At 38.0% G+C, this 60,948-nt stretch overlaps 5 protein-coding genes across 12 annotated transcripts in view; 1 reads left to right on the top strand and 4 right to left on the bottom strand.

Annotated features, from left to right (window-relative positions):
• The window catches only part of gas2a (growth arrest-specific 2a), an 18,259-nt gene extending 8,534 nt beyond the window's left edge, over positions 1 to 9,725 (bottom strand). The window contains exons 1-4 of one of the 3 annotated variants that reach the window (XM_030137165.1): positions 9,540 to 9,725; positions 4,655 to 4,816; positions 3,494 to 3,553; positions 2,402 to 2,532 (exon numbers count right to left, since the gene is read on the bottom strand). In XM_030137165.1, the coding sequence (XP_029993025.1) occupies positions 2,402 to 2,532; positions 3,494 to 3,553; positions 4,655 to 4,799 (336 nt within the window). In that variant the 5' untranslated portion in view covers positions 4,800 to 4,816; positions 9,540 to 9,725. Of the gene's footprint in view, positions 1 to 2,401; positions 2,533 to 3,493; positions 3,554 to 4,654; positions 4,817 to 9,511 lie in introns of all 3 variants that reach the window. The other 2 variants (XM_030137164.1, XM_030137166.1) reach the window with 2 other exon arrangements.
• A 544-nt stretch (positions 9,726 to 10,269) lies between these two features.
• fancf (FA complementation group F) lies at positions 10,270 to 12,057 on the top strand. The gene is made up of 2 exons (XM_030137167.1): positions 10,270 to 10,351; positions 10,564 to 12,057. The coding sequence occupies exon 2, from the start codon at positions 10,621 to 10,623 to the stop codon at positions 11,635 to 11,637; it is 1,017 nt and encodes a 338-aa protein (XP_029993027.1). The 5' UTR covers positions 10,270 to 10,351; positions 10,564 to 10,620; the 3' UTR covers positions 11,638 to 12,057.
• An 11,016-nt stretch (positions 12,058 to 23,073) lies between these two features.
• slc17a6a (solute carrier family 17 member 6a) lies at positions 23,074 to 35,335 on the bottom strand. The gene is made up of 12 exons (XM_030137163.1): positions 35,250 to 35,335; positions 33,603 to 33,858; positions 33,099 to 33,217; positions 31,326 to 31,440; positions 30,273 to 30,360; positions 29,963 to 30,049; positions 28,161 to 28,303; positions 27,927 to 28,076; positions 26,345 to 26,477; positions 25,556 to 25,666; positions 24,482 to 24,609; positions 23,074 to 23,403 (listed from the first exon to the last, which is right to left on the bottom strand). Exons 1-12 carry the CDS (start codon positions 35,333 to 35,335, stop codon positions 23,074 to 23,076), a joined length of 1,746 nt encoding a protein of 581 aa, XP_029993023.1.
• Positions 35,336 to 36,341: 1,006 nt separating this feature from the next.
• LOC115420363 (2-oxoglutarate receptor 1-like) lies at positions 36,342 to 37,702 on the bottom strand. The gene is made up of 2 exons (XM_030135601.1): positions 37,637 to 37,702; positions 36,342 to 37,391 (listed from the first exon to the last, which is right to left on the bottom strand). Exons 1-2 carry the CDS (start codon positions 37,700 to 37,702, stop codon positions 36,342 to 36,344), a joined length of 1,116 nt encoding a protein of 371 aa, XP_029991461.1.
• A 191-nt stretch (positions 37,703 to 37,893) lies between these two features.
• ano5a (anoctamin 5a) lies at positions 37,894 to 60,355 on the bottom strand. 6 transcript variants are annotated; one of them, XM_030137156.1, is made up of 22 exons: positions 60,110 to 60,355; positions 57,235 to 57,302; positions 56,501 to 56,638; positions 56,161 to 56,202; positions 51,622 to 51,729; positions 50,316 to 50,387; positions 49,915 to 50,199; positions 49,570 to 49,689; positions 49,294 to 49,409; positions 49,044 to 49,178; positions 48,830 to 48,935; positions 48,658 to 48,718; positions 48,258 to 48,409; positions 47,595 to 47,675; positions 46,102 to 46,330; positions 45,799 to 45,971; positions 45,598 to 45,695; positions 44,068 to 44,198; positions 43,126 to 43,331; positions 42,704 to 42,903; positions 41,897 to 42,002; positions 37,894 to 39,888 (listed from the first exon to the last, which is right to left on the bottom strand). In XM_030137156.1, the coding sequence occupies exons 1-22, from the start codon at positions 60,240 to 60,242 to the stop codon at positions 39,661 to 39,663; spliced, it is 2,988 nt and encodes a 995-aa protein (XP_029993016.1). In that variant the 5' UTR covers positions 60,243 to 60,355; the 3' UTR covers positions 37,894 to 39,660. The 6 variants fall into 6 exon arrangements, with proteins under 6 accessions (XP_029993016.1, XP_029993021.1, XP_029993018.1 ...); XM_030137158.1 differs by having other exon boundaries at positions 39,661 to 39,888; positions 60,173 to 60,355; XM_030137157.1 differs by lacking the exon at positions 47,595 to 47,675 and adding an exon at positions 47,154 to 47,228 and having other exon boundaries at positions 39,661 to 39,888.
• Positions 60,356 to 60,948: the final 593 nt, after the last annotated feature.

The following is a 60,948-nucleotide window of genomic DNA, read 5'->3' on the forward strand; positions in this document are numbered from 1 at the left end:
TGTTGCTTCTAAAACATCATAATAGATCTCTACTTTGTTTTAAAGCCTGGGTTGTGGATCAGTGCACACCTCTCTCTCCTTGTAACAAAAAGCTGTACACCTTTTTTCTCCAATCTGTGTCAGGACCACTTGTTTCTCTCCTGTTGGCCTTCACAATCAATAGACTCCTCTATTTCAGTAGATCCTCTGACGTCCCACGGTCGCTGACCTCAAGTATTTCCTCACATCTGTGCTGCTCCACTCACACTGAGATCAGGAGACCCACCGTCATCAGCACAGTAATGCCTCAGTGCAAACATCAACAACCCTCTATGACGAGCCAACAAAAGAGTCTTTTGCCTCTTCGTCAGTTTGAGCAGAAAAATGATTTTCCTCTCATAAGAGCCATATAATCCCCCTTGAGAACCAGATGCCAGGTCAGTGACTATGCAAGTTCAGAAAATTTATGTTGTCATACAGCCTATGCAGCACTCAGGAAACAATGCATTCATATGAAAATGGCTGAATAAAGGAGTATGAATAAAGGCTGCATTTTTGGTGTAAAGATATCTCCCCATAACTTCTGAATGTGTAAAAACATCCTCTTCAGTCAGTTGCAGACAGCACTACTGCATTGAAATCACTCCTCTCATGGTGACAAATGTCTTCTAAGAAGTGCTGATACTGGTGAATGTTTAAACTTTGTACTGCTACACTTAAAGCGCAGCTGCTGATATACTTTTACACAAATGTCAGATTGAGAGGCTGCAGCACATCTGTGATAGCTCTGAAGTAGGTTTGTCCTTATTTGAGGAAGTAAACTGTGGAGTCCCTCAGGGGTCGACACTGGGACTGATCTTATTTTCTCTACACTCTCACTTGGCCATACAAAGACATAAAATTTCATTCCATGGTTACACAAAACTAATAACACACAGCTGTATCTCCCAGTAAACGCCCCCCAGGACTACAAACCTCTCTAGATGTACAAGTTGTCTAACAGATGCTTCAAAAATGTAACTCGGACATCACTGAGATCTTAATCATTTGTCCTGACAATTTGCATACTCAAGCCATTATCACTTCAGTTCAAATCAAAGGGAAATTTACTGGTACGAACATTTCAGGAAACAGTGTTGCCAAATACAGCACAAAATACTGTTGAACTAAATGTCAAAAACGTGGGTGTACTTTACCACCTGTGGAATTTGGCCAATATACACTGTAGTTTACTCTGGACATTTCGTTTAAGCCTTGCACTGCTCTAGTTTAGGTTTTAATTATTTTGTATTTATCACTTTATAGTTTTGCATCTGTAAGTTCTGATCTTTACTCCTTAATCTCCTTCATTCACAGTTTTTATTGTACGGCTAGTTTTGATAAAACAGCTTATGTTATTATCATGTCAAAGTCATTTTCTTCAGTGTTTTTCGATTTTGTATGAGGTAAACAAAAGTAAAACATGACCCATATTTTTAGATTTTCCTTTGGTATGTCTTGTCTGATCTGTAGCTGAGGCAGTCAGTTTGTTTTCATACATACATTTATCCAGGCTGTTTGAATTCAGTTCCAAAGAACCATTTGCAAGCTTATCCTCAAATTTAATAAAATCCTTAAACCACCAATTCAAGGCTTACAAGAATGAACATTTAAACTAGTTCTGCCAGTTCTCAGACTGGGGATGTGGGGCCCCATCAGTAATGTGTCCTTGCCAGCCCTTTCTTTCTTTATGCCCTGCTTAAAGCAGCAGACCCCCATCCCCCATCACACACTTTTTATGTTGTTGTCTGAGATTGTGGAACGCCTTGGAAAGTAAGGATCTGTGTTTCCTGCTGAGCTGACAAAACTAATCAACAAGTAATGCTGTAATTCAGTTCAACAAATACATGGATTTCTTATATGGGATACTATTTAGGATACTATTGAAAGGTTATAACACAGACAGCTTTTGATGTGAAGGACATTTTATAGCTTTTATTGATCCTGCAAAGAAAATCTATAGGGTGTAGCTGTTTCCTGTCTCAGTTACGATCAATATAACAGTCTAGTCGTAATAAATAATGACAACTGGTTTCATCATCATATATGAAACAAAAAGAATAATCAAATGCCCAAACAGGAGTTTGAGTGTAATGCTAGAAACAAAAAGTGTATATAACTTATGTCTGGAGTTCACATTTTTTCTCATTAACCCAGAATGTTGTAAAAAATAGTTGAGAGCAAAGTGATATCCAGTCAGTCTGATCTAATCTTGCGTTACTGCCCCAATAATGTTTCCCTTCTAAGAAACCACTTTCTGTCAAATCATTTAAACTGAAAGTCTGTTTAGGAACAGTTTCGGCCAAGATCTAGCCTCTAGATTAGTGTTTTCACTGAAACTGTTATCATGCCAGACTACTGTAATCCTCAGGTTTCTTGGTACCTTGCTGTTGCCAAGAGCCGACAGGTCTCCATTACTTTGCCTAAACTTCTCCTGCAGTGTCTCAGCCAGCTGGCACAACAGGAAACCATTGTCTAAGCGATCCATGAAGCTCTCAGCGGTGATTTCCAGACCTGACCATGGGACACATAAAAAAGCAGAGAATCCAGCACAATAAATTCATCATTAAAATGCTAATTGTAAAAATATATGCTGTATAACGAAATAAAATTGAATCTAGAGTCCGCTTCTTAAGGCTGAACCTGATGTAATGTTATTGACTTTCGGGAAGTGCTTGTCTGATGAAGGTTGGCTTCTGCAGCAGCCAAATGTTCAAATATTACTGCACATGATTTGAGGGAATTGGGAGGGGGCTTTTCTGGTAGTACTCCACGGGGTGGCACAGTAATGCCTCATTATCCTGCACATTTGCAGAGATAGATTGGTGATCATCAACATGTGGTGTCCAGTTGACTGACTTCCAGAGGACCATTCTTTCTTAGTTACATCACTGTGAAATAGGAGGTGGTGGCGGGGGTGGGGGGGGGGTCTATGGAAAGAAACTGAGGAGATTTTTTTTTTATCCCCTTTCTGTTTCTTATAGGAGGAGGGGTCTGAGGGTTTGACGTTTAATGAGTTCCAAATGTTGTAATTGAGCCCAGAAAATGGAGATTGAAATCTTGAGAAATACTCAGCAAGCTCCCGTCTTATGCTCATAGTCTACCATGCTTCTGCCTGTTGAGGAAAATATATCTCAAAGGGATCTAACAGATACATTTCAACTCAAACACTCAGGCCTGTATATGACTCAAGTTCACGGCAACAAAGTGACTCATCAGTATAAGCGAGCATCCGCCTCCCACTCAATCAATGGACTCATTCTGATTCCTCATCGCACCTCCCACCTCAAATTATAAACCCCACTAAGCATATCAGCGCCTGATGTCTTAGACTCTAAAGACAATGAGAAATGTAGACTTTAAAAGGATCTTGGATAAAGTCAGAAAAGTACAGCAACACAGCAAAAATCTACCGTTGTCAACCTATAAATGTCTAAGTGCTGCGCATTTACTGGTAACACATGGATGCCTGTACCTCTGCAGTCTTCTTCATCTTTGATCTCTGACCACAGCAGGTCAGAGGTATCTTGCTCAGCTGGTTACAGTGCAGATAGAAGGAAGGCCAACGATAACAAGGAAGACACAGAAAGTTGTTCACAGAGATAGAAGTCAGTTTCAGGAACTTAATTGGCTTCCAGTTGATTTGACTCTGCAGGACATCCACGGAGATGATGCCAGTCATTAATTAGACAGTTTCTACCATATTAAATACAGCAGTAAGTAAAGAAAAAATGCTGAAATGCATCACAAAACTGCCTCTTTTCTCTGCTTGAGTTCCTGTTAGTTCTTATCTCAGTCAGAGAAACAGGGTGAACAGCTGCTTATAATGCTACAATTTATAGTTTTGCACATTTTTGCTTAAATATTACTTGTTTATTAGTGACTCAGATTAACATAATAATCAGCATCTGTTGAGAGATAATAACGGTGGATGAACCGGATATTCAAGTGTTTTATCAATATATTCAAACAAGCCATATTGTATTTATCATGTGTGCACCAGTATAATAACTTTCTTCATACACACACCCAAACGTCAGCCTATGCTAATTTAAATTAATTCAGAATCACAATGTGCATGTATGCGCAGCGTACATTTGTGAACTGCACTGTGAAGTCATGCACTTTAAAGAGTGATTTATCATTTAACATCAACCTTGCAAACGACTTTGCTGATGCTCCCTTCACTACTTTTTCTTCACTACCAGCTGTGCATTATTCGAAGTGCTATTAATGACACCCATTCTTCAATTAAAGCAGATCAATGTGAATGTATGTGAAGATGGAAACTGGTTCACAAATTCTTGTGACTTTTAAATAGATTTAATGAGTTTCACATTGATTCTACCCCCCTGATGATCAACAATAGCAGATCAAGTAATGTTGAGAATAAGCACTTTTTAAAGCCACTATTTTAGGATAGCGCTTTTGGTAAATAAAACTGCTGGTTTGTCACCATAAAATACAAAAATAGAAAAACAAAAAAGTGATTGAAAAAATCTATATTTGTTATTACAAGAATGCATCACTAAAATGTTTGACCCTAAAGGTTTAAAATATTAAAATTTGATAGTATTAGAAGCTTTAATAATTCTGTGTTCAGGGTGTCCAGGTCTTGCATTTGAGTGTTTCCTACTTAGCATATTTGACAGCCAAAGGGCCAGGTCCTCCTTCATGGGCAGCAGGCTGGCTTCATGTCGACTGGTCAGCCACTGTTGATACTGCTGCATGTCCGTCAGGCCGGGGCTGCTGTGCTGTTTGGGGCTCAGGAAGCTGCACATGGTTCCCTGTTGATGGGCTGTGGATGAAGAGGAGGAGGACGATGTTCACTCTAAATGTGATTCTGTGTTATAATATTCATGGAAACATTACAAGCATGTAGGTGTCGACAACACGAGGAAAATCTACAATGTGTAATAACATTGTTCAGTTTGTTATGTTGATGATGATGGTGTTGTGTTGCAGTAAATAAACAAATATTGAAGTGTGCACATCAGCTATACTCAGTCTATTTGTCTTTGTGTTCTGGTTTTAACAGGCATACTGCTCACATAGAATTCCAACACTGAACAGTCTATGCCCATGGAATAAAGAAAGAAAATAATTAGCCAAGTGGCATCTCTGAATCTGATAGTAGCTGATGCATCCATGGTCCATGTGGCCAGGGCTCTGTCTGGTCGAGAGTTTGCACGTTTAGTGTGAATGTATGTCATGTGTAAGTAGAATGATATATCAGGCAACAAACAGACAATTTATAGATCATCACTTTATAAAACACTGCGATATATATGGAATCTACATGAATATAGAAGTGGAGATCCAAAACAACACTCTTTTGTTTTACTGCACTTAAATTAATCTGCAACACAACATCTCTCTATGAGAGTTGACAATCGGGGCCATTATTCTTAAATAGAGTCCAGGAGGACAGAATAAATCTGAGTGCTTTTGTCATGTAAAACTGCCACAGAATACCTCTATTTAGCGCCCATTAGACATTACAGGTACTCAGCCGCAAGTATGGTGTGTAATCCAGTGAAAATCAATCCAGCCCAGTCAATGCTGCATGAGTCCTTTATATTACAGTCCGATGAAGAGGATGTATTTGACATTAATGTACAGAGCAATATTTGACAGACTGTAAAGTGAAGTCACTGAGTAAATGAGACCTGTCTCGCTCACTTTCTCAATATGGTGTTACACTAAGTGTTCCCTGTATAAGCCATTAAATTAAAAATCTTTCACATTTCACTCTGGTGTCACTCCATAAATGGATTTGCTGCTGAGGAGAGGGAGTAATTGGCAGAATGACTGGGCAACAGTCACAAAACCCACATCAACAAGTCTGCAGTTATTATTCACAGATTAAAAACAACTGCTTCGACCAGTCTTCAAAATGTACACTGACATGGGTGAGACTGTCTTCAACCAATTGGATAATAAGCATATTGTCAAAACCTACAGGCCTCATGAGGCTGTTCAGTTGATCAGGTCAGCTTCATTTTACATCAGTATCAGAACAAAATGGGGTCAGTTTTAATGCCAACTCACATTAAAGTGGTTCAAATGCACCAAATGGCAGCACATGAAGTAATACAAGGATCTGAGGTTTCTGTTATCCCAGATGATGAACAACATATGACAGATAATATAACTGACTCCATAAACTCCTCAAAAAAGTCTGGAAATGTTATTTTGGTAAATTACTTCTCCCATTTAATAATACCAATTGGTGTTAAATTATATATTGTTGGAAAGCATGGTTAGTCGCCTTTACAACGAGGTACAACTGGTAAGGATCTTGCATTTTTGAAATGAGCAACACAGCTAAACGTGTGGGGAGCACCCCCCAAAAAATGTGAATATAGTGTAAAACTGCCAATAGGTGTTGTTTTTTCCTCTTTACTATGTGAGTGCAATCATCCAATCCAGCATGCAACTCAAAACGACAGTGAAGACCAACAGGAAAATATTTGTTTTTGGAGTGCTACCCTCACATTTAGCTGTGTCGTTCATTCCATAAATGTAAGATTCTTATGTGTTGCACTTCGCTGTAGAGTTGACTAATCAGTCTTTCCAACAATATATAACACAATAGCAATAGGTATTATTAAAGGGGATAAATAATTGACTGAAGTAATGTTGTCAAACATCTTTTGAGGAGTTTATAACCATGATTTAACTGAATAAATTATATTGCTGTTAGAGCTTTCCTACTTTGCTTACATTTGTATTAAATGGCCCAAGTACTGGTGGAATTCCCCTATTTTGCAATAGTGCTGTATGATTTGTTTCAGTGTGGTATGTTGAGTATTCCTGATGCTAGGTTAGTGAATTTATGTGAGTCACTTTATAGTGATTCTCAACAAAAGTGTTCACGTTTAGTCTGCTTAATCCTGCAGTGTTTGCATAATGTTGTTTTGGCGCTGCAGAGAATATAATGAGTGATGACATGGCAACTTTCGACAGTGAAAAAAGTGATTAAATTGAGTCTGTGAGGTGCTAGTCTGAAGTCGGTGAATGTGCTGAGTCTGGTTTACACAGATGCAATGATGCAAAACAGAATATTAGAGTGTACCAACATTTTTGGTCCATTATAAAAATCCAGTGGGACAGATTAGGTCGCCACAGTTTAAGAAGTCACTGGAAACACTGCAGCTGTCAAAGATGTATGGACAGTTAGGAAAATATGAACTAGCCTAGTGTTTATTTCATCAATGACCAGATTTGTTTTGGGTTTCTTCTAGCTATTGCCAAAGAGTTTCTAGTCACATGAAAACAACAAAAGCCTCCAGAAACCAGACAAAAAAAGCTATTGGGGAAAACTTGATATAAATTTGGTTCAAATGAGCCTACATTTTACAAGAGGTGAGACTTCAGAATGTGGATTGTGATTTTATCTCAAAACGCTGTCATATCACTTTCTGATTACCCTGGTTCTGCTACATATCATTGTTCTATTTAAGCACTGTATCTCCTCCATCCATGATATATCCTGGAACATCTTAGTGCTAGGCAAATACTAGGAGGATATTTGATGCAAATTATAAGAATGGTCTATTCAAACAAGGGCTCAAGCCGTAATGAAATTTTACTTTATGGTGTGTAATGGCAGAAAATTTCCTGTGAGAGTAACACAATGTACGGAATCTGACCTTTAGAGCTGTGTAACATTTCAAGGTCCCTCTGGAGTTGGCTGTAACTAAATCACACCTTGGTGCAACGCTGGACATCAGGACCTTGATGTCGAACCAAGGTTGTCTTATCTTCCTGAAGACAAGAGCTTCTGGTTGCCAACATGCACAAAACTCCTGAGCTCAGCTCTCACACAGTGGTGCTACATTCCCACATTTGCTGCTGTGCAGGTTGACGGACAGAACAAGTACCGAACATGTCTCAGTACAAACCACAATTTGTACAAGGATATTTGGGTTACAAGTAAATTTAAAAAATGTACATGATGCATGGGATTTCTGCTGCTTGCATTTTAAGGACATGTAATTTTCTCAATCTTAATGTTAATCTGTGTTGAAAAGCTACATTATTCTCAACAGAATCATGAGTAAACACCCTGCTCCATATCCATTTTTTTTCTCCAGGAAGGAGTCCTAAAGAAAACAACCAGCTGTTGTTACACATACCTGTTTCCTCTCACCCTACTGCAGCCTGACCTCTTCAACTGCAGGCCAAAAACACAGCCAACACTTTGCCTTATCCATCAGCTGAACTTGTTGCTTTAACTACTGAGGTTGTTCTCAGATTATGACTGTAGACTCAGGATTAGAACCAGAAACAGATAACCTTTGGCATGAAGACATTTAAATATACATTCCCTCAGTATGAAAGGCCTCATGACTTCAGAAAAGCAATGATAACATACCACGGCTGTCTGTAGATGGCTCCAGGAAAAGCATATGGGTGGGAATTTTCAACTGCAGAATCACATCAATTAAAAATAACAAGAGGGGCTCTGTCCTCCTAACCCACGCCGCCCTTCATGCCTTTCGCCTCCACAACAGTAGACTGATCAGGCGGATGATTTGTCTACTTCAGCAGGAGTAGAAACTCAGCATGTTTCTGCTGCAAATAAGTGCTGTGTGTTGCGTCTTCAGCTATTACATTATATCAGTAGCCATAGGATCTGTCAGTTTAATAGTCAACAAAATATTATCTGACACCTGATATTTTGCGAAATACATGCCAAATGTTAGTGCTTTGTTTATATATCCTCTATATCATATCACACATTTTAATAACATTGCTCTCATGTGCTTATTAGTGCACCACACTCTTAAATCCTGTGCTGTTGCCAAATCCTGTACTGACTTGTTTTAGATTAAATAATTTACAATTCTAATAGGCTGCCTCAGGCCTTCAATAATAGACCCCTGTGTTGTAAACATTTGCACCATCAACAAATTCCATTTTAGACAGACAATTATGTCAGGGATACTGACAGACATTGTTGATATGTTGGAATTTAGGGCAATAAATGAGTTTTGGCCTGTAATGCGTCTACTGCATCTAAAACAAAAGGCAGCACATTTTTATTCCAAACTCATAACATTTTAATGCTGTCTCCTCCTTAACAGCTGTCTCAAATTAAAAAAAAAACAACCACAACAGACATTTCACCATTCTGCAAATAGGATCAAAAGATGTCTGATGAGTTGTGACTGAAATGCAGTTAAGCAGTCACTAATTAAATCCAATAAAGTGACTCTGAATAGAAGAGAGTATGACATATTTCGTTGGAATACATGCCTTGAATTACTTTGGAACAATAAAGAGCTTTACAAGTGTCAAGTATAAGACAGTAAGTCCAAACTTTAGAACTATAAATAGCCTCAGTAAACAGTAAGTGAAGCCTTATCTAAATCATCATATGCATAAATGAAATCAAAAATCTAGCATTAGTTTGTCAGCAGTAACATGTCTTGCTTATATTATATCAGACCACAAAATCCAAATCTCCATGTGTGTGTGTGCTCACCCTGAGGGTTCAGCTCCTTGGTGCGTACCTTCCTTTCTCTCGTCCTCTGAACTGCTGGATCCCAGTTTTCATGCTTTTCACCGCGGTGCAGCGACCTACAGGTTATAGCTCCAAACTAGTGAACCAGTATGGACCGGGGAGGTCTTTCTCACTGCGCATTTGCACAGATCTGACTGCACACACACACTAACCCTGCACACTGCTGCTGCTGCTGCTGATGGTGATGGGAGGGAAGTTTAATCCTGCTGCCAGTACCTCCCTCCCTCCTCTCTCCTTTTTTTGTTGCCTCGATATGACATTTCTGGACTGAATACAGCCCCTTGGATACACTTTGATTTAATAGGTTTTTGAGTGAGTGTGTGGCTGTGCTTCTATAATAACTGACAGACATTAACTTATTCTATGGTAGACTTAAGATTCCTCTGAGTACGACAATGAATGGCAGTTTTATTGTGCTGAATAAACCGGTAAGGAAATCATGACATAACGATCATAATGAGGGAAATAACCACGAATAAGTGAAAACTCAAATGTTATATGGTTGTTTCTTCCCTATAATAAAAAATAGGCTGTGCTTTTAACAGCGGTGTGGTCCAAACCCACGCAATATAAAATGGATTTCTCTAAGTTGCATAAATGCGTTTCCAGAAATGGCCATAATGGACATATATTTGCACGTATACAGAGTTATTTCCATTCTTCGCTCTATTCATAGGGTTTTTCTGCAGTTGGCGGCTTTTATTATGAAGGAAAGTAGCTGAAGACGTAACTGCGCATGCGCGGTAGTAAAACCGGCGCCACAACAACACAGAGCAACACATGAGAGAAAGCAACAACAAAGTGAGTCAACGAAGCAAGATTTTATCAGTTTATCCGCACTAAAATGATACTTCCTAGGCGTATGGGTCACGCTTATTTTTGTGTGTACTCGAAGCCGATTCCATGGCTGTCAAACTTGTCGTAGACTCGTTGTTTGTATCTTTAGCTTGCTAGCTCGGCGCAGCCATTTTTGTTTAATTAAGACGTTTTTTGTTTGTTTTATCTTCTCACAGTGAGCTTCCATCTCGTGAACTCAGAGATTGGACTGTTAGGAGCACAGACAGCGCCGCATGGAGGCAACGTTGAAAAACCTGTGGAGTACCGTGGAGCTGGTGGCCGTGGCGGCTCACAGCGACGTGGTGGAGCAGTGGGACGGACAGACCCTGACCAGAGCCTTCCACTGGGCCCAGTACTGCCAGCACCTCTTCCACAGGTTTCACGACAACCCCACGATAAGGAGGGTCATGGAGAAGCAGCTGCAGCTTGTAAATGAAAGTGTGAGTGTTGTCTTTCCAGAACACACAGCGGTGTCCTTCTCTGACCTGTCCCGGTGTCAGCACCTGTTGCTGGTTGGGCTCCTGCACAACACTAAACTACCAGTCTCCCTCTTAAGGATACTTTTCGACACCTCCAGTCCTGTAAACAAAGAGCAAGCAGGGTATCGGAATGTCACAGGCCTTTGCAGCAGTATGATTGAGTGCAAATCTGCTTGTAAAGTCCTGAGTCCCCTGGTGGAGGTGTCAGATGTTGGTGCTGATGCTGAGGTGCAGGGAGTCCTGTTGATGGAGAGACTGGAGGCCCTGCTGAGCCAAAGCAGGGAGCCGTTTTTAGACTCCGTCCTTCAGGGCTGTGAAGGAGCTGCAGAACATTTTTGTCTGGTCATTGCTGCAGCTCTGCTGACAAGAAAAACTGCAGCTGCACAAACTACTTTAGAGGACTTTCTTTTGGACTGGCTGCTGCATAAACACAGCCTTCTGCAGCACATGTGCTACACACTACCCGCTTCACTTCTCACAGACCTGGCTAAAAGACATGTGAAATTTAGAGAGGCATATTGTAATGTCTTAAAAAAGTGGGCTTCTGATATGGAATACAGCATAAGTGACGGTGAATGGTTTCAAGCCAGCACAAATCCCACAGTGTCCTTCCAGAAGCTGACAGAGCACTTTCGGTCCTTGTCTGAAGCCAGTCCTTCTCTGTGGGAGCATGTGGAAAACCAGCTAAATGCTTTGAAGGTTTCTGATGGAGACTTTGATGTCAGAGGTCTGAGTGTGTGGGGAGATCTGCTGTCAGAGATACACAAATGAATGTCAGGCTCAGCTACTTTAGGGCTGGAAGAGCTGGACAAAATACAACCATATGTACACAATTTCTTAATACAGAGTTAAACTAAGGCTGGATGTATGTTCTTTATATTTAATATTTCATATTTTATTTCTTCTGATGTAAATGTAAAACTGTATTTCATTGCAGTGAAATGTTTGAGTGGCTGCTGTTTGCTCCTCTGAATACAAGGCATTGAAAAGTGTTTTGGTGTCAGTACCGACTCTGAAAAATGACTAAACCAAGCTGTATTTTGACAGCCATAGGTACAGTATATTATACATACTGTATGTACCGAACATGAGGGTTTTCATCCTGACCACCTCTCTTTATTTTTTGTTTTTTTTCCCAGAACTGTGCTTTTTACATGGACATGGGAACAAAGTTGAAGTTGATTTAAGAATAAATGTAATTGTTAACATACTTAAAGTGATTTCTTTTGAGCTGATATGTCTGAAATGTGATGCATTTTATTGTTTGCCTCAGTGTGGGAATGACTCAATCTACCATGTGGATTAATATAATCGTTTTTTTTAACATATATATAGGGACATTTGTTAAGTTGCACAGTGTCCAGGGTTTCGACAGATGGTAGTGTTCATGCTGCCGTATAATCAGACGCTGCACGTGACCTGACTGAATAATTGTGAGTTTACACTTTAGAAATTGGTCTCAGGAGAATTGAGTCTTCATTCAGCTTTATAAATGGAAGCTTACTGCCACATTATTACAGATGTGATATTTTATTGATCCATGTTACTGAAAAATAATCCAAAGGAAAAAAAAAAACACAAAAAGAATCAGAGGCACAAAAATAATTTCAGTTTCTCACAGACCATCTGTCAGTTTTACATCCTCATTTCCAAGCTGCAAGAGGTCTGAATATAAACAAAATGGATTTATGCCAGTCATGTGACTCAGCAACCAATTTACACATCTCAGACCTGCCTCGTGTCAGTGTAAATCTGCTGCGAGGGATCAATTAGTCACATCAGGCATCTTCAATCACGACCACCACAATAGCTGGTGTGTGACATAACTCTGCCAGACAGTGGATTAGAGCCCTGGCCGCCACGTGGAGGGAAGCACCAACACGGCCACGGCTCGTTTAACCCGCCATGAAAGCAATTCACGTAGAGACAGACAAGGGTCACTGAGTCAGGGGCAACATGTACACAACCAATTTATTTCCAGCCAATAAAGAACATAAGCATCAGGCTGGATATAACCTAACAGCGATTTAACACATCTCACCTGCTTCCAGTTTGTAAATACATGCAAATTCAGGGCATTCAAAAATGTTAGAATGAATTATGTACTTCTAATTTTTAAAGAGGTTTTTCTACAATTTTATTCAACATTTGCACATTGTTAGGCAGCACATTTCACACTGAGAGCCAAACACTGACAGATTTTTTTTTTTTTTTTTTTTTTTAGATTCTCACTTTCCTTTGCTTTACACATCACTGCCAGAGCGGGTTAGCAGCCATGGTGATGATTCAGATGTGTTAGTGTCAGACTCCAAATGAGACGTCTAAAACAAAGAAGATCTAGCACAGTTTATTGCAATGCAGTATCTCATTTAAACTCATTTAGACATTCATTTATTAAAGATAGAAGCCCACCATCTGGGAGAATTCATCAAAATAAGTAAATATGTTAAACTGTTTTTGTTTGGTTTTTTTTTTTTGCTATTAACACAAAACACTAAAACCACACACTGAAACTGTTTATCCACCATTTATTTAAAATTAGAAAATGGGAAAAATTGCTGTCTGCTTTTAACCTGAAATGAAAAATTCACAGGGTTGTGTCACTGTGAACACCAAGGGGTCAACCCTTAATTTGGACCACCATACAATCAAATACTTACTAATCCTGAAAAGCAGAATATGAGAATAAGTTACTTTTTGAGAAAACACTTGTCCCAAAGCATTTGTATGTGAAACTATATATAAAACAAGTAATATCTTCTGTTTTTACATCCTACTCTGGGCTGTTTTTATTAGTGCTGCTGCTGTATTGTTCTCTGTCAGCATGTGGTAATAAACTGCAGTGCGACGTGCTGAGGGCGACTGCTTCTAAAAAAGGGTCGTGAGGAATAGCATTCATTAAAACTCAGATCCAGCCCCCATCTGGTGGTGTGAATAGGGAGTCCTCTGAGGGGCGGGGGGATGAGGAGGAGGAGGAGGAGGAGAGCTTTCCCTCGGCACGTGCCTAAGCCGCTCCAACCTCGCCCTCGTCTGGCCCCGGTGACAGATCACCGAGGCAGGAGGGCCCCTCAGCACACCTGTGTCTCCCTCAGAGCATCCTGACTAAGGGGCTGGTTTGTTGGTATTAAAGAAGGTTTTTTGTCTAACAGATATATCTACAGTAGTGCTACTTGTGTATTTAGTGCAGCCTTCCCTCTATAAACTGTACTATTAGTATAAACAGACACAGAGGGAAAACAACCTCTGACATATTGATAAAATTAAAAATAAAAGAAACCCTTGACCACTCTTTTAGACATTTTATAGGTATATCAATTAATAATATACATTCTTAATACTGTAGAAATTGACATGGAGCAACATGTGTAAAAGGCCCTTGCTTTAATTTGGTGCAGCTTAAGGGAAAACAGTGCTACTTTCATTAAAAGTTAAACCATTACATGATTCAGTGAGATACAGAAACAGCATTTTAGTACCAAAGTGAAATATGTTGGTAAGATTTTTAAAAAAAGACACAGACAATAGTGTACATTTACAGTCATTTTAATAGATACAGAATGCAACAATATGCATTTTAATGTCAAGATGGAAGCAAAATATGTGCTTTAGTCTTTCATCCTCTAATTGTTTTATCATTTTATTGCTTGTAGTGCTTTGCTATCATCGCGAAATCTTATCAGGCTCTCATCCTTTGTCTGTGTGAGAGCATGTTGTATCGAGGAGGGTATGAAGCTGTTAACATAATGTGATATGGGGGAGGGGAACCAACAGGACCTGTGATAGATTACCTCACACACAACTGAAGGAAGCCAGTTCTGTGGAAGAAAAAACAATTGATGTAGCAATCTCTGTCTTTTCTGATGATCCCGGAAGATGCAATTCTGACTTGACAAGTGTAGCCTTTATATGGCTCGTTACTGGGATTAATAAAAGATCTAGTTTGAGGCTAATAAATGTTTAAAGAGGATTGGAAATGATAATAGCACGCAAAGTTGCACTGGTTTTGTGAGGGAGCTTTTACAGTTTTATGTCACTGGAGGAAGATTTTTATGAAGATATGAACAAGAATTCTCTACAATTGTCAATGATTTCTTGTAATAATTTATCAGGAAGTAATTTTCATTCATTAAAATAGCTGTAGCAATGTTTTCTTATGTGGCAGAGGGAGGAGCACAGATATATAACATGTTATTACATGGGAGACAGATTGATTTCTGGTGCCAAGCTCTCCATTAATAAAGCAATTAGCAAGACAGGACAAGGAGGAGTGTGTAAATTCAATTGACCTCAGGCCGAGTAATGATACACTGAAAGGTGTCATAAAATAGTAATTACTTTAATACAACGTTAAAGTTTTGGGGTGTAATTACAGTCAGTGATTTGATCTTGAGGAGACTTTCAGATCGTAAATTGAAAGGATATCCTGGCACCAGAGTGGAGAGTTTGTGGTGTTGGATTGTGGTGTATGATTTGGGCTGGAGACCAGAGAGGAGAGAGGGGATCAGGAGGATAATTGCATGCAGGCAGAGTCCCAGGGGAGGAGTGCAACCCTGTCATCAAACACTCATTCTGGCCGGGCCTCATCCCATTACAGTCCCTCAGGAGTCAAACTGCACCTGCCCCACAGACTGACAACCACAGTCCATCTCTACTCATACTCACTATTACACAATTTCACAGAAATCACAACCATTACCAAACCTGAGATGTGGTAAAAAATAGAACAGCCTGAGATTCCACACAGGTGAAATATGTGTCCACCTATGAATAAAACTGACACTAGATTTTATCCAATTACCCAGTACTCTAACAAGCACATCACCAGTTCAAGGACCATGACCATTCCAGCTGGTTAGGCATGAGAAAACATGTTCCACGTGGTCGGTGAGACAATTGTGTTTTCTGTCAAATTAACAAGTGCACTGAGAAGCAGGAAGTGGTTTCCCTCCTCAGCCAGGCAGATTACTGAAGGAGAAACTGAGATTTGATGTGATCACTGCCAAAGCTGCTGAGGATGTTTCAGACACGGAGCTGCTCCCTGTGATCGAACCATCAGTCTGCACAACACAAGGCTGCAAAAACTGAACACTACCCCTGCACGCTGAACCGATTCAGACTGTCCATCACGTATGTGCATAAAACTGATGCTAAGTACCTTGCCCCCTCACTCCCATCCTTCATCCCCATGAAGCTCTACAAGCTTCATGCCTGTCTATCATTTCCTCTTAGGTCAAATGGTCTCTGTTAGCTGCAGCAATTTTTTCCAGTATTTATTTCTCCAGTTCTCAGGACAGTAGTAGCTCAGAAGGTCATATACAGTCGGAAAAAAATTACTGGACCACCCCTGTTTTCTTCAATTTGTTGGTCATTTTAATGCCTGGTACAACTGAAGGTACATTTTTTTGGACAAATATAATGATGACAACAAAAATAGCTCATGAGAATTTAACTTAAGAGCTGATATCTAGTCATTCTAGTCTTAATAGTGACTCCCATCCTTTACGAGATGAATTCCAGCTCCTTTCCTCTGGACAGAGGTTCTTAGTCCCAAGGTGCAGGACACAGCGTTATAAAAACAGCTTTGTTCCTGTCGCCGTCACTGAGCTCAATAAGAAATAGTGACATTGCACTTTATTAACTTATTTTAGTTATTTGTTCTATTTATTTGCTCTATTTATTATTATTGTGACTTCAAATTTTTACATTTTTATGTTCTTACCCTGTTTTTTTTTTATCCCAGACTGTTTTCATCTTCTCTGGGTTTTTATTGTGTTTTATTGCATCTTGTTTTTATTTATTTCATCTTATTTATTTATTCTATTCTTTTACTTATCCATGCTGCTATACTAATGGATGGTGGAACACTGAGCACTTTTTGTCCTGTCTTTTTGTCCTGTCTGTAAGCTCAATCAAGTACCTGTCTAACGTGTTCAATGTATGTCTTGCTGTAATGCCAAAGCAATCACCTTGACTGCAAAATAAATCTACCCACAAGTACAAATAAAGTAACCGTGAACCTTGAACCTTGATTTTCCATGGTTTTCTTGATAAAAACAAAAATCACTTAAGTTCGTACACCAATAGCTATGGCATTATACTGCCAAAAAGTGCTTATAGATAGATAGATAGATAGATAGATAGATAGATAGATAGATAGATAGATAGATAGATAGATAGATAGATAGATAGATAGATAGATAGATAGATAGATAGATAGATAGATAGATAGATAGATAGATAGATAGATGTACATTATTTATCCCAAACTGGGAAATTACAGGCATTAGGCATTCCATGTTTTCTTTTCTGTCTCTTTTAGTCACATGATACACACAGGAGTTAGTACTTGATTGCATAACCACTGTTTCTGATGACTTTTAATGGTCTAATAATTTTTTCTACGACTGTAAGTGTTCAAGGAAGACACTGCACCCCAGGTTCATCCTAAAACCTCACATTAGTAACTCTGGTGTGTGAATGAGGGAATGACAAGCACATGCTCAAGCATTGGGACTCACTGGGAAGTGAAAAAGAAAAATTTAAATCAGTTTATCCGTAGGCCCTGTTTCATGAAAATCATAGTTTTTATGTAATCCTTCCACCAGCCGGGAAAAATGATCATAGAAAATAGAAAAGAATAAACAGAATAAGATTGTTGCTGAGAACAAAACAGATATTAAAGGTACACATGGCCCCTGGTGAACAGAAAATAAGGCTGTTTAAGATCTCACATTAGAGGACACTGTTTCTATATTCTGCATCTGTTCCCACCTACAGAGGCTGAGAAACACACTAAGAATCCCAGTCTTTGATTTACCAATCACTGAGTCGTTCTTGCTGTAAGAAAAAATTCAGAGTGATGCAAGTGGATGGGCGCCACGTTTTCCTGAATAATTTACCACCTCGCTGGCAGGCTGCACTTCATCGGCTGTAGAGCGTTGTGTTGAATGTGTTGCTATAGAGAAGTAGAGATGTCACAGAGAGTAATATCACCTTTGTTCACTCTCTAAACCGCACACTTAAAATTAACTGTCGATGGATAGACTTTTATGAGACTGTCAGCTCTGATAGTGACAGAAACATTTGTGCATTCCTGTATTTGTAGGCTTTCAAACCAAAGCTTATTGTATGTTTACATGCAAAACACATTTCATTTAGCAGATGTTAGTTAAGAGCTGAGTTTCACTTTTTCACTTGCACAAAATCATATCTGTTTCTAAGCTAAGACGTCCTAAACGCTTCCCTGTAAAGTTTAGGGTAAAACATATCAGGAGGAATGATTTCAGCCATCACAAACTATCTAAATGTTCCTATGTGTTTACTATGGTGTAAGAGAGACTTGAAAATTTGTGATTCTATCCCTTTACACTCTTTTTTCCTAATGATCTCTTCAGACTGACAGTTGTAGCAGGTAAGCATTAACATCTGATAAAATCCTGTTTTTTTACTGTTATTCTGTCTCAGGAAGAAGTTACATCTAGGTGTCATTTTGTAAAGGCAGTCTTTAACTCTGATGATACAGATATCAAAGCCTATAAATACACACTGAAGCACTGGGATATTCTCTTTGATAAAAGTGTCTTCCATCATATCTTCAAAACTGCTTCTGTCCAAAAAACAGGTAGTAACAGTTTAAGGTCCAAGGTTTTATTTCATACAGTCGGAGAAAAAATGATTAGACCATCAAAAGTCATCAAAAACAATGGTGTTGCAATCAAGTACTAACTCCTGTGTGTATCGTGACTTAAACAGACAGAAAAGAAAACATGGAATGCCTAAAAGCACTGTTTTTATCAGTAAAATGCATAGTTATTGATAGAAGAACTTGAGTGATTTTGGTTATTATCAAGAAAACCATGGAAAATGGCTAGGTATCAGCTCTGAAATTAAACTACTATGAGATGTTTTTGTTGTTATCATTATATTTGTACAAACAAATATACCTTTTGTTGTACCAGGCATTAAAATGAACAAAAAATTGAAGAAAACAAGGGCGGTCTAATAATTTTTTCCACAACTGTGTGTCTGTTCCAAAGGTCTGTACAAAAATCAAAGGAAAAGGATGTTAATATGCTGCACCCTCTGATTGAAATAAAACAAAAAATTAGGCAGAAACATTTCCTGTTGATGCATTTGTCTGATCTTTTTACATATTTAAGTAACATATACAATTTGACATTTTATATGATGTCTATGTATGTACAAGTCTTTGGCCATTTTCAGCTTTGTTGATTATTAAAGTTCTAATGACCACGTATTTGCGTTTCTCTGTCTGTATTAACCCATAAAGACCCAAACACCAACTAGTAACCAAAAGTATCTAAAAATGTTTAATAACTTCTGTACCACTAATCCTATCAATATGTAAATGATTTGTATATGTAAATGTAAATAATGTAAAATCATGTAAATAATTGATGTAAAATGCAGTTTGTCATCTTTTCATGGTCATCAGATATGAACCATTTGGACATTCACCATCAACACCATCATCTTCTACAACATTGATTCACTGGTAAAATCCATAGTTTGATAAAAGACAGTGGATGGAGATCCTTGTTTTTACATTCAATTATTGATATCTTTGCTGAAAAAGTCACATTTTCTTCAGCTTTCTCTGTTTCTGTTATAAAATTATTCAATGTTAATCTGAGCTTTTATGAATATCTATATGATCAGTAAATTAAATATGGGAAATAGATGATTTCCACTGAAAAACCACAAAATACAGATAATGAGATTATAATAAATGGTGATAAATCACTTAAGACAGGTTAAAAAAAAATATAGTAAAAAAAATATATATATTTTTGAACTGCCACATAAGTAACAGTGGGTCTTCATGGGTTCAGATCCATTATCTGGATATATGGGAAGTATGTACAGCAGTAAAAACAACAGCCTCAGGGAAAAACAGCTTCTACAAACCAAAGTGGTAGTATTTAGTGTGACCTCCCTTTGCACTTAACCCACAGAGACCCCCACAGCCACTGGCAACCAGAACCATCTACTGATCTAAACTGTTTGATACCTGTTGATCCACTAATCCTACCAATCCATGTAAATAACTGGTGTAAAATGCAGTTTGTCATCTTTTTGTGGTCATCAGATATGACCTATTTAGACGTTCAGAGGCTTCATAGTGAATATGGAAACACTGTCAACTTCTACAACATTGATTCACCAGTAAAATCCATTGAGTTGGGTCAATGACAGTGGATGGACACACTTGATTTTACATTCAGTTAATGATATATTTTGTTGAAAAAGTCATTTTTTCTTCAGTTTTTCCTCAATTTCGATATAATAACCTTTGAATTTACATTCAGTTTTTATGAACATCTTAATGATCAGTGAACTAAATAGAGGAAAATACATGATTTATACTGAAAAATGCAAAACGCAGAGGATAAGATTATCATAATTGGTGATAAATCACTTAAAAAATGGTTAAATATAAATAAAAATCCATTTGGGAACTGCCACAAATATAGCACTGGGTCTTTATGGGTTAACATGTCTTTAACCCATTTGTTCAGCCAACATGAGATGTATTGCATTAATTTTCTGATGTTTTACACCAGGTTTCATTCAGCACACGTCAGTTGTTTCTAATTGTTTTTGCTGCTTCTTTTCATAGGGTGAGAGGTCACACTAAATATTTCCTGTATTTGATTTGATTTGATTTGATTTAATTTGATCTGAAGAAAAGAGATTGAGGAATAAATTTGTAAGCTCAATTCAACTCTGCGAGAACAACAAAGCTAAAGGTGTCCTTAGACTTTTTCACAGCACCATATGTTTGGTTGCATCAATACCTGACACCTTGTCAACTGTGCTGCTCGTAGCTTGGTCAAGATGCCCTTGTAAAGGAGCTTTTTCAATCCCAGTGTGTCTTTCCTGGTTGATTAAAGGTTAAATAAAAATTAAAATTAAAATAAAAAATACATTGAAAGTTCAGGTATTTGGATAAAATGTAAATAAAGTGTGCACACAGAGAAATGTTTCATATTATCTTGTTAAAATATGAGTTATAACCATAATGATAACTTGAAACGCAATACTAGACATTACTTTCTTCCTCTTAAGCATAGTCCATCTGAATGTAAACACACTGGAGTTAAACAGTATTGATTGGTCACTGGATTTAATTCTGAACTGGATCGATAGTTGAATATAATACATGTAACAGCAGTGTCTCAACAGTAGCAGAGGGATAAAAGCTGTTTCAAATAATGTTACATACTCACTGTGGGGTTTTTTTTGTTTTTTTTTTTTTTTAAGTAGACTGCTAAGACTTGCTTTTGGCTGCAAAATTCTGAAAGGTGTTAGACACTGCTAAGAGATTTAACAAGTTCATCACTTTTACACCCACACAACACCTTTAGCAGCAGCCTTTTGGTAGAGCAGACAATAATCTGAGTTTGTAAGGATGTACACTGCTGTAATCGTATTAACATTGCTGTTCCAATCTCCTCTTACCAATTACCAAGGTACAGGGTCCGATACTCTACCCTGAACTCCAGAGACCACAGCCATTGATTTCCTAATGAGAAACGTGGAGAGAATTGGAGATGCCTGACACTGATTGGAGAAGGTGGTTAAATGGTTAGGTATGCCTCCAGTCTCTGTGGACCAGTAACCTTCAACTCAACAGCTGCGGAGGATATTTCCCCCTGTAATAACCTCACATCAACAAACAAGATGAAAAGATGACAAAATATGAGCTTTGGTTGTATTTTTTTTATAAAAATGATATGAGTATTTTTATAACACTTTTTTGACATCAACATACCTCTTCATTAAACACAATATTTGAAGCCATAAAATCACATTTATCTGTTTACATAAACTTCAGGCACAAAGCCATAAAAGCATCTTTTGGTCATCATAAACATTCTTAAATATTCATATATTTTAAACATCCTTGCAGAGTTCATACAGCAAATGAAGAAGTGTTAGCAAACAAAATCAGGTGGAAGAGCCATCTATTAATGTGGTCCACTCAAACTTGACAATATCAAAGTGTCAATAAAGTATTTTTGGTGACAATGAGAACAACCAAGAAACACTAAGAGAGCACAAAAACCTGGTTGTTTGTATACAGTACAGTACTGCATTCCTCGCTGTCAAAATGCAACAATATGTCCCGCATCATGAGCACTAAAGCTGGGTTCTCCAGACACTAGTAATTTGTTAAAACACACATCTTAATGTTGATCATCACATGACTTCAAAACAATTACAGTTAGATACAGCAAGCCAGTGTTACATTACAAAACAAGATGTGATGAGTGGCAGCTGGTACACAGAATTTATTGCAGTGCACACCAAACATCAATAAACAACATCTTCTGAGCAGATGCCTCTCGAAACTTTTTTGATTTGTCTCACATCACCACCAGAACCTGATTATGAAGCGTCATTTTATTATTTATAATGGCAGAAGACACTCATCTAAGAACAAAGCATTAGGCTGAATGAGGACTATCGGTGAACGTGAGGCGGCTGCATCTGAACATTGATCTGAGCAAATTCATGCAACAAACACACACTAAAACTCTACGATTCAACTGCACTCACGCTATTTTTGTCTTATAGTGTATTATAGGCCTCACTCGCGAAGAAGACGAAGACCTTTTTTGCAAGCAGACATCTCCCTGAAAAGGTACTGTCCATGAAAAATATGGCCTTTTATATTAATGTTAACACAGATCAACGACCCAAATCCACAATAGTCTCACAGAAACAGTATACAGATATATACAGTACATAAAACACATTTGAGAAACAGAATAATAATAATCTTGTTTTTGAATACTTATAGTTTCAGTGCAATCAGAGTGGTATTTCAGAGAAAGACCCTACATGATGGTCTACTGCAGTGTTATCTGGCTCATGTTGTTCAAGTAGATTCATGAGGTTTGAGTGCCTAAGAAGTACACCATAGGCCTGCAGTTTTCTTTATACGCCTTTAATGAAGCCCTACTGTCTAGATGTGATGACAAACATGTGAATCTAATGAGGATTGTTCTGCATTGCAATTAACTATTTCTTTACACTGGCTTTTTGAAACTAGTATTTGTTTTACTTGAATACACAGGATGGATTTTAATATCTAATATAATGTTTATTTGTGCAATCCGTGATGGAAAGTCTGTTTTTGTAAGACGACTCACCATAACTGCAACCACCAATATGCTCTGTCTAAGAGTAGCCACCCTCAGCGTACATCTTTCCCGCCGGCTCCTGCACATACTCTTCCGTCTTATCCCAGTCCTGAACCCAGCCTCCGTTGAGCTGAGCCGTGGCCCCGTAGCTTTTAGCCGGACCCCCCATGGTGCCGTATCCCTGCGTGATGTCGCCCGTCTCCTCGGCCAGCTCGTCTTCATCTATAAAGCCGCACTTCTCTTCGCTGGTTTCTTCGGGATCGGCCCATGGCTGTTTCTCCCCAGATGCAAATATCCCATAGAACACCACACCCCCATAATGCACCAGTGAAGCAATGAGGAAGACGTACTGCCACTCTTCTCGGGTCTAAGTAAAGAAAAGAGTTAGAGCAGGATGAGTCACTAGTGATTTATTTTACTATGCTAACATTTTCTGTCACAGATCTAAATCCTGCTGTGACTCTAATTTTTGGAAATTAACCCTTTCATGCATAATGGTCACTACAGTGGACAGCTATTCTACAGCTGTTCTCTAGTATATTCATGGGTTTTGTTGTTTTAGTTCCATATCAGCCAACACAGTGGACTCTTATGCATCATCCAAAACACTGCAATTCATACAATCACTGTAACTTTGCTGTTCTTGATAAACCTGATCTGCAGTAACATGTTTGAGTGTAAATCAACTGCTAATTGTTATTAGACTGTAATTAACAGTTTTCTGGGAAAAAAAAAAAAAAAGTTTTTGGGTTTTTTTTGCATATCCTCCTGAAACCCAGCAATGCATTTTGTCCTCTGTAGGGGACAAAAGTTTGACAGTTTTGCTTTAAAAATGCTATGCGTTGCAAAGGACATTCCATTAAAAAATCAATCAATAAATAAAAATAATTTCAAAAATGTATCTGAAAAAACTGTTGCATTATGCAGTTTCCAATCAAGACAATTTTTTAATGTAAAAAAGCTAAAACTGTCAATTTCCTGGGTCTCAGGAGGATATTATCGCCATGAAATGAGTAATAACTAATATTAGAGTATGATAAAATGTGAGAAAACAGTAGCAATTTAGCAATTAGCGGCATTAAAAATGTTTTTATTTCATAGTTTTCACACAGTATATCACTTTCAGGTGATGATTTTTTAAATAAATGTTTCTTTACTTCAAAACTTAAATGCATGGTGTCCAGCTGAGTGGACATTTTTGTAACTCCATGAAAAATAGGATCATAAAAAAAAAAACAAAAAAAAAAACAATCAATTGCATTGATTTTTTCATGTCTAAAGAGGAATAAAAACACTCAAGAAAAAAATGTATTGACTAAGGTTCTCATAATTCATGCATGAAAGGGTAAAGTCATGAAAAGATCCAAACTTTTTTTTACAGCAGGGCCAGATGTGCATTAATTCCTATTTATATTTATGCATCAGAATGAATAGAAGTGACTCACCTTGTTCTTTGTCATGGCTCCCACTATTAGAGGGCAGACCATCCCTGACAGAGTACCCACACCGTTGGATATACCCATGAGGATACTGGCATAGCGAGGAGCGATGTCTAGATGGTTGACATTGAAACCTACCACAAGAGACATCAAGCACCGTTGGTTAGGCTATGAAAGAAACGTCCAAATATTAATGAGAATACACACAAGTCATTAACCCATAAAGACCCAGTGCTGCCTTTTTGTGGTAGTTCCCAAATTATTTTTTCTCTATATTTAACCCTTCTTAAGGGATTTATCACCATTAATTATGATATTGTCCTCTATATTATGCATTTATAAGTGAAAATCAGGTATTTTTCTACATTTAATTTACTGATCATGTAGATGTTCATTTAAGCTCAGAGTAAATTCAAAAGTTATTGTATCAGAAACAGAGAAAACTGAAGAAAAAAGTTACTTTTCCAGTAAAATATTACATTAACTGAACTCAAATCAAGCGTCTCCATTCACTGTCATTGATCCAACTCCATGGGTTTTACCGGTGAATCAATGTTGTAGAAGATGACAGTGTTTCCATGTTCACTACAGAGCCTCTGAACGTCCAAATGGGTCATATTTAACGACCATGAAAAAATGGTGTTTTCCTATATTTAATTTACTGGTTATGTAGATGTTCATAAAAGCTCAGATTAAAGTTTAAGATTATTAGATCAAAAACAGAGAAAACTGAAGAAAAAAAATGACTTTTTCAGCAAAATTTATCATTAACTGAACATAAACCAAGTGTACCCATCCACTGTCATTGATCCAACTCCATATGGGTTTTACTAGTGAATCAATGCTGTAGAAGATGACAGTGTTTCCACGTTCACTACAGAGCCTCTGAACGTCCAAATGGGTCATATCTGATGACCATGAAAAAATGACAAACTGTACTTTACACCAATTATTTACATGTATTCACAATCCACATGGATTAGTGGACCAACAGGTATTAAACATTTTGCATCAGTGGATGCTTTTGGTCACCAGTGGATGTTTGGGTCTTTATGGGTTAAAATATGTCTTGAGACCTACCTGATATTGCAAAACCGCTAAAACCCACCGCCAGGACTAAGAAAGATATGGCCACACCTTTACTGTGAGAATAACCGACGACGAGTAAGAGAGTGGCCTCCATCCCAAACCCTGAAAACAACACAAGTAACACATTATACGTAATGGATTTAATGTAATAAAATTTCAGTGATTACAATTATTGAGAAGAAACATGCAATGAAATCAAAATATTACAACTAGATAGATTAGTTTTGGCAAAGAGCTTATATGCAATCAACAGTTACCAAATGTGGACCTATTGTTGGACAAATGTACCTTTCAGTAACTAAATTTTCCTTTTGAAATGAGGAATTATCTAACATTGCTGCAGTGTTGGTTTAAATTAATGTTTCTAAGAATTTTCAGTTTTATAGGCCAGTTTGTTAGAACAGTTACATTGCTTATTGTATGTCATAGTTTTTGGTGTTATTGAGCAGAAATAATATTATTAACTTCCAGTATATTGTAATTCAAGTCATCTCAGAAGGAACAGGACTTTCAGGTTGTACAAAATAAACTCAGCGACACAGATTTTGGTCAGTCACACATGTTTTCAATAGGGGATCACTGATTAGAGTCAGTCAGTTGTTGCTATTAACATATTTATTTTGATTTGCACAGAGAGGAGAGAGCTGTATTTTCAAGTTCTGTTTTTTTTTTTTTTTTTACCCTTATTTCAGTTCCTGCAGCTTTAACAGGAGCTATCCCAACACTGCACATGAATATATAATCATCTTAAAAAACAGGAGCCCATCATCTAAATCTCACCTCCACAGTTCATGATTTTCCGGACCGTAGTGGTGGACATGATGTTGTGAGTCCGCAGGTAGTCGGCTAACTGTCCTCCCAGTGGCACGATGATGGTCATGACCAGGTGAGGAAGAGCTGACACAATTCCAACCTGAAAAAAAATGAAAGTGTGATGGATGAGAAGATCCTACAACCAAACCCAGACCAAATCTTTGTCTGCATTTCAACCTCTGACTCTCACATCACATCTGAACAATAATTCACACATAGTAATCACAGCTTGCCTTCAGTCCAATCCTGGACCTGAATCACAGCTGCCAGACCAGCTTGATTCATGATCCACGTCCTGACAGGACCAAGAAAAGGCAATATGGAGGATAAGTGGAATGTATTTGAGGGATGACAGGTTCACTCAGGTAAGATGAGAAGATAAACAGCTCTTTTGGCTTTGATGCAAATGTTTAATCCCAGATCTGTGTTAAAATAAATACTTACATATATCATACATTTTGACATATTACTCTAATCTCACAAATTAACTCATAAAGACCCAAACATCCACCTAAACCGACATAAACCATCTACTTATGTAAAACATCTAATACCTGTTGATCCATTAATCCTATCAATACATGTAAATAATTGGTTTAAAATACAATTTGTCATCTTTTCACAGTCATTAGATATGACCAGTTTAGACGTTCAGAGGCCCCATAGTGAACATGGAAACATCATCATCTTCTATAGCATTGATTCACCTGTAAAATCCATGGAGTTGGATCAATGACAGTGGATGGACACACTTGGTTTATGTTCAGTTAATGATAGATTTTACTGAAAAAGTCATTTTTTTCTTTGGTTTTCTGTTTTTGATATAATAACCTTAAACCAGTGTTTTTCAACCTTGGGGTCGGGACCCCAACTGGGGTCACACGGAATTCATATGGGGTCGCCTGAAATTTCAAGTAATTGAAAAAAAAATTTAAATCAATTACTAATAAAAAAATAATTTTCAATGATTCAATATATATTTCATTATAAGTAAAACACCACACAATTTTCCTAATAAAAATCAAGTTCAAATAAAATGCAGGATGTAACATCTGAGAAGACCGAACAGAAAATGGAAAGATTTCATCACCTGGCTGGCCCTGCTAAGACATCTCCAAGAGAAAAATGTCTCCGTTTTGAATATCGGGGGTTGCCAGAAATTTGTGATGTTAAAATGGGGTCACTGGCCAAAAAAGGTTGGGAACCACTGCCTTAAACTTTAATCTGAGCTTTTATGAGCATCTACATAACCAGCAAATTAAATATAGGATAATACATGATCTTCGCTGAAAAAATGCAAAGTACAGAGGATATTGTTATAATAAAGGGTGTTAAATCACTTGAGAAAGATTAAATACAGAGAAAAATTCATTAGGGAACTACCATAGAAGTACCACTGAGTTTTTTGGGGGAAATTTCACCAAACCTGAATGAACATCCTATTATTTTATCTTCTGAAGCTTTTTGTTTTTTTATCTTCATACCTAGGTTGCATTGTGCTGCAAGATATTTTTAGACTGACATCAGGTTTCTTTTCAGGCTTATTTACCTTGCTGATTTCAAAGCCAAACACCTCTTCAAAGTACGCTGGCTGGCTGATGAGGAGCAGATAAAAGGTCCAGCTCCTGCAGAAGTTGGCCACAATGATTGCATAGACGGGCATAGAGGAGAAGAATTTCCTCCAGGGGGTCTTGAATTTCTGTTCATTAAAGGACAAAAACAAAATTAGCTGAGCGTACTTGACATTACGTCACATGGTGAAATAAATACCGGATAAACTCACCTCCATGGCACCCATCAGCTGAGCACTCTCACCGATGCTCTCCTCGATGTAACGCCGCTCCTCGTCGCTGATGGTCGGGTGCTCAGCTGGACTCTCATACGACACCAGGATCCAGAACATGTACCAAATAAGCCCAAAGGATCCTGAGTCAAGGTGTTAAAACTTAGATTAAACCAAAACATCAGTGATCTGTCAGTGTAACGAATGTATACCTGCTGACTATACACAGACCCAAGCATGTTTATATTATATGTCCATCAAAATCCAAATCCAAGGAGGAAAGTGTAAAATAAAAAACCCAAAATAAAGTTTATGGACAAAAATAATGGGACACATCATCCTGTTGATTTTGTTCATGTCACTTGTTGTCAATGATTATCACAGTAAATGTCAAATCTGTATTTCTCTACATTTAAAGGTTGATTATTCTTCCTGAGTGAGAGTCGAAGAAACCAAATAGTTATTTGTGGTTTAATGCAGTTACTTTATGGTCAGGGTGTGACAAATGTTTCAGAAATCTAACAGTAGAATATTTAACACAATCACAATGGAAAAAAGTTCCACAATGAATAAAATTAAGTAAAAACAATCTAATTTCTTAAAACTTTCTGATGAAAATAGAAACAAAATTAATCTTATATATGATATAGATGTGTTTATTGCACTGAAATTACAGCCCTGCCCCCGGTTAGCAACGAAAGACCTAAATTCAATGTGTCCCAGTTTGTTTTTATGTGTGTATTAGTCTGGAATTTGATGAAAAACATAAAATGTAAATCCAAATCTTTTCATACTTATAGTACTCTCTTTATTATATGCTTGCTTTGCATTTCATATGATGTCTATGTATATGTTTGTTTTTCTGTAACCTGGTAAAACTTGTGCCAAGATGCTCTTGTTAAAGCATTTTTAATCAAAACAAGTCTTTCCTGATTAAATAAAGGTAAAGGTTGCCAATACAGGCTTTGGTTTGCATATTACACTCCTTGAAAACATTATGTAGTTAAAAAAAATGGTGAAATATAACTTTTAACTGCTTTTATAGATACTTTTACACAAAAACTGCCCTCATGATACATGATTTTTTTTTTTTTTTTTCATTTTTTGCAACTTTATACTTGAATTACTCTTCATTCTGGTGGCAAACATTCCACTTTTTCTTCTTCTTCTATTTTAAGTCACTTAGTCAATAGTAATATAGTAATATAATACGATTAATGCATAAACACAAATAAATTATTGTGTATTATCACAGATTAAGCATCTCAGCAATACACAGAGAAATCAAAGTCCCATCATTACCAACAACATTAACCCTCAAAGACCTGGAAATGCATCTAACCTTTCCTTGTGATTTATTTCTATTTATTAATTAATCCTCTGCGTTTTTCATTTTTCGGTCTATTTTTCAAGTATATTCCTACATTTAGTTTGCTAACCATGAAGATGTCCATAAAAGCTTAGAGTAAATACAAAGGTTATTACATCTAAACAGAAAAACCTGAAGTAAAAGAGACTTTTTTAGCAAAATATGTCATTAATTTAACATTAAAACAAGCACCTACAAACATTTATCAGATTATTGTAATGGGTTTTATTGATTAATAAAATTTGTAGACAATAATTCCATGCTCTATGTAGTGAATTTGATGGATTTGCTGAGCACTGGTTTAAATGCAGGACTTTCACTTCTAACTGCATATTTTTACACTCTACTACTGCGATACTTTATTTTTCTGTCCCCGCTACTGTTAAAAACACTAAGCGCTCTATTATGATGTTTCTGTGACAGGAGCACTCACCGTACACGTAGAAGACGGAGGACCATCCTGTGTACTGGACCAGGATCCCGGCCAGAGGCATGGCTATCACTGCACCAGCATAGGATCCTGAACGGGACACATTTATCATGAGCAAGCAGAATTTGATCTGTGTTGCTTACTCAGACAGCAGTGTCCAAGTGTTTAGTGTTCAGGACACATTTACACACAGTTTAGAGGCAATATTTTGTAATCCTAAACCTGCATGAAGTAAAACACTAATAAAATCTAAATGAACCTGAAGAGCCAATCATTTTTAGCAGAAACTGGACTGTCTGTGTGTATTAGTTACCACAGAAGGAGATGGTTGCCAGACGACTTCTCTCCAGAGGTGGAGCCCATTTACTCCAGATCCCATGGCAGGCTGGGTAAGTCACACCCTGCACAGTGACAAATAATACTTCAGACATTCAAATTACATGAACAACACACAACAGACATATTTCAGAACACAAAATGATCTGCCTGTAAATGCACGAGCTGTTTGATCAAATTAATTCTGTTAATTTGTATGTTTGTAATCTAAGTCATTTGCGTTTTATGAAGAAATTTGATTGCAGCCGTCTGTTTTCATCTCTCAATGATGTACAAGACAAATGTAGTTAATAAAAAATACAATGGCATGACCTTTCTAATAAAGACTAATGAGATAGGTGTGAGTCTGTGCAAATTCAAGCTGACTACACACTTTGTTTAAAAAAAAAAAACTGAATTGCTCCCATTAAATCTTCATTACACACTAAGTGGCACACAATCAACTATTGATAGACACAAATTGCTGGGGCTTGCAGTGGGAGACACCCTGAAATGCTAATTTTTAATTTGCAGTAATAAGTCGATGGGTGCTGAACGCAGGCAGTTGGTCATGAGCTGCTATTGAAGCCACAGTGTACAGCTAAACAAAATAACAAGAGAGGATGACCTTCAGTCCCTCTCTCTGAAAAGGTATGCTTTTTGTTGAGCTGCAGGAGCTGCCTGCATCAAGAGGTTTTTATTGCTTTTGTGCTATGTGTTTCTATGTGAACATGGAACTGTTTTGGCCATGTAAACCAATACACATAAGCCCTGCTATTGTGGTGTATGCTGTTTGTGGACTAATCTGACTGTTGTACACACTATAATGAATGGGACTCCATCATAATTGGCTCTATCTTCCAGCTCACAATCAAACAGAAAGCAGCAGAGATCTGAATGAACAGACAACAGAGGATTTGTGTAAAATGGTAAAACGTAATTGTCAGAACAATTTCATCAGGGTTTGAGTTCAGTTCTCGGCTTGATAATGAGGCATCATATTTGAGTGCTTTAAAGGTCAAGATCTGCAGTGCAAACTGTGTATCAGTACCTCCACCAACCCTTGTAATATCCTCACAAAGATGACACATCCATAGTGCACCCGGGCAGCAGAGGGAATGAACATGTTCAGGGTGGATGTCAGCACAATGGCAGCCCCGAAAACTCTGAATAAACAGTTTGTTTGTGTGATTATTTGTCAGTCCAAAAGTCATAGAATTATCAGTATTGACAAGAACTTCAAACACATCTCAACAGTAAATAAATAAAAACATCCTACACAATATTAGGGCTGTGTATTGGCAAGAATCTGGCGAAACGATACAAATCACAATACTAGGATCACGATACGATATATCACAATATATCACGATACTGTTAACAGGGCGGGTTTTTTTTTGTTTGTTTCTTTTTTTAAAAGATTATTTCTTGGAAAAACTTATGGTGCGGCATTTGGATAAATAAAGTCTTGACATGCAGCTTTACCAGTACAAAAAACACATGAATAAATAAATAAATAAATAAATAATGTTTTGCAGACATGACAGTTTAAGTTCCTGCTTAAATGTTCGTATTCTGTTGCGAAAAGAATACATAGTGTACAGTGTACATACTGAATCATCCAACTTCAAAACATAATTTTTGCATTTGCATTCCCAATAAAATAAAACCCTAATATTTGCCTTTTCCAGACAGAAAGAAGTGCTTTTAGGATTATTGAATTATCCATTATTTAACAAGACAGCATTATCAGTTTAAAAAAACTACATTTATGACCAGCAATATCATAATAGTTCTTTTGTAGTAAACGAACAACAGAACAAAATACCCATGTGAATATAGAAATAAAAGAGTTTGAAAAACAAAAATGAACCTCTGCCATGTCTGCATTTGAATAAAAACCTAAAAATATCGATACAGTACTTTTTAATATTGATACAGTATCGTGATGTGAAATATCGCGATATATTGCGATAGCGATATTTTCTTACACTCCTACACAATATAGGGGTCATATATAAGGAATATAAATCAGTTCTAATTGGATGCCACATGCTCACAACAGGCAGTTCTTCAGTTTCCAGGGGAGTGAGGAGGGGGTGTTTGCAGCAGAAGGCGTCAGTGGACTCAGCTGACTTGGCATTATGGAGCTCTTCAAAGATTTGCATCTTATTTGGCTTCAATTCCCGCTTGAAAAATCACTAACAGTCCTATAATGTTGATACACAAGGACTTCTATGGCCTTATCCTACTTCTGCCGCTTTTATCTCCTCCTATACAGTCACTGGAATTAACATGTTTTTCATTACTTTTTAACAGAGCCTTTTACTGTTTCAGCCTCATAAATTCATGACCATCTATTGGAGTTTGGTGGATTTTATTGCAGAGCTTTGCAGCCTTTTAGATGCAGCTGAGTAATCAGGTGTAAGTTATGTCACATGTGCGTTTAGCCCATGAATCATACTACAGTCATTACTTACAACCTACATCTCACGCAGGGGTTTGGCTGGTATGGTTGCCATGTCTCTGAACATAAAGGATTAGACACGGTTGTCCCATGGGAGCTCATTAACAAGAGGAGGCACGCCTGGTAGGCATCAGCCAAATCCCCACTTTATCTGCTGTAGGGTCAGGCGTCTTTTTTCAATCCCGACGCGCACAAACACCTTTTACTTACATTTCTTGGATAAATAAAATAAATAAATCAATCTATAAACTGGGACACTGATACTTTATATTTCACAAGGACCTATTTACTCCACCCGCAGAAGCCTATTCGTTTGTGGTACAGACAATTTAAGTAAAAAATATTGAGCGAAATTACCTGTTTGCGGCCAGTCTTGAGGAAATATACCCTCCTGGAATCTGCGTAATTATGTAACCCCAGAAAAAGGATCCGTGGATCATCCCCACAGTCTCTGGATCCCAGTTGAATTTAGCTTTCTTTAAAAAAAAAATTAAAGAAACAAAAATTAATTTCCTATTTTAACACAAATTAGTTAAAATCGCAATTATTGTCTTTAAGAGAAATACAAATGTGTACAGAAGAATATTAAAACTGAACTCCTGAACCTGATAATTTTCCCAGGTTTTAGAGCGATCAACCAGTATTTTAAAAAAATAAGTATATTTCAGGTATATAAGAACTAAAATTTAAATAAATCTATATGTTTTCACCTTCTTGAAAAAGCTAAATACAGTTGTAAAGCACCACAGATGTTATTCAGGGGGTTTAACCATTCCATTCTATCATCCAGGCTGTGGCCCACCTCATGTGCCCAAATAAAGGGGGTGTTTATGGGGGGAACGGGGCGGAGTTTTTATGCACCTCTTTGATGATGATTTTCCCGTTTTGATGGATTGTGCTGTTATTAACCATACTGACGATGGCCACACCCAAGTTACACCGGATACCGAAGGAGATGCAGAAGCCGATCCCGCTCAGCATAGCGATGATGTATCTGCGCGGAAGCCCGAAGCATGTGCAGTCACACAGGGGCGTCTTCCGCTCCTGGTCCTCCCTGGGTCTCCCATCCTCCGTCAGCTCGATCGCCTCACTTGTTTGCTGCCGTTTTTCCAGCCTCCTGCACAACAAGGCGTGAAATAGTCTTATAGTTTGACATCAGAGTCGAGACTTGGATGGAGGAAATCGCTCATACAGACTGAGGTGTCATAGAGGATGCACAAACACCACCGCTGGAAGGATTTTACGCAAAAACAGATGAAATATGTTACCTGTATATAAACATGCATGCATCAGAATTATTTTGGCATTTGTGTTATAATAGAAATAGTTCTATTCTTTAAGATAAATGGTGATGTTTTAACATCAGGCCTCAACAATAGCCCATTATTGATATTGAGTCTTCTTTATTGTGACACAGGCCCTTTAAACCCTGCACCGTGTGAGTAAATTCAAACTTTATTTATTTTATTCTCTGCTCAAATTCCTTCTTTTTTTTTTGCATAAGAAGGGCTCGTTTGCAAACGGAGAGAAATGACCTTCATACCGCATTGCAGCAATATCAGCATCTGGGTTGCAAAGAATAAAAATCTTGATCGTTTAATTTTTTTATGTAGTTTTTATAAATACGATGGAGGCATTTTGTTATGACCCACGCACAAAATGTGCTGTCATAAAGTGAAGGCTAATTGAAAACGTAAACGGTGGAATGTGAAGGCCCCATCCTGTAACATCACAGGCCTGCTGCAGCTTAAATGAAAACAGCAGGTTTTTTTTTTCTTTCATAGCTTTAAGTCACGCTTCTCTGCTGCAGCTTGCATCAGCCCTGCAACTATAAGCCATTTCAGATCTAAAGGAAACGAATAAAACTGTTTTTAAAAAGAACAACATTTTTGGAATTTTATTAGTTAAATGCTTTGAACTTGGGTTTATTTCGCGCAGATTTCGATTTTTTCGTCTTTTTACTTGTCGTATTCCCATATCAGGTGACACATTTTATTAAAATATTCAATTTTCCACATCTGCTCCTCTACATCCATCGTCACCACGCACACGTTTTGTAGTCAATTATAAGATCTATTGTGGACAACATCTCATTTAGGGGCTTGTGACATTATGAGGAATATAGGAAGTCGATTGCTATGAAATGCATTGATCTTGGATTAATACAGATGGATACGTAATGTAATAGATATCCTCCGACCTTGTGTCACGACTCGCTCTGTTTCATTAATTATTAAAAACACCTACAGCTGCTGGTGGAGGGGCTCATCCTCCAGGGAAATATCACATCCTTAAATATTCGGGCCACACCACTGTGCTTTCAGCATCATGTCTGTAATCCATCTTGTCCCTCTTGGATTCAATTTTAATTTAGGAATAAGCAGATCTCGGGTCAAATCATGATTTTTGTGTACTCTTCACCCTGAATATTATCATACATTTTTTTCCCCAGAACATATCTAAATCTGTAATTTTACGGCATGGAAAATGTTCATTACTTCACCTTACCTGTACAGATTCCCGAGGGCCTTTCCTGCGATCTGTTTTAGTCCCTCTTTAGTGGTAGGGAGGGCTCTCTCTTTGCCTGGCTCCATATCCAATTTGTTTCCTAGTATTCTATATTACTATAACAAACTGAAGTGCAACATTAATGAGCATATTGTTGAGATATTAATCCAAATAACGCGCTGCTTTCCTTTGAGCAGAAAACGTCTCGATCGTCCTGCAAAGACAAGCCAAGAACTAGAGAAAAAAAAAAAGAGGGGAACACGTTCAGTGTGAAAGGGCTGGAATCACAGTCACAAAACAGCAGTCAAATAAGTCCGCTTTTGCCTTGCGCAATGTTAATCCATGCAGTGCCATCTTAAGATCCACTCAGCGATTGGAAAACAGCACAATGGAAAGTAAGAAGTTGGAGGATTTTGTCGGGGTTGCTTGAGGAATGGAAGTGGAAGCCTGAGCCGGTGGAGGGTGGAGGAGCTCCGGTTTAATCTGAGGTGTGAATCTCCTGTGAGGCTGCAGCCGGAGGAGGTTTCAGCACCGCGGAGAGCGCACAGCCCCTGTACCTGTCAGCAGCTCCGTCCTGCGCCCCTCCTCCCTCCGCTGCTCCGTCCGCTCCTCACACTAATTCAATTATTACTTAAAAATCTGTTCAACGCCACAACTGCATAACCTGCCCCTTACATCTAACAGATAAAAAAAAAGCATACAGACTGTGTATTAAAAAAAAAAAAAGCGGAGGGCACACAGCAGAAATCCTTCCACCTTTCCTTTACATCTGGAATTTAACAAACCTGAAGATATTGTAATACTCAGTTTAATCAAATACGATTTTTTAGATGATTTTCTTTATTTTCTTTCTTTTTTTCCATGTGGAATGTGACTGTAAGTACAGTAAATATGCCCTGCCACGCAGAGGCAGTGTTGTGTAACAAACCTGAGGAGATCTGAATCACATGAAATTAGATAAAGGAGACCAGCCAGGCAGCCATTGTTAGACTCAGTATTTATCTGTGCACCAATCAAAAGAAAACATGTGGGTAAACAAACAGAATGCGCAGGATTTCATGACAGGATCTGTGACACATATATCTGACATCTTTATGGTCTAGTGTCTGGTACCTCCGGACTGACAGTGGACATGCCGTGTCTTTTCCTCACTGTCATCTCTGTGTTTTTGGAGATCTCTGAGGCCACCTGCAGGCCTGTGCACGGGGCAAACAACACAAAAAGAGCGTTAAACTCCCTCCTGAACTGTCTGCCTATGAAGCAGCTGAACAGAGGGTTGATGCAGGTGTTGAGGCTGCAGAAGCACATCTCCAAGGTGAAGGCGACGTCTGCAGGCCACCACGACACGGGGTTGTCTGGGTAAACTGCGCGCATCACAATGGCTGCGTTGCGGCACAGGTGGTAGGGCAGGTAGAACAGGGCGAAGAGGAACAGGGCTGCCTTCAGGACCCGCCTGAGCCGCCGCTGCTTGTTGAGGGGGTCGGGTCCAGGCCGGTGGCTCAGTTCTCTGACACTGTGCAGGCCGCAGTAACAGATGCACAGCAGCGGGAAGAGGAAGCCGGTGATGGAGCAGAAGAGGGAGAAGGGGAGGCTCTGGTTGGTGTCACTCAGGAGTATATACAGGGTACAAATGGAGCGGTTACTTCCAGGGCAAGTCTGGATCATACTCATGTTGGCGACAGGTATGCTGAGAACCAGAGAGGTGACCCAGACCAGCACACACAGCACACAGGTCTGCCTCCGGCCCAGCAGAACCAGAGAGCGCAGGGGGTGCACGATGGCGAGGTACCGGTCCACACTGATGAAGGTCACGAAGAAGATGCTGAGGTAGAAGTAGTTGTGATATAACATCCTTACAGCCGAGCACATGGGCAGTCCCATCCTCCAGTCCAGCCGGTCCAGATGGTACTGGATGAGGAAGGGCAAAGCCAACAGCCAGGAGGTGTCAGCCAGGGTCAGGTTGAAGAGGAGCAGGGTGCTGCGGGTCCAACGACGCAGACGGAGGAAGAAAACCCAGAGGGAGAGCAGGTTGAGAGGCAGGCCGAAGATCATGACAGCCAGGAAGAAAGATGGCATCACGTAGAGCTGGATCAGGGGTAAACCTGGACGCATTTCCAGGTCACAGAAGGCTTCCTCTGGAGGCTGGAGGGTGATGGACATCAAGGATCAGCTTCAAAGACAAACTTATTCTCTCTGAGGGGTTAGGTTTTCTGACACCTCAGATATGGACTTTTTATTTCACAGATCAGTGACAGGTATCAGTCTCAGCAGAAGCAAACCTTAATAATGCTTCCTCCACACACAGATGAAAACAATATGGTACTTTATGAATCATTTCTTATGACAGATAGAGATTTCGAACATTGAATTGAACCTTTCTAACCTACCTGCACCTGCTTGTTGCCCATGTCTTTGTCACAGTACCTCAGCCGTGTGCCAAATGAAGCAATCATGCCAACATATTTTGGTGTAAAACACACCCACCAGTGTGAACAAACAGAGAACAGCTATCAGTGTTCAGTGTTCGGACCATCTGTTACGTGAACATCAAGTTTCAGGTCCACAGCCAGAAAGCTGGAGAGCACAAATCTGTACTGTATACATTGTAACTGATTTCTGTAGTAAGTAAAAGAAGACCCAACGATACAAGTTGAACTGGGACTTTATTTTGAAGATTTGTCTTAGTTTACATTACTTATCTTGAATATAGGAGAATTACAAAAAAGAAAAAACAAAAGTAGCATACAGTAAACAGGTTCACTTTTTCCCATCTGTGGTAACAGTATAAAATGAATACATAATTACGCATGTATAACCAAAAAGAACAAATATAAGAAAAAAAGCTATTTAAAGGAGATGTATAAAGAAATACAAATATTAGATGTTTTAAGGCATCAAAAGGCATTAGACTAGCTGAGCGCAAGGCAAGATTAAAGACAGGTGGACTGAAAATACTCTGGGCTGCACAACATCAGATTTACTAGCCTGAGTCTGGATCAGCCCAGCAGTTATTTTACATAAAATCCAAATACTTCAGTTTCAGATACATATTTCTGTGTAGGCAGCATCACAGATTCAACACGTCCTTCATATATTTAAGATAACAAAAGCTACATTTTTTTCTTGTTGTCATTTAACCTCAGTATAAAACATCAAAATCAGAACTGGAAGCCCCTTCTAACTTATCTTATTCCACTGAACTGAACAGATGTTTTCACACGACACTGCCCCTTTAAAATACTGAACATGGATATGTAGTGTTATGGCAATTAGACTGACATGCATGTCTGTGTAGTCACTTTTCACTAAGTGCTTTGTGCAAAAATAACAAAAAAAAATGTGTGTCTTTCTGTCTGACAATGATACAGCAGGAGAAACCAGATGCACAAAAACTGGGCGATGGCTGATGTGCATTGTGTAACGGAGCAAACATACTTCAGTAGGTGGGGGCAGCCTTTCATTAGCGCCGATGTGTTGGTAAATAGAGGCACATTAAAAAGGGATCTCTTCACTCTCTCAGGGCTTTCACTTCTCATCTCCAGGAACAGGACTCACAGTCAACAGTCAACATGCACCAGCTGCTGCTGCTGCTGCTGAACAACTGGCCATCGCAGGACAAAATGTCGCCTTACTCACAGTGGTAACAGCAGCACAGATTTATCTTCATAAAAAGGTACTTCATGTGTACAGCTCTGGCCCGAGGACACTGATGAGCCGTTATGAGACCAGAGCTAAATGTGAAAAGGCCTCTTAACAGGCAGAGAAGCAATAGATATAATTTAGTTACATCTTCAAAACTTGTAGTTGCTACAGCAACAAAAGTAGAGGTAATCATAACTTAAATCATCAGATATTGGAACCCTTTGCAAAGCTGCACGTATGAGCAGATACCAATATAATACAACCCTCACTTTCCAAATGATCTAATTGCTTCAATGTTGTATAGAACCATTAATAAGTGTGTGATATGTTAAGGCATCAAGTCTTTGGTTACTTATAGTGGTACTTAAAATAAATAGTCATTAAAACAAGTGTAAGTTGTCTGGTTTAGACACAGTGTATAAGATTTCTCCTTTTACAGTAAAGTAGGATTATCGTCAGCATTACAATTACAACATAGAGGATGAAAAGTCTTAACTATCATATAGAGGTTTAATTCAAGTGACTGGTGGCTTGGATTCAGCATGCATGGAGACTTGGACCTGTGTGCACTTCTACAGTCATCACATACAAGCAGGAAGACAACATTTGAGGAAACCTGCTGCTTTCCAATAAAAGCTGTGTGTCTGTGTGTTCTAAAACACAGACACTACAGCAAAGTAATGGTGAGTATCATAAATACACAAGCAGGTCAAAATACATCACCATGTTCTCTCGTCATGTCCATTGGATTCTCCAGCAGCTCGCAGGGCTAGAGACATTCTGACAGCACCTCGTGTTTGGGTAAAGATGGGTAGATCATCGGTGTGCAGGTACAGTCATCGCAGTTTTTGCTGAGTTGGATCTTCAGCTTCTCCACTTCATAGTTATGGAGATACTCCTGGACCAGATAGCGCTCTCTCTTTACTCGAGCCTTCACATCAGATGGAACATCAGGAATCATCCAGGCCACGAAGAACTTGACCACAAACACAACATGCTGTGGAGGAATACATCACAACTAATTAATTTATTAGTTTAATGTTGTGTTAGAAAAGTAACAGCATATCTGGAGACTTTGAAGTTTGTGACTATGGACCATTCAATATGTCTTGTAGCAAATCTATAACTGTAACTATAACTAAAGAAACTGACCCAACAGACTACAGGATGCATTTAGTGATGACCCTGAAATGTAAACATGGTGTTAACTTGTATGCTGCATGGTGTCTGGTAGGTGGAGTATAGTAATAGATAGATAGTCTTCCTCTCATGTTGTCACTTCCATGTTCTACTTTTTTTCTTTTAACACATTTGAAGATGTAAAAGACTGAAATTAATCAGATTAATGTGTATACATGCACAAAGACAGAGTATGCAATAGATATCTAGATGAGTTAATCCACTGTTATCTGATAAAGCATATCATGTTATGTTGTTTACATGATCACTTGAATAATCTCATACTTCCAGAAATCAGATAATGATCAAATTCTTGGAAGTTGGGCTGTAGGTCAGATTCCACCATCTTATCGGCTCTGGAGATCCTTCTGTACCTGTTGAAGGAGGAGGTCAGTGTCCTGGTTGGAGCTGAGCTAGCTGCCCTAGGACCACAGAGACCCTCACACCAGCAGCATGGTTAAGAGACACTTCCTGAACCCATAAGTGGATCACCTCAAACAACTGGGACACCAGCTAACCAGGGGCCACCGAGTGGACTACACCATCAATGATGATGAGGTTTGGGTTAGTTTGGGTCACAAATCAACTGATCAGGTCAAAGGGAAGAACTGATTGACTGATCACCCTGGAAATGACACCTTTACTAACCAAAAATAAAAACAAACTACAGAACAAACAACCTCCCTAAGCCCGTTAGGATAGATAGATAGATAGATAGATAGATAGATAGATAGATAGATAGATAGATAGATAGATAGATAGATAGATAGATAGATAGATAGATAGATAGACAGACAGACAGACAGACAGACAGACAGACAGACAGACAGACAGACAGACAGACAGACAGACAGACAGATAGATAGATAGATAGATAGATAGACAGACAGACAGTTTATTGCAATCATTTGGTTATGACAGCAGTAAGAACAAAAAACAACAACAACAAAAACAAAAACACTGACCAATCCCAAAAGACAACCAACATTAGAGACACAAGGCAGAAAGTAATAAAAAATACAAAAATATATGAAATATACAATATGTACAGTAAAAGTAAAGTAAGAATATATAGTACATACTTTACAGTGGTGGCTAGAATTAGTAGAACACCTGACATGTGAAAATATTGGCCTTTTTTTCCTTTAAAACATTCTTTCTTTTTATGTTCATGAAACATGCAGATGGTTGCCCTGAGTACAACAAATCTCAGATGAAGTAAGTCTTACTGTTTTTATCCACTTTTAACCTTTATATAAATATTGATAATATATAATTCAAATTACTTTATTAATCCCACAAGAAACTGTATATAAAAGTTATGTGCATTGGCCAGTAATTAAAGCCAAGCCTTCCACATAGCCAGGTGTAGACATATAGTTGTAGTGTATACACAGTGAAGGAATTAACATTTTGACTCATTAGTGAAGAGCACCTATAAATGGTAAAATCTACACCCAGGGATATTTTTTACTGACCAAAACATCTCTATGATATAACGCTGGTATTTAACTGTTCAAAAAAGCTGAAGTCACGCAACTTGAGAAGTAAGACAGAGGTAGCTAAGGATGTTTTGTGCAAGAAATTTAAGAAAGGAAAAGTAAGAAATGTTCAGATCCAGAAGAAAAAAAATACATTAAAGATCCTTTAAAGATGTGTAGAGGGTGAAGGTATATTTACTATAAATACATTATAAATATAAGAGGAATTAAATAAAAGAGGACTTATTATAAATGAAACCAACATCTACTTCCTAAAACTGAAAGAATGTTAAGATTAATTGTCATGAATCTTGTTGGTTATACTGATGGAATAACCACTTTTACCTCCATAATAATGATGAACGCCAATTTAGCAGCCAGAATGTGCCAGAACTGCATAGTGTGGTGGTACTCCTTCTCGTGGCCAGGAGGATAGCGATAATCACGGTATCTGCAAAGGAAAACAAATCAGACTTTTAATTCCAAAAAGGTAAAAACATTTTGATCAACGTGATGCAATTCACAAATCTACCAGCAAATAAATTAAGTAGCGTACATACAACATTAACCACTAATTACTTACATCTTAATAATAATAGTAATGCAAAAACAAAACATTTATCAATGTTATTTTGTGCTTAGGTTCTAAAGCATCTGAATAAAACTTGACTATATTTTAATAATGGTCAATAAAACCCATGTACCAAAATAAACAGTCCATGTTTAAATCTTTCCATCTTTCCTGAAACAGCTGGGCCTTTTACGTGTTAGCAAATGTTGGTCAACCAGGAGTAAATTATGTATTTGTTGAGGGATAATTTCAGCCCCAGATTTAGGGTGTTGGTGCGTATTTATGGTTACAGGACGGCAAATGTGGGGCTGACTTGAAATAGACTACAAGGCCATGATCAACATTACGAAGAAACATGAGAGCCACAGCACCAATGTAGCTTGTTGATTCAATAGCATGAAATTCTCTGCCTTTTTTTAACCTTTTTTAACTTTCACTGAATATATGGAATAAAAAAAAATAGTCCAGAGACTGTATATTTACATACATAAATTTAATGCCTAACTGTAGAAGCTGATGTATGCAGATTAAAGCCCCTTAATGCAAAATATCTTTTTGTCATGAAGTAAAACACCACAGACCTGCAGATAGTGATGGAGCTGTTGAACCAAGGGGGGTTTTCTTCATCGTCGGGCCTGTTGTCCAGTGGGATCGCAGAGATATTAAACATAGACAGACTGTTGTCTATGTAGCCCTTCATATTCATCTGACCATCTGGCTGGTATGCGTACATGTACACAAGCCGAGGGATCATATCAGATGTGAAGGCCACGATGAACGCCTAAAAAGAAGGGAAAGAAAAGGTAAGGAAGCACAGATACTGGTCATCTACAATGTGTAGTGATCTAAAGTTAAATTTAGAAACAAGGGAATAAATGTGTGTAAAACTTAATGAATGTAACAAAAACTGAGCCATGCATTATGACTGATGACACACACACACGCGCACACACACACACACACACACACACACACACACAAACAGAGTCAGCTCAGGACTCACATTAGTGACGACAGAGAGGACAGCCATTCCATTGAGGATTTCCTCCCAGGCTCCAATGCTGTGGGCTTTGGCTGCCACCGGACGTCTAAACTGAGTGGTGAGTTTCCAGGCGTCCACTCTCACTTCAATGATGTTGTTGAAAAGCGCCAGCAGAGGAGCCAGGGGGAAGGAGGCGACGAACAGTGTGATGAACCCAAACTGGATGACTGAAACAGAGTGGAGTATGGTTAGACGAATATGACTCAATAGAAACAACACCACCTGCAGGAAGTCAGATGACACTGCAGATACTAACCTAGCCATCTTGTCTCTGAAACAGTAAAACATGCAGGTTATTTCACTTCAGGTGATCCAATTTATTTACTCCTACCACCACAAATAGTTTCAGATATAAGGTTATAATAAATAAATAAATAAAACCCTATGAGTCTAAAAAAAATTAAATGGAACTGAATGTAACTGAAGCTTTTTGTCTTGTTTTTCCCCACATTTTAATGGTTCAGAGTGAATACACACAGTGAATAGAATTGACTGATTTAGAACTGATCTATAAGATTTCTAATAAAGAGTGGTTTTGAGATTCACATTTGATGCCATGCAACTTCTATAAATCATGGTTTCAAAAAAATACCTGAAAACTCCAATACTAAAACAAAACAAAAAAATTATTTAAAAAACGAGTAAAATAAATACAAAGTACTTAAAAATTCATAAAGCTAAACTTAAATATCAGTTAAAAATTAAATTGAATGCCAAAGAAAAGAACAACCAATATTTTTTTATCAAATAAAAAAAAAACAATTTTATTTTCACCTTTTTCTATATTTAAATCCAACTCAAACTATCCTTGTCAATGTTTTCTTCACTAAGTTTATCCAAAACCCAGCCTAACATTAAAAATCTGATTGTAAACTATTATGTGACATATATAGTGAAAGTTACCCATTTCCAGGTACTCTTGGAAGAGACCCAGCTGTCCAAAAGGCTGCAGGTCATGGTCCTGCTCCCAGCGGCTGTACAGACTCTCTGGGTGGCATCGTGCCTTCCTGCTGCCCCACCAGTTCATCAGCCACCTACGAAACACAAGGGGGCGACAGAGAGTAATTTAATGTACCAGACTCTTAGGATCAGATTGCAGAGGTGTTTGTATCCAAGTGGAATAGCAAGGAATTAGAGTAAAACAGTAAATCAGCACACAAGACAAGAAGCCCGTAACAGAGGTGTTATTATGATCATTATTTATTATAAAAATGCTAATAATATATATTAATATTAGAAAATGTTTTTGTTTACCCCTGTGCTCTTGTTGCACATGAGGAGCTCATATGAGGAAGTGTGGAATATGTCATCTTGTTAGCAACCTGGCTAGTATTAACGGTTTTTAAGAAGAATAGTAAATAAATCATTTCTAGCAGTGGTGGAAGATGTATTCACTGTATTACTAATATAATTGTTACTTAATATTATTATTATTCAGGAATATTATTACTTAATATTCCACCACAAGTAAAAAAAAATCTGGATTCAAATCTTACTTACGTAAGTGTATGTCGAGTATGAAAAAGTAGTCATGTGATGTTTTTGGATTAATATGCATGTTGTTTTTACAGATGTTTAAAGTTCTGTACATGCATCATCTTCATGAGCTTTTCAAGAGTTCAGGCATGTTTTCAGCTTTATGATAATGCATTTTCAAGTGAATCCAAAGGATTTTAAAGAATTTATATAGCTCAAGAAGGAAGGGGATTTATTCAACCAATAAAAGACACACTAAATTCTTCTGTTTATCCCAAACTTGATGATTTTAAACAAAAAATTTAAAATCATCACATTTGGAGATGTGTGATTACTCTGAAGCGGAACTAAAACTGTCAGACAATTGTAGTGGAATTAAAAGTACAATATTTTCCTGTCATATTCAGTAGATGCTGAAAAAAAACTGTCACCCTTTTGTTCTATTTAGATGTGTGTCCTTAGAGATGTACCAAGGTTTCTGGACAAAGTGTTCATTTATTTTCCCATGTGAATGTTGGTTACTAGACCTTGTTTTGGGAATGCTACAGCTGCAAGATAAAGAGAAGAAGGCTACTGTCCCTACACGTACGTAGGTCATGTTCATGTTTTGTTTTACAAGTATAAGCATTAGATCACAGGAGGTTTTTCTTTGAGTTGGATTCCTTGATCACTGCTGTATGTGAAATAACTTTGCTCTGTCTTGCAAGAATAAATTGCTTGATGTTGACTCACATTCTGGAGTTCAGTGAGACTTTTCTATGGCAATACTCAAATACACACTTGAGGTGCTTATACTTTATATAAATACAGTTCTGAGTAAAAGTACTTGGATATTTCACAGCACTGCCACCTAGCACTAGACAATCAATACATATTAGCACACCTTTAATTAAATGATTACTATTATTACTAAATGTACTGAAATGGTGCAGTGTTAAGCAGGTTCAGAGCACTTACGGGACCAGAGCCTCCTGGATGTTGCCCCACACCTGTTTACCAGTCATCACTATCACTAGCTGTGTGGTGAGTTCGATCAAACAGCCACCAGGATCGCACTGAACACCAACAAGGTGACACAGAAAAAACAATCACTTGTTAATCAAAACTACAGCTCATGTTCAATCATAACTTGTATCTAATTCTGTTTATTTATGATACCTCTTCATTTCTCAGTTTGCTCCCAAACATATAGGCATAATTTCCAGGGTAGCCGACAAATTTGCCCTTAAAGAAAGCCACATAGAAGCAGGAGGAGTAGTAGTTGACAAACTGGAAGAGGAACATCTTCACCGTTAGTTTGTTCTCATACTCCAAGTGGGTCTTTGGGATTTCTGTAACATAAAATTATAATAAAGACACTAACATTACTGAAAGAAAATAAATGAAATATTTTCATTTTAATTGATTTGTGTAGACATAAAAGACTTGGAAATCATCACATGTTCTTTCACTGGCCCTCACCCATGTCAGTGATCCAAATAGCCACCCTCTCATACATGAGGTTGAGGATCATGATGATGATGAAGTTGATGCAGGAGGCTGTGACAGAGGTGGCCAGCTGCGGTGTTATGTAGGGGCCGACCACATGCAGTTGACTGGTGGGACTGTCTTTCATGATGCTGGCAAAGGCTGCGTACACAGCCAGGCGGTACGCTATCACCCCAATGATGCAGGCAATGATCAATGAGATCTTCAGGACAGAGACAACAGTGACAACATGAAAGACAACCACAGGGCAATCACCACAACAAACATGCTCCAAGTGCAAACACCAAAACAGACAAGTGACTTACAGTCAAACATGTTAGAAAAAGGGGATTGACCGATTTTTGTCCATGGCATATAATAAGATCTGATAATCTGTATTTTCAGATACTGATATCTGTATTTTTAAAAAAAATCTTATATCTGATGAATTAATCTAAAATAGTGTTAGTTGTTGCAACTGCCTCTCACAGTACTACTCTCACTCACTGATTACGCATCACAAGAAAGTAATTAAAACAATCTCAAATAAGATGAGAACATTTATTTATTTACTGGTACTTTTACAATCCAGGTCAAGGTGAAAATGAATGAATAGTGCCGGAATATTATTTGATTGTACTTTCTTTTTGACTGTACTTTATTTGTTTTGACAGTCAGCTAAAGGTATCTATATTTTGTTTTGAAGTTGCACTAGAATTTGACACCAAGACTTTCATTTGTGTAAATTTGTATTGCTACTGATTGCCTTGATTACAAATAATTGGTAGAGATACCGGTCCAACCTAAGCCAAATCGGTCGAGCCCTGTTTAGTAATGATGCTTGAACAACACACCCAAGCCCATGAAGAGAAGACAAGCATGCTCTTCCCTTTTAGACCATTAAGGCTATGTTATAGGTTTTAACACACACACACACACAGCTGAAATAATTTCTGGGCACATGGCATTAATGATAATGACAATAAACAGACAAAACCAGGAAGGCAATTTGGATTAATTAAGTATATGAAAGATGTAATGCTCACCCAGAAAATGACAGTGGCTCCAGACAGACATGTGCGTGCACACTTGCTTGTTATGGGTAAGTAAGGCTCCATTTCCTACATCATAAGTAAGCAAAGCATGGACGCACATGTCAGTAACTCATTGTTATAACAAAAAAAAAAGAAAAAAGACAGCTGAAAAGACAGCTCTGAAAGGCCAGGTTCCTTTACAACTGGTCTCAGATGGGAGGCAGAGCTATGTTGAAAAATCAGAGCTTTTGTTTCAGTTTGAGTCCAATTGTTTCATCTTAAATTCTCCAAGTGAAATCATGCTTTTGTAATAATGCATTTCAAGGTATACATCCACCAGACAAAGACTAATGATGCAGAAAAGAAAACCTGAGTCTTTGCAGAACTGTCTGTTCTCCACACCAAAGCCTCTTCCACACCAGACTGGTATTCTACACTAAATGCCACCCTTACCCAGAGCATCACTGTGGCCCAGCAAATAAATAGTTTCCCCATTAGATCTGTGGGAGTCCTCTTAAGAACCAACTCCATTTCCTACAGATGGGTGGGATGTGGTCAGGGCAAATTAAACCACCCTGTTTACAAGCCTGGACCATCACCATTAAAACATTTTCCCTAATTCCTTGAAATAATCATAGGTCACTTGAACCAAATTAAATCTTCCGCAAAGTGTAAAAGAAAACACTTTTTTTTATATGTATATATAATGCTATGTGCAAGAACTTAACTAATCAATGCAAACTGCAAATATATCATACTAATCATTATCTAATTATCTCATATAGCACATTCTATGTCTCTGAACACTGTTGTATTCTAAAAGACAGTACAGCAAGAACTACAAAGTAATAAGCTGTATCTTTTCAGTGTGAACTACTTCAGTACATAAAAATTACAAGAACAAACCATAAATCCTTCTGCCACACATTAGAAGTACATGGGTGAATCCTCACTAGCCCATTTACAATAAATCTTTGAAATGTGACAACTTTCCACACTTCTAATACTTGCACATTGTTACAGATACAGCACTGGCCTGATAAAGCCTAGGCAGAATTAAAGCTGTAAATTAAAATAGCATCATACAGTATTAGTATTTTATGAGTACACAAACACCTGAGTGATGCGGTTCAGTTTGCGGTTGGTGCACTTGGTCTCATACTCTGGTCGAAGCTGCAGCTGCTGTTGTTCCTCTTCAAAGTCGACTAGGTCCCATTCGTACTCGAGACGGGCCTGCCGCCTCTTCCAAAATTCAAGGAACAGCGTCACTGCAGAAGGATGCATCATGTTACGTGACAGGGACCAGTAGCAAATTAATGTGTATTTAATGTCAATACCTCAGATATAAAAGAGTGTGTGAGAAAATAGAGATTTTTTTTCAATTTGGTTAAAAACATTACATAAATTATGAGTGAATAACAGTGATTTTGAAGGTGCACTGGAGCTTCAAAACCTCCCACTAGGTGGTGCACTGGGTTACAAAACATAAAATGCAGGTAGTAGTATTTTTACTCACCCCAAATTCCCATGAAGATGGCAAAAAACACTGTTCCAACATTGTCAAATAGGTGTGATTGCTGAAAGAGGAACATGTTTGAGAAATATTACTAAAAAAAAAAAAAAATGCCTGAAGTTAACTTTAGTCATTTAGAATTTCATGTTGTTGAAACAGGAATCATAGGTCTCACCCATGAGGAGTTACATGTTGAGTTGAGTTTCCAGTAGCCACATTTCTTGTCACACAGCGGACACATGACAATTTTCCCTCCTATGTCTTCACGGCATATTTCTTTGCTAAAGAGAAATAAAGATTAGAATTAAACAATTGTATTATAAATATACAGTAAAGACTCCAAAAGACACAGCTGTATGAAAAAGGTGAATATTCCTGATGAAACCTACCTCCACTCATTCTCATCATAGGTGAGTAATCCATAGACGAAACAAAGTGTACCAACTACTGCAGCAAACAACAGCATCTCAGTGTAGAACCCAAGCCATGCAAAGTAAATGCCTATTTTCTCTCCATAATACTTCCTGTACAAGGAAAGATAAAAATACTGCTGTTGTGTTTTTGGCCAGTTTTATGTTGTACAAACAGAATATGATATGAGTATGTACTGTGTATGAGTATTGTCTTTGGATGTCTTACCTTATAAGGTTGAGGGGCTGCTCCTTAAAGAAACAGCAGAAGCTGGCCCAGTATTTGTGGAGATCATATCTCTCACTTTCGCAGTTAGCATAGCTTGATCTTTTCCAGTATCGGCACTACAGACACATAGAAAACACTGTTTAGGTCAACATTCACTGCATTATTGCAAAGTTGCAATAATTAACAGGATGTAACTGCTGGAAAGCAAGGAGTGCACATTCCACTGGAGAGTTTTTTCAGTGATAACAAAGTGGCAATAGTTCACAAGAAGCTTACATCGTGCAGTGGGAAGGCAGCAGTGTAGGCGCCGTTGTTGAGTAACCTTTTTATTCCCTTCTTGTCTCTATCTACACATTCATCCCTCACATATGAACATCGGGACAGGATGTAATAAACCTAGACAGAAAAAGCAGAACATGGTGTTTTATTGTTCAGAACTCAAGAGTAACTAAGTATAAAGCTACATTTTAAAGTCATTAGCTTACAATTTAGAATAATATGCACACTATTGCAACATTATACTGCAGCATTTAAAGCATATTAGTTCTTTTCAGGGTAATTCGGCACAAAGAGTTGAAGGTCACATGCAAGAAACTTAAGTTATAGTCAAAATGTTCTTACTATCCTGTTGCGAGTAGAGGGAGGAAAGAATGTGTCTTTGTCGTCGATAAGGTAGAAATCAGACTTGCTCTTGTTGAAGGGAGCTGTGAAATAGTCTGGCTCAGGGTGCATGATGTGCTCTGGGAGGCGAAAGGGGGTCGACAGCCAGTTCATGGGGATCTCTTTGTTGTCTGGGATGTCGTTGGCCTTGAAAGGGACCTTGATCTTTAGCACGTCGGCATACGTGGCCAGAACTTCCCATGGTGCATGAATCTTCACAAAGTAGGTCTTTCCATCGTCTGACTCCTAATAATTAAAACAAGGGCAAAGCTCTAGTCTAGGTGTCTTTTAAATAGCAAAAATGACATTAAAACAAACGCTAAATATGTGACATGTGACAATCAGTAACAGAGGGCTCTTACAGATTTATCTTCTGTCTCAAGCTCCAGGCCGACTTTCACTAGATTGGCCTCATAAATCTTCCTCTTTTCCTCCTTCAAAAGAGAGCAAAACACATAGATAAATTCATTGATTTAACTATGATTAAAGTCATTAAATCTTTACAGTACAATGAACAGTGATTTAAAGAAAAAGCTACAGTAGAGTTTGTAAAACTGTGAAAGAACAAGCTATAAAACAACACAACATATACTTTTAATCAATTTAATAGTTCTTCGTATATAGTGTATATTCTCTTTATCATTTTATATTATTTGTACATTAATTTTAATTACATTTAATTGCATTTTTTTATTGTTATTTTTTATCTAACATTTATTGTTGAAGTACATTGATTTTATTTTCCTGTGGATGACCCTTCTGCTCACGTAAAACACAGTGACTTGCTCCTAAATATATCAAGTCAATGTAAAATGTATCAAGGCCTTTACAAACAAGAATAGAACTTAAAAAAAAAAAGAAAAAGAAAAACAAAGAAAAAATGAAAAAGTGAGATTTGGCACTCACAATTAATTTCAGAGAATGGATTGAAACTGTCTTGTTAGCGCTGAACTTTGTTGCTGTAAATTATTGCTTGTGGCTAAACACAGGAACCAGTCTCTCGCTGGCTCTTCCTCATACAGTGGAAAAAATGAGCAAGTTCCTGACCAGACCAGAGGTCTCACAGTTGACTCACTGATGAGGCAGTGAGTCAACTGTGAGTCTGCTACCACAGGTGGCCTCATATATACAGGGGTGACACCAATATGTGAAAACTAGCAGCTCAGTACCAAACAGAGAGACTTTCAGCGCTCCAAAAGATTAAGAGATAAGCCACAAAAAGAAATCTGACCAATGACAATATGGAAATTATTTAAAGTTCATTTACCTAAGAAAATAAGGACAGGCCTATAAAGAAATCTTAGACTTAAAGAGACCTTACAAGATTTCTTTGAGGGGATTACTGATAGAAACTAAAGACAAACTGAGGACAGTTTATCTTGGTTTATCAGTGTTTTGGTATTTGGTGTATGCTGCTGACTCACACTGGGAACTCTGGAGGACATTGTGCATGAGCTAGCTCTTACAAGTGACATTAGACAGGGTTTAAAAAGGAAATGACATAACCTGTTCTTTTGTGTGATATTTTAAGTTATCAGTATATTTGGTTTTGAAAAATATTTAATTTCTATGCAGTCAGTTTAAAATATTACTGAGACAATACAAAGAAAACTAGAAAGGAACTAATAATATATAAAATGTGAATTGATTACATCAAACCCTCCTTACCTGTTTTCTGTCTCCTTCTTTTTCATCCACATAGGAGAGCACAAAGTCAATCCTACGCACTCCATCACGGAAGAACACAGAGTCTTTACTCTGTTGTTGTTTGTCGATCTATAACAAGACAGAGCAGATGTTACACAATGTAGAACATATACATGAGCAAAAATCAACTCAACAAGTCTTTGAAAGCATTCACCAAAGCAGCCTAGATAGTCAATTCAAAGTCAGCGGTTAATAGCAGAGCCAAAGAACAAAAGCCTCTGCAATACAACACATCACTCAGGACTGATTAACATATTTTCCACTATATGTAAGTATCATGCTAAACACAATACACATACAATGACTAAGAGGTTTTATATTACTTGTGTTCCCATGATAGGCTTTACAGGATGATATTGTGGACGTTGAGACATTCTGAAAATGGTTTCATGGAATCCGAAATCACAAAATACAGCCTCGGATTATATGATACAGCATGTGTTAAGAGGGCACAGGATCCATAATTCTATTTTCTAAACAGAAACATCCAGTTTTGGTTCACTCTCCAAAACTGTATCCTTCCTTTAACTCTGTACTTAAGCTATGCTTTTTTGTGAATCCTGTAATCCATGTTAGCAACCACCTGTACTGGTAGATACAGAAATGTGAGGTATGCTAGCCCTGCGGCTCCAACAGGAGAGGTACACTGCACAAGAATGCTTTAGGGAAAACTAGTCATGTCTGCCTGCTCTCAGTGCTGCTTCAGCTGTTCAGAAAGCTAAAAATAACCAACAAAGATGCATGCTCTTAGACTTCACATCAGTACAGTAGCTCTTTTTACAAGACTGCAGACAATGTACACTGTAAATTAGCACAACAAAACTACATTTCCCACATCTAAGGCTGTACTTCTGACTGTCTGCTCGGTCCACCAGCACAACGTTATGACGGTAGGGAGGAAACAAACTGCACTTTACCTCCATGGCTCACTCCCTTTATGGTAATGGTGCACCAGCGGAAAGGCTGGCTGCCAAACAGTCAAATTGCCTTTCTCCAGGGAGCACAGTCCAGCCTTGAAAGCACTGCCTTCCCACTCCTCTGATCTCTGACCAGAGGAGCTGGTCCATCCAGCCCACTTACCTCCCTCTATAAGCCCTCACTTATTCAGACATGCAGGAGAAAAAGACGGAGAGAGACAGAAGGAGGGAAGATGGGAGCACAAGCAAGGAGACTCCTACAAATGACATCAGCGCACAGAGAGCATATCTGCTGCCAGCTAACAGGCTAATGTAATCAGATCACAGCATCAGCAAAGAGGCAGTTAGAAAGGTAGACTGAGAGCCTGATACAAATAAAACCTCAGCTGAAAAAACAAAAATGAACTGTGGTTTTGATAAGGCAGATAAGGGGAAACAACAAGGAGGTCATCACTGATAACCACTGCATATATTCTTCAGTCTGTTATTTAAATGCCTTAAGGAGATCAATCACATGTAGACCTTAAACAGTAGTTTGGACGAGCATTGAACGGTATGATTGAAAATGTGTATTAAAGCATTTTTTAAGATCCTGATCAGGTACTGATTCATTCATTCGTTCATTTAATTATTTTTCACAACTTGGCCTTTATGTAGATCTGTGGTTTATTCTACTTCCAGGAGCACATAGAATATAAAAACATGTAATTTGGCAATACTTAATAAAGGCTTTGATTAACATAGGGGCATATTAAGTAAAACCCACCAGTGCTAATCTGAATTAGGTGCAGAGCCTCCCTATAAAGCAAGAAACTGACTCAAAAAAGCCTTAAGTTGTTTGGAACTGAAAAAACAAATAATAAGAAACTACTGCCTCACAAAAGAGACTGATCAAAAAATGTCACTGAGAGCAAAGAAAGCTCTTTCAAAGCAAGTAGTTTCAAGATGCAACCACAAAGGACACTGAGCACATATCTGGTAGAGAACTAGAGGAAAGTATTGTGCAAATATCTTTTTGTACTAAATTCAATACCAATGAACACCCACCTACGAGAACAGTACAACAACTTCAGGTAAGAATCAACTTTATACACATCCACAACAGCAAGATTGTCAGTGCATACCAGTTCAGACCACCAGAACAAACACTCACCATCACTGAAAGTCTAACGACTGAATTTCACAAACATAAAGAAGAACATGAAATGAAAATGACAATGCTGCAAGTAGAATTGGAAATGATGAGGACTTGAATGAAATACAACTGTCTCAAATGTCAAAACAATACATGAAAATGTGAAAGATTGTTTTATGAATTCATGAGGAATGTTGTAGCTGCTTCTGTAACATACCAGACAAAATGTACCTATTTACTGTAAAATCTGTTTTATATCTCATTAGATGTGTAAATGGATGTGAGTGGAAGGATGGATTAAGCCAAAATTGCATAACACAAAAGCATCTGTTTGCAAGTCCTTCTCTGTGGTCTGATCTGGATTTTAACCCTCACTTTTATCCCTCGCACAGTAGTTTATGTGTTGTCTCTAACAACATTAATCTGAAGTTAAACATGGATAAATCTACTACTAGGTTTAAAGCAGTATCTCTAGACAAGTAATCTCTTGTAAAACTGTACCTGTATACTGTGATTTAAAAGAGAAAAAGAAAAAGGTATGTGTGGTTAGAAGAAGTCCTATCTTGAGACAACACTGCATAACACTCTGTAACACCTTCAGCAATGAAATATATAGAATTTTCTCTCTATTTCAGCATTTAAACTATTGTTTGAGCTGTACTATGGTATGACAGTATATGAAAAGCTCATATGGCACTGGAAACGAAAACCAATATACCAGTTCACTGAAACTGCCCAACACTAATTAAAAGTAACCTAAATAAGACAGCTGTGTTGTAGAGAAATCTGTGTCTGTGTGTTTAACCTTTTTACGGCTTTCTTATCCCAAATTATGCATATGTTCTAATCATGGTTCTGTATTATTTCCCGGACTTAGACTGGAGTCTGCTGACAGTAGCAGGGTGGGTACTTACTTTAACTGGAAGATCGCTACAGAAACTCTGTAATTTACCATAATTACAGATCAGCCTTATAGAATCAATGCATCTGCAGGGATCTGTCTCTACTCAGTGAAGCTGGTGGAGGCCACAGGCCTCTATACATTTACCAACGAACCCACAACTACTGGGTGTTTAACATGTGTATGTCTTTAGCTTAATTAAGGAGGATAAATGAAGAACACAGTGTAAGACAAGGCTACTAGTTTTAGGGAGGGGATTCTTCAAAATATTACTTTCAAAGCGTTTCTCTTTCTTTGGGCTGGAGTTCAGAAAATACCATCACATAATGTGAGTCTGTTCTCCAACTCCAAAAAGATGCTGAGAATAACTTTCATGTCAAACTTCATTTAAGATGCTTCAACATCTCATAAGGACTCTAATGGACTGACATTGTGCCACAAAATATCTCTGCAGAGCTACAAGTCTCTTATCTCTCTGTTTATACTACTGTAATAATGTTGCTGGAATATCAATGTAAAATGAAATTTTTCCAAATACATTTAATACATAAATGTTTTTTTGCTCTACAGCTTTACTTTATGGTTCATATGCAAAATATCACATTTGTTCTCACTAAACAAAAATATATATTCTTCGGCAAAATATGTTCAATACAGAAAAACTATGTGGTTTACACTTGTTTTCAAAAGGGTGAGTGAAGTTGTAATGAAACAAGACTTACTTTTCCACATGATGTTAGAGAAGAACAAGAGAAATAGATTATAGTAAAGATCTAAGAGGTGGACACCTCCACTTCTTGATGTGAACTTCCACTTAGATAAATCAAGGCAAGAACCTTAAAGGGAAAAGCACCTGATTACTAGAACAGCTTCTAGCATTTTTCCCTTATTAGGTGCTGTTAAAATCATTTCATTGAAGTGGATTACACACTGCACAAGCAAGACCACATTTTAGAGAATTCAAAAGGAGATGTGCACTGTATATGGTTAGCCACAGAAAAGTCCAGTCCTGTCATGAGCAAAGGGTAGGGTCATGATTACAGTACAGAATGTATACACACATAAATAAATGCACATGTACATAGTTAAACAAAACTGCTATGTAAATGGCAGATGCTATATATGTGCATTGGCAAGTCTGCTTCTGTGTGTGCGTGCAAGTGTGTACTTTCTAATTAGGTTGCAACACCACAGGTTTGTGTTTTCTATGCAGTGAAGCAGACCATTATCACAGGTGAGAAAAAAGCAAGTGAAAGACCCTTTTCCATTTTTAATGAACTCTCATGATGCATCAACACATCGCTCATGCGACTATGTTTCCATTACTCTCTGCAGAACAAAAACATGCTTTCCAGAGGCTATCATGAGCTTGAGAGAAACAGTATGTGTATTGATTTTGTACTTGATATCCAAGCTTTTCTCTGAACATCTAAGGCCAGTTTAGAAACTCAATAGACATTTCTCAGAAAGAAAAGCTGACAAGCAGGCACTGAACTGCATATGCATAAAAATGCATCACATAACAAGCCTATTTTACCATGCCATACCCTGGAACGAAACTTCAGGAACAGAGCCCGCTTTCTCGAGAACTGTGGAGGAACCGAGTGGACAGTGAGCGGAAAGCCTAATAAATTCAAGAGTCAAATCCCTACAACTAACAGCCACCTTACAGTAAAGAAAAAAAAACAATTGTAAGAGAAAAGGATAAGAGGTAAAACAAAGAATGACTGAAAATGTTAAACACTCAAACCTTGCAGTTAGTCATCCTAAAAGATTCAAAGACTATGTAAATAAATAATACATATCACTCTGAAACATCAGGCACTTCTTCACGTGCAGATACTGGCACAGTTGCATGCATCTGTGGCCTCACGACTGGTGCCTTACCCCAGTCAAAGTACTGATTCGCTCTAAGGTCTGAGGCTCAAACTGTGGACTGTCGCTGTGGTCAGAGGGGGCCAGGGAGGCCAGGCTGGTGGCCAAAGACTCACAGGTCTCAACACACACATGAGGTGTTAAAGTAGACTTTAAAATGATGCGAAAGGGGGAGAATAAAGAGGAATGTTAGGCTTACCCAAGAGCTTCTCACAATCAAAGGTTATGAAATACTGGGGCTGCATTTGAAAAACTTGTGTCATTTCAACGTGGATAAAATTAGTTGTGTTGTATCACAAATTGACCTCCTGCTACATGCTGGCTGTTGATGGATGTATGGTTTATAATAAGATAAACAAAACAATTGGAGGAAATGTGAACAGTGCACTTGGCTTTGACAAGGAACTTCCTGCGACTACTTATACAGGAGGCAAACAGGAGGTAAAGCCAAAATACTGTCAAACATTATTTATGCCACTTTCTGGGAAAGATTAGACATGTATAGTATGGGAAGAACAAATTCATATAATCATGGCTAGTATAAATTCAAATTAAACCAAAATAAGCACACTATTCTAAAGAACATGCAAAAGAGGAATAATTCTGCCAAGAGATGTATAATTTATGATCAGAATTCGCATTTGTCTTTCAGTCTATCCACAATAAATGCAAATAAATTGTTTTCATAGATATTTATGTATGAGGGTGTTATGTAAAAGTAGGCATCAGGTGAGTTTGGTGTTTACCTCAGGCTGATCCTGTTGGAGGTACCCTGTACCGGTTGATGAATGTTGGTTGTAGTCATTAATGTCATCTGCAAGAAAGCAACATACATAAAAACTGAATGTCTGAATGTAGCTTAATTGTGGCTGTATTTTCTAATTGCAGTAAAAGAGGAACAACAAGTAACTGTGATTTCATAAACGGCCAGTATGGTGACAGTGAAGTTAAGGTACAGGTTTATAAACAGCTGCCGTAGTCCCTGGTGAACTGTCTGAGAGCCAATGTTGTGGTGGTCTATATTTGCACCGTGTTTTGTGACAGCACTCCTACAGCCTAGACAGCATGACTTAACAGGATCACTGCAGGGAGAGAAGACACACGGCCATGTTGCCGAGCTGTGGTTTTACCACTCTGAGAAAGTGACGATAGGAAATGAGACAGAGATTTTGTGAACCCCCCATTTCTGTGTGTTCAAGAATCAAGACTGGGTGTTTCACTTTCACCATACTGCCTTACAAACAGAATCACAACCTGATTCGATTCTATGACTAAGATTTACATAAGCAAACATCAGGGCAAAAGCAAGACAAGTATTACATTCTTTAGGCACCACCTTGACTAAAAAAATAAACCAAATGAAAGTTTCAGCTTCTATGTCTATGGTTTTAAATGGAAATACACCCCATGTAATTGATGGTCTGTCTAAAGTTATACTTAGTCTAAAACATGTGCTTAGTGAAGGCCTTTACACTGACCTGAAACAAGCACTGAAGACTTGGAATATGTAAACCCTGCATCTACATTATTACACACCCTGTCAACAAAATACATGACTGTGTGGTTCAGAACTAAAATGAATGACATGTTTCATAAAGGTTCCTCTTCAGAACTGGAATACAAGCATAGCATTTCAGTTCATGTTAGACTGAATTTCTATTTTCCTTGTTTTCAGATGGATACTTATTGCTCCAACATAGTCTAACAATTTATTGGCCATGGTGTTCCTCCAGCAGTGACTGCTACAAGGCTATTTGTCCTTAAGTTCAATGAAATCTGCATTAGGTTTTGAAGTGAAGCATAAAAACTTATCCATATCTTTGCTAGTACTTTAGCAACAACAACCAAGCCTGTTTCTTTATACAAATATATATTTCCTTCACAACATTTGAGAACATTTTACGAACAGCTGAGCATATTTTGCACAGTTGGACTTAGCTACTCGGTTATGCCAAGAGTCTTTTCCCACCTCACTAAGTAGTCTCCACAGTTATGGCTTTGTTCAGTAGAGAGCAGCTGATCACATTGGAAATGCCACAAGGCTTCTTCTGTCTCTGTTTTATTACCCACAGCAATCCAATAGACTCAAGAGAGCAAAACCTCATGGACTTATTTACACAAAAGCGTTTTCTTATCAAAGCACAAATGCAAATCAGCTATTTTCATATGATAAAAGTAAAATTCTTTGTCCTAAAACCTAGGCTACAATAAATGCAAACATGAATATGTTGAAATAAGTTAGATATCCTCTTCAAACCACTGCTACTTCTTAATTTTTAATTCCTCTGAATTTTGCACCCACAGTTTTTTAGCATGACCACAGCCATCTTGTAGGGGCATGAATGGAAATTCAGTGACCTCATATTAAACTGCACACGTTTCTATAAAAAAAGCATGTGGGTTTGTCTGCTTCTCTCTGACAGGAAGTTCATGGCTGTTTGCTGAGTTTTTATGGTTGCCACACGAGAAAAGAATACATACTCCTGCTTCTAATGCCAGCTGAGATGTAGCTGCATCTACATTAAGAGTGAGAAGCGATACATCAATCAAACACAAATACTTCTTCAATCTGAACCTACAGTGTATTTACAGAACATGTTATGTTTCATGCTGTCTAGAATAAATAGTAGCAAGAATATGTTCATTGTAAGAGAATACTACATAAATTTACAAGGCAATATTAGAATACATACAATACAATACATACCAGTATTTGCTGCATTTGTTTTTTATTTCTGACTGGTCAGTCTGTATATATAAAGAATTAAGACTGATAAATGTCCCATTATTATAAAAATGTTACAGTGACGTACAATTATGAAGCAAAACACTTCTTCCAGTGTTATCTCAACAACCCATAAACACACAACACCAAGGTAACAGTAACTATAGTTCATGATCCTACAGTCACACTTCTCTTTGGTACAGTGCTATGGTTCTCTCTATGCTGCAGATGAAACACTAAACCAGTAAATTAGTTAATGCACATAAGGATTACTGAGGAGAATGAATGAGATACATACAGCCTCCATCTGCAACACCATAAATGGCAAAAAATACAACCATCTCTCTAAGTGTTTGTTTATAGTTCATGTTTTAGCCAGAAACAGAGAGGCTTTCGGGTTGTGCTGGTGAATGAAGTGTGGGTCTGTATGTGACCAAGTGTTTCCAGTAAGCGGTCCAGCTGTCAGGGGCTGCCTGAGTAGTCACTGCTGCTTCCATTAAAAGAAAAAACAGACTCTGAGCTGTTTAAGGTATTAAAGGGACAAGTTATATACATGTTTAAATGAGCAGATATTACTGACACTGATTAAAATGTCCTGTCTGTAGGCAAAGGTGGTGTAGATTGTTGTCTGTAAACAGTAATATTGTCCCAAGAGGAAATGACAGCATAAAGATCTATTTTTAAACTCACTGTTTGCTTTAGTCCTGAATACGATCATAAGGTTACTTGAAAGAACACCATATTATTACATGGGAGTTTGTGGCATTTTCTAAAAGCATTGCCTATTTTTGTTACAGGACTTGAGAATAACAACTTCATTCTTACTGACCTCCAAGGTGATCTTTATCTCAGCACTAATGAAACACAAATTCTGTAACTACATTAGAAATATTCACCAGGGTCTCCGCAGTCTGAAGACACACCGGCGGGTTCCGGTGGAGTCATGAAGTCATACCCACCGTTGAAGGAGTCAGTCGGGCTCATCTCAATCAAACTGTCCCCTCCTGCTCTCCCCGTTATTCGGTGCATGTTGACTCGTTGCCGGTCCTCATGTACCCCAGGATATAACGAAGCGGACGGTTCTGTCCCCTCTTTCCGGGCCGATCCTGTGCACAGCCGGTTCTCAGATAGTATCCACCGTGCCCTCCTTCACCTACTGACCGCTAACTGCTGCATCACCCCGGCTCAGTGGGAGGTTCAGGAGGGGAGTGGCTCCACAACACAAGCCAATAGTCTCACAGGGAAAGCGACAAGATACCCAGATGAAAAGTAAGGTAGCCTAAAAAAGTCAAAGAATGTGTAACTTTAGGCGACGCTTTAGCAGACGCCTTTCGCTATAATATAAACTAGCTAGTAATAAATAAATAAATAAATAAATAAAACTAGCTAGTAGCTGACGTTAGCTAGCTTAACTGTCAGAAATTAACTTACTTCACTCACTTAAATCTTTGAACTGCTCTTTAAATGAAGACGTAAGGGTTAGGCACATACAATACATAAAATATACATTTACAGAAAGCAAAATAAAGTAATTTATTATTAAGTAAATAGGAATTTATAGTTAATCTGTTTTTTAGAGAAAACTGCTATGTTACTTATCTTTCAGTATGAGGTTTGACAGCCAATCAGAAACGAGTATTGCCCATACGTAAATGCGTAACTCATAAAAGTTTTGTTAAAAAATAAAAAGTAAAACCTTTATGTTGACTAGGTTGAACATATTAAAAGGCTAAAA

This window comes from Sphaeramia orbicularis, chromosome 6, assembly GCF_902148855.1.
Source record: "Sphaeramia orbicularis chromosome 6, fSphaOr1.1, whole genome shotgun sequence".
In the NCBI taxonomy this organism is placed as follows: domain Eukaryota; kingdom Metazoa; phylum Chordata; class Actinopteri; order Kurtiformes; family Apogonidae; genus Sphaeramia; species Sphaeramia orbicularis.

Excerpts from the sequence above, each read along its gene's own strand:
- LOC115420363 (XM_030135601.1), bottom strand. The coding sequence starts at position 37,702 with ATGATTGCTTCATTTGGCACACGGCTGAGGTACTGTGACAAAGACATG. Across the intron at positions 37,392-37,636 it reads TGGGCAACAAGCAGGTGCAG|CCTCCAGAGGAAGCCTTCTG; the intron begins GTAGGTTAGAAA and ends ATCACCCTCCAG.
- fancf (XM_030137167.1), top strand. The coding sequence starts at position 10,621 with ATGGAGGCAACGTTGAAAAACCTGTGGAGTACCGTGGAGCTGGTGGCC.
- ano5a (XM_030137156.1), bottom strand. The coding sequence starts at position 60,242 with ATGCACCGAATAACGGGGAGAGCAGGAGGGGACAGTTTGATTGAGATG. Across the intron at positions 56,639-57,234 it reads TCCAACAGGATCAGCCTGAG|TCTACTTTAACACCTCATGT; the intron begins GTAAACACCAAA and ends ATCATTTTAAAG. Across the intron at positions 50,200-50,315 it reads TTGAGACAGAAGATAAATCT|GAGTCAGACGATGGAAAGAC; the intron begins GTAAGAGCCCTC and ends TTTAATTATTAG.
- slc17a6a (XM_030137163.1), bottom strand. The coding sequence starts at position 35,335 with ATGGAGCCAGGCAAAGAGAGAGCCCTCCCTACCACTAAAGAGGGACTA. Across the intron at positions 26,478-27,926 it reads TTGGCTTTGAAATCAGCAAG|GTTGGAATTGTGTCAGCTCT; the intron begins GTAAATAAGCCT and ends ATTTTTTTTCAG. Across the intron at positions 25,667-26,344 it reads GAAAATCATGAACTGTGGAG|GGTTTGGGATGGAGGCCACT; the intron begins GTGAGATTTAGA and ends TGTTGTTTTCAG.